Below are 55406 nucleotides of genomic sequence, written 5' to 3'. Positions count from 1 at the left end.
TATTGCCTGACATCACAGACAAATATAGACAGACTTGCAGGTATTGTTCAAGGCGTGAAACGGTTACGTAACCCATTCATGTTCGCCTCGCCTCAGGTTGCTCTCGACTCTCTTTTCCGCAGAGTGCCGGATTTTCGCGAATTGTTATGCGAAAGTATGTTCGGCAAAGTTTGTGCTCTTGTTGTCGTGTGGTGCTTAGCGGAATTTGTGTAATGGCGAAAACAGGAGTGTTTTGAGCTTCAGAAAAGTGCGTTTTAAACCGTTTAAAAATCCTCTCATTATTTTATGAATATATAATGAGTGTGTTTGAACCAAATTTGAAAGTTTTTATCGATACTCTCTGGTTTTACTCAATGGTTTACGGTCAGTCATACCGTCTTTGACACGTTTCGTCAAGGAGGGAAATGTTTATTGTTATATAGGTCATTTTCACACACCCATCATGACCGGGGTTAAATTAGTCTAGAACATTCTCAAGGTAACTGCCCTTAATGACCTCACAACCTTGAATTCAATTAGTCATGTTTGGAATGTTCTGGAAATTTACTGAGTTGTGCAAGAGAGATAATTTTAGAACAGTAATTAGCATGTCAATAAAAGTTCTAGATTGTTCTTATATGCCCTTATGTAAGAGCATGGGTATAAATAGGGACGTGCACAGCTTGCAGGCAGACTTTTGGGATTGTGTCTCTTGCGTGTTACTTCAAGTCTTTGGAAACTCCAGCAGTATTAATTTCAAGACTTTTCAAGACCTTCACTGCCAACGCTGGATTTATACTGTGGACTTTGTGCAACTTCAAGCCTGCAAGCCAAAGGACTGTTCATTCATCCGACTGACTGTTACAACTCTGAGACTGGAGCTTTGCCGTCCAAGCTGAGATAAGTAGTCTGTACACTTTTACAGTTTGTATTCTATCCCTGACTTAGCAATTAGTTTTATTTTTCATAATAAATTTCGTTTTATACGGAAACTGCTGAGTTCACCTTTTGTTCGTTTTCTGACACGTAACAAAATTGGGGCTCGTCCAGGAAACTGGTTGATTGGAGTGAAGCAGTGTTTCTGTCCTGAGAACTCACAAAGTAACCATGGTTGCTACGCGACTGGCAGCACGATGCCATCTCGTCGTATTTTTCGCATAATCTCGTGCAATTATCAACCAAAAACAAAGTCTCCAAAAAGTTTTAACACCTTTGAAGCTCATTTTAATATGAAAAGGCAATAGTCTACCTAGACGACCATGGAACAAAAGGCATGCCGCGTTACCAGTCTGTCTATATTTGTCTGTGCTGACATGTAAACAATTTTGTCAGCTAGACAAGACAGACCACTGCTATACTTTAGAAGATTGTTTGTAACATTACATGGGCCCTAGATATATGACGTCCGCGTAAATTTTTTCATACCCTGGATGTGCATCTATTAGAGTAAAAAGACGTTACGAGTGACCAGATCGTGTACCAACCAATAACAATATTACTTGTCAGGATTATATTCGTGACTGTTTTTTAATATATATTGCTTGTTTACGAAGCCAACAATCTTCAAATCACCGGCACAAACATGTGGTCATGCACAAATATAGATTGTATGGTTTAGGGCAATGGTTTTACAATTTTCGAAATTTAATTGGACAGTGTAAGGGAAATACCCATGTAGGTTGGAGTAGTAGACAACCCAATGGCGTTTAAGGCTGTTCTTGGGTAATGCCTTTATGGACAAGGGCGAGAGGATAGCCTAAAAACTAACGGGCGAGGCTTGCCGAGCCCGTTAATTCGCTTTCCTCTCGCCCGCGCCCATAAATAAACGTTAATGGTCATCGCGGAGTCTGTTATTTCATTATATTATCAACGAACCAAGAAAAATCGTCAAAGTTTGAGAAAATTTCCCGTGGGAACGACAACGGGGCCCCAGAACCTGTCAGTGAGTAATGCGCGCGCTGCAAAAAATTTTGCAAATCCGGTGGTTTTTTTTTGAAAAAAGCGTCTAAACTTGGCCGACAAATGCTACATTTATTTTGTGGTTGATTCGCAATCTTTATAACAAATCATAATTTTCATTTTAGCCGTAAAGTTACTATGTTTACGATATTATTCATATTCACGGCATGAGAGCAAACCATTACTGTGTATCTGTGGGCACTCACGTAGTTCAGCTCGACCAATTAAAAACGCAAAGGGGGGCATGGTCATATAATGTCCAATAGCTGTCGCTGCTCGGTCTTTTACGAGGCCAGAACCATACGTTGGTCTGTTCTATGACTGCGACTAACGTCTAAAGGCATCTAGAGGGAGAGGACCGGGTATAGGGCAAGGCAAGTGATTTTAACTATCAGTTTTTATCCTTTTTATTATCGGTATATATCTAATTTATGAGTAATCTTTCAAGGTAGTGGCTAAACATTTTACCTGATATCTCGCAATTGATTTCTTTCACGGTGAATGTACGAAACATGTCGAAATAGACTTCTACGAGTTTATAAAAACTTAAAATAGAAAAAAATGAAAGTTTCTAAGAGTGGCAGTAGAAATATGTCATTTTGTATCCATATTGTTCATGAATATCTGGATCAAATGCACACTTATAAAAGTATAGCAAACTTCTTTTGTCGTGTCCTATTTTTGTGCGCGTCAAACACCAGTCGGACAGAGACTTTTGACAAATTAGCTGTAGCCTGAAATGCACTAGAATCAAATAGAGTAATACTATAGGTTAAGGCGTAGCTTGTTTCAAAATGAAACAAAAAGCAAAGCAATGACATAACAATGACTTTTCGGCCGACTTCGTGAAATCAGTTATAAAACTGTATGGCAAGGCCAAGGTTTTATCTTGTGAACATTGCATTGAAATAGTTCGCACCACAAAATTAAAAAGACTTAAATTTTCGCCTTAACTTTCCTCACGGAGATTTTCACCCCATACTTTTGATATATAGAAAAGGTGGAATCGTGGCTAATTTGGTACTAGAGAAATAAAAATAACCCTGAATTACATACACGTGAAAACTATAAATGGCCGCCATCCGTGAGTAAACTCAGTGGCAAAATTAAGTTTCGATTTTCCAAAAAAATTTAGGCCGCTGAAAACTTTAGAATGATCTACTGCAGAATATCTACTGCGACACAGGTACTTTCCAAACGAAAATAGAAGTGATTAAATCTACTGCGGTGCTTTGTTCGGGACAAATATCAAAGACTGCGTACTATGCTTCAAGTCACCCCGCCCTGAAGGAAACAAAAAGAACCCTCGAGCAAATACTTGTGTAATTATATAACGTCGCAAGGTGACATTCCTTTTCATCTTTTATGCACAAACAACGCTAAGACATTGTCATATTTGAGCCGACTATAACGGGTTGCAGAGAAGAGGATTTCAAATTTGTGTGGTCAACTCTTCCTGTTTTGCAATTTGATGTAAACTCTCCTAAACGTTAGTCGTTAGTCTCCACGGACACCGTCCGGGGGACTTATAGGTTTGGTCATGTCCGTGCGTGCGTGCGTCCGTCCGTCCGTCCGTGCGTCCGTCCGTTCACGCAGATATCTCAGACATGCCCAGGTCAATTTCTTTCAAACTTTGCACAAGGATAGTACCCACCCTACAGATGCACGTCGATTTGTTTCACAATGCGATCAAATTGGCCGTGTTAGAGGACTTTTTAGTTTTCACCTCCATAGACTCCCATGTATAAGGCAGTCTCCATAGACTCCCATGTATAAGGCAGTCCATAGACTCCCATGTATAAGGCAGTCCATAGACTCCCATGTATAAGGCCAAGAAAAATAAAAATTTAGTTTCTCATCGTATTCATATTGCAAAAAGGATGCAGTGACACAGTTTTTAGTCCCCACGGATGAAGTCCAGGGGGTTATAGATTGGGTCATGTCCGTCCGTGAGTCCATCCGTGAGTCCATCCGTTCACGCAGATATCTCAGATATTTTGACAAAATGTCACGTGACCTTGGTGACCTTTGACCTCAAATAATATATATATATATATATATATATATATATATATATATATATATATATAATATATATATATATATATATATATATATATATATATGTCCATAACTCAGTAACCACAAGTGCTACACCCTTCATATATGGTATGATGGGACAGCTTATGACGCCACATATTGTACCTCATTAATTATGCGCATATCTAATTTTGAGCGAGCAATAGAGCTAGAGGTCTGATTTTTGGTATATAGGGATAACTTAGCAATACAATTTTTTTACAAAATGTCACGTGACCTCGGTGACCTTTGACCTCAAATATACATATTTGTCCATAACTCAGTAACAACAAGTGCTACTACCTTCATGTATGGTATGATGGGACAGCTTATGACGCCACATATTGTACCTCATTAATTATGCACATATCTAATTTTGAGCGAGCCAATAGAGCTAGAGGTCTGATTTTTGGTATATAGGGATAACTTAGCAATACAATTTTTTTGACAAAATGTCACGTGACCTCGGTGACCTTTGACCTCAAATATACATATTTGTCCATAACTCAGTAACCACAAGTGCTACTACCTTCATGTATGGTATGATGGGACACTTTATGACGCCACATATTGTACCTCATTAATTATGCACATATCTAATTTTGAGCGAGTCAGTAGAGCTAGAGGTCTGATTTTTGGTATATAGGGATAACTTAGCAATAAATTATTTGACAAAATGTCACGTGACCTAGATGACCTTTGACCTCAAATATACATATTTGTCCATAACTCAGTAACCACAAGTGGTCACACCCTTCATGTATGGTATGATGGGAGACCTAATGATGCTTCATACTGTACCCTATTAATTATGCGTATATCTAATTCTGAGCAAGCCCATAGAGCTGGATGTCTGATTTTTGGTATATAGGGATAACTATAGAATAATTTTTTTGACCAAATGTCGTGTGACCTCGATGACCTTTGACCTGAAATACACGTTTATGTCGATAAATACATAACCACAAGTGCTATGTCCTTTATATTTAGTAGGATGGGAGACCTTATGACAACACACGCTTTACCTCATTAATTATGCACACATCTAATTCTGGGCAAGGGAATAGAGCTAGAGGTCTGATTTTTGGCATATAGGGATTAATTAGCAATACATTTTTTTTTTAAATGTCACGTGACCTTATGACCTTTGACCTTGATTATACATATATATGCATAACTCAGTAACCACAAGTCTATACCCTCCAATTCTGATAGGATATTAGACCTTAAGATGTCACATCTTGTACCTCATTATTATGCGCATATGTATTTCTTGGCTGGCCAATACAGCTAGAGGTCTGATCTTTTTTCCGATTAGAACCATAACTTAGACATGCCTCATGTGTTTCAAATTGGGAACAACGACATAGACCTATGTGCCATAGATCTCAACATATACACTCCAGTGATACTTCTTAATGACCACATTGCCCTGCCCCATCAAGACTATACTCCTATTACAAGTGGGGACTATGTCATTGTCAATGACTTGTTCAATTATTATTCTATGAACACTGGCTGTAAATAATAGCTTTATCCGTCAGTGTCTTTCTCATTCAATGAAGACACGGTAAAATTTTAGTATTAACTCTGTAAACATAGAAATATAACGGCAAACTGAATAGGCTACTGCTGGTCTAAAGTCAGAAGTGTACTAGAACAAAAAACTACAAAATGTGTGCCGATTTATCACGAGTTTATGATATAATATGGTATGAACAATGACGTTAGAACACCGCAAAATACAAAGGCACGGCGCTGCATACTTCATCTATGTCGTCTACTCAGCTTTGATTATGATGCCAATTGTTTGGTATATTTTTTCAAGATTGTTATTTACGACTATTATGCATGTATAGTTTTTACCTCTTCTCACTGAGAAAATCTAAATTTTAAATGTGTGTTTCTTGTGGTAGCGATCCTAAGTTTTCTTTTGAATATATACTGAAATATGTATATAGTTTCTCTGCATCGAATAAAAAAAGATAGACCCGCATACTTGCGGTAGAGATGGTACAGAATTTTTACCATAGGCGCATACCTTTCGCTGTCACAGATCCGGCCAGAAACTGACCATTACATAACGGGACTTTCAAGCCTCGCACAAAACCCGGACAGCGGGAGGCCTTCAACAAAAGGTCGTTTTGGTGAACGTGACGAGAATACAAAGTGAATCTTATCGATGAGTTCACTACTCCGTACTAGAAATTGAGCTTAGGCTTAACTGTCCGACAAATTTCATACAAAAGAAATTGCCGTACAGTTGACATAATAAGACCGAAATCGAAACGGAAATAAAAATGAAAATGTAAGAAAAAAAGTACAAGAGGCGAGGAAAACTCTCAAAATCTCTCAAGTTCGTGTAAGCTACTTTTGAATCAATAGTCATGATCAGTCAACGTTACGCCAGCTAACAATTATTCACTTCACTTTGTGGAATAGTAAATCCAAGCTTAATTCAATAATCGCAATCATACCTATCCGTAATCCATAACACTAGGTCAAAATTCGTAATACACTAGTTATAAACATAGACACAAAACAGCACAGAACAGACAGTAAAGCACTGGTACACACAACAAAGTCAAATTCATGAAAGAAAGATATATGGACCTCTGGGCAAAAGGCCAAGAAGTGATGTCAGGTGTTTCGAAAATAGTAAGCGCATCCTGTCCCACATGTGGCACCCGCCATATATCAATCTGTAAGTCAAATAGGTAGTGGTCACCAACCAAGGTCCAATGTCACTGATGCCATCAGCGATCATTTGTCGAAAAGAGATATTGTCTTTGTCTACCAGCTAATGATACCTGCCAAAAAAGCGTTTGAATGTAGAGACAAGTATTTCTCTGGTGTAACCTTGATTTAACAGTTTGTAAGAGAGATTGCTATGTCTCTCTACAAAATCACCACTGCTGATACATTTAGAACAACATAAGTGTGTTTCTGGTATTTCGGCTTTTTTCTATTTTAGGCCTGTTTTGTCTCTTATTCTTTTCTTTACTTTCTTTAATTTTTCTTTTCATTGCATTTATCAGTGTCTCATTAAGTGATGATTTAGGACGAGAAATGGATCCACAAACTAGTTGTTAGTTGCTTGCTCTATCTTTGGAAGATCCCTGTCAAAAGCGGGTAGGTGTGCAGAGTTATATTCCAAAGGGAAGGCGGAAAAGTCAGTTAGTTTGTGCAACCATGTTTATTCATCGAACTCGTGGCGAACATCCCTATACCAATTTAGGCCATGGGCCTTGCAGTCTTGTATAAGTCTACCTGTTCTAGAAAAGTGGCATCGCGACCTCAAATGGTATTTTCAAAGGTTATTTCTCTGGGGAAAAATTTGAGAACAATGGTTCTGGTTACTTGGTCATGCTCGGCAATGTCGCCTGTACCTTTTGAAACAATCGCAGGTCGATGAAGCACAATGCACTCAAGCGACAAGCCTCAGATAAACAGAGCAAGATATTAAAGGGAGGGGTCGTGGGAACTCTGCTCAAAGGTTGCCGGGGACCGCTACGACCGATATAAACACTATTTCTAGGGTACGTTGGCGATTGACGAACCTAACAACATGTTTATTTACAATGAATATCGTAAACTTTAAATGTTGCAGCTTTGTTGACGTGAAGCATCTAGATAGCAAGCATTAAATATATTGTTTGTAAAAACAAGTAGCACACGCCCCGTTCCAACGACCCCGTCTCTTTAAATAACTTTGGCGCAAGAAATTACAGCTCATCAACAAAACAACAAGGTTAACAAGGGAATCACTCGCTTAGCTTAAGGCATTTGGCTTCTTTCTGTGAAGAAAGTGGCGCTATTCTGACGACTGGCGAGAACTCGTCGAGTAATAAGGACCACATAATGTTGTTCAAGTGCATACAACATTACACATCGAAAACAAAAACAAAGAACGGCATGAGCATGTTGTCTGTCATAAAACACCTATCATCTGGCGCTTTTTAGGGCTACTACAGCGCTAGCTTATGCCACGATGGCAGGCAGCGAAACCAACAACACACTGCTATCGCCCAAGGCCTGGAACATATAGAAATAGTGACGGTCTTTTTTTTTATTATCTGGAACACACAGGCTCGGAAGTAACAAGCGGGTACTAGATTCTATAACTCGAACAGGGCTAGGACATAAGCGATTTGTAACTTCATCACTATTGCGTTATAATAATGTATATTCGTGCAGCCTCGTAATCAAAAGAATGAGACTACTGATAAAAACGGTGAAAAACTATAGGATGTGGCAGTGTGACAATCTACACCGGAACGGTCACTTGCAACAACAGTGGGGGCAAACATGTTAAATATCTTGACAATTGTCACTTATTATCAATAATATTACTTGACAGTTACACTTATGTGTACCTCTTAGCCAGGTGCAAATAAACGAACTTTGAGAGAAAGCCATTCTGGCTATTTATCTATGTCAACGTTACCCAAAGCCGTCTCACACTCATTTCATTTTTCTCTTTTCTTGTCTCCAATGAGCAGCAGCTGACCAAACATGTGATCTTTCACTATCCGGGGAATCTGGGAGTTTCCACTCGCCAGGGTACCCTGAAGATTACGGTACAAACACTGATTGTTCTTATTCCATATCGAATGAGGATAATAATAAAGTCATAAAGGTAAGTGTATTCACTTGTGTCTGAGCGATAGGGAAATCCCTTCTGGTCATGTGACTGGTTAGACTGTCAACAGTTTCTTGAGCCTTTTTTCTGTTTTGGTATAGTCTCTGGCACATACGGGGGAGCGGGTCGGGAATACCGAAGGCATGACCGCCAGTGCTGAAAGCACGACGGACTGTTATGAGCGGCTGCGCTCTCGATCGCGGACATCAACAGGGGAAACTGTGTTGTAACCTAACGCAGCAGAAATGATTGATAGGTGAAGCGGATCTTAGGTCAACTGGTCATGCTGGAAACAACACCAATGCAACATGGCGAGAGCGAAGCAGCTTGATTATAGAGAAGCCTTAGAGAAACGTTTATATTCAGGCTGCAAAGACTTTCAGATACAATTATTTTTATTGACGTTTATGTTACTGGAAAAGATGTCTTTGTATGACGGCTCTATTTCGGGCCAAGACAACTGACGTCGAAGTCAGACAGGAATTATTGTCTCTTGAATAAGCTGCGCGAGCTTGCGTTTTATTAGTGTGAAAGAAGTGGAGGGGTCCGTCAAACGAAATCAGAGGAAATGTTCAAGTTTTATACTGAATTAAACGGATAAAGTTGTGGATTCAGTGCGCGTCTAATAACAACAACTGCTATCAAACTCAAGACAGGTCGACACTTACACTTATGAAGTCTTTGCAAATGTTTCTCTCGGCCTCTGCCCTGTTCAAAACGTCATGTCCCATGGATAGCTGCAAGCCATCCATTTAAGCGATAACAGTCGGTTTTGCCAGACATTGGTCTTCCACTGTTACTGCAGAGACGAAAATGACAGAATCGTCTGTTGATAGTCCAGTTCTTGTAGTAATAATATGAGGGCAACAGTAGTGCAGTTGTTTTTAAGGACCTTTTTAAAAAAAAAATGTTAACACGTTTTATTTGCATTGCTGTTGATGTGCGTCAACGATTGGTTGAGGGGTCATGAGATCGTGTCCTTTTCAAAACATGTACACGACCAGGCGTCTTGTTGATGACAGTTTGTTAGCAACTAAATTTTCAAACCTATTCTATTTTTATGAGTATATTTAGACGCCTCTTTCGCCTACCTCTCAGTGGCCCTCGATCGCATCGTGAGAAACACATCGTTAACCCGGCCTGTGAATTCACACATGAGGGTCTATCGAGTCGAACGTACATTATGAATTTGCACTGCGTCTACTACTCGACCTAGTTTGTTATGGAGTGGGGCTGGGAAAGTCGGTATATACATAGCACTAGATGGGGACCAGAAGCCCATTTTTCTGAATACATCTAATTTACTATCCTTATCTCGCTTAATAAACAGTCCCATTTGTATTATGGCATCACAGATACTGATGGTATCATGTCCCGGAAGTTCTCCAGAAGGATAAACATGCATTTTGTTAGTGGTATAGTTTCTGATTCGTTACATGTTGCTCCTATCTTCTTGCCTGTCCTATTTATGCATGCATCAGCCATGAAAAGAAATTTAACTGGACTACTGTTATAAAGATTACTGCAGACAATGGCTTTTGTAGACATAGTAACACTCTCCCGGCACATAACCCGTCGACCTATTCCTCATAATATGATTGCAGAAATGACGATATTACAAACATGCACAAACGTTATCGATGTTAGAAATCCAACCGTCGCAGATATATAAAGGAAACGGCACAGCGACAGCTCCATCTTGCTGCGAACTAATGCGTATTTATGTCTGTATTTTCAGCTCACCTTTCAAACTTTTCTAGTAGAGGGGTCATCAGATGACTGTCAAAATGACTATTTGGAAGTTTATAATGGGGATGACGCAAATCACCCTCTGATTGGGAGGTTCTGCGGGGACGAGCTGCCAAACACAATCTATTCTTCGGGACCGAATCTCTTTGTTATTTTTCATAGTGATCATTATCAGTCTAAGAAGGGATTCAATGTAACATACACAGCTATTGATTACAGATATCCAAGGGCGTTTTCAGGTAGGAATCAGTATATTCTTGACATTGTAGTATACATGCAATGTATTGCTCGATGTCACTCAAACCTCTATGGTAGATTTGAAGGTCTATTTCTACACCACAGGTAGACAGACTGCCAGACACAAATATGTCTGTCAGACAGACAGACAGACAGACAGACAGACACATACCCACATAGACACAATATACAGACACACAAAGATATAGATAGATAGATAGTGCACAAACATATATAATCAAGTACTGAGAATGTTCATTACTCAAGTTTAAGGCGCCAAAGTGACCTTTGAATTGATTTTCTCTCAAGTTTCAAAGTTAGAGTAACATCTCCTCTTGTTGACAAGTGGCGGCTACTTTAGAATTTCTCTTACTTGCAATTGCCAGCTGTTTTTTGCCGGCATTTTTAATACCATTGTACAGAGCACCCTTTGGGAAATACTCCTCCGCCTTATTCACAATCATTTCACCGAAGTATTTAAAAGACAATAGGAATTCAAAACAAAACCTTGCAAGGAAGGAGATGAATCACTAAAAATTCCCTGCATCGTTAAATTTCACCATGAACAGAGTAAAATTCACAGGGAGACCAATGCATGCAATATCGGGATAAGTCCTACCTAGAACTAACGGGCTGCCTTGAAATGAAAAAGTTGTGAGGACTTAGTTATGAGTGATATCACAATATACCCGGTACATACAACCTTTAAAAGTCGTTGTTGTCATTATCATTATTTATTTAAGAGACCTATGTGATCTTACGCTTTACAAGTTTATATATCAGCACATTCTGTGTAATGTTTCTACATCAAGTAATGGTTCAGAATCGTCTTAGTATGTTTCTGATCTCTATTCCAAATATAAACGTTTCTATTCGGCGCAAAGAGCTCTGCAAACAAGTCAAAGCTAAGGAGAACCTATACTTAATTTATGCTAGGTCACCGAAATGTTAAGTCAGCGGTCACATACGTCCCGTCAAATATTTGTTTCTAAAATTTCCTACTGATCTACAACTAAAGGTCGCACATTCGAACATAGATATCACATGTATTTGTGTACTGAAATTGAAAGACAACTAGAAATACCCATCTGAAGATCGCCAGCAAGCATAGAACGTGACTACGGTTTTCAATATTTTTTCAATCTGATTCTAATTTGAAACCTGTGTAATACTACTCCTCTAACGTACTCTCGATCATTTTAACTTGTAATAATGTAATCAGTCTGCAGGGATTTGACCGCTAGTTCAGCATACGGATATATTCAATCTCACGCGGACTACCCAAGCCCAAATTACCCAATTGAGTCGGTGTGTGTTATCACAATTCAGACTACTGGAACCTTTACCGGTATTTGCCTCCAAATCATAAACGTCAACATAGAACAGAGACGCTCTTCAGATGGACGTAAGTGCTGCATTAGGTATTTGTTGAAGACACTTTCGAGTGTGATCCGACTGTTCACGGCTAACCGTGTTTTTTTAAGTTGCGATTTATATTCACGAGCCGCAATAAAACCCAATTGCTGATTTGCTATCTTGTTAATCAAGAATATCGATACATAAGTCATAACGTTAACTGTCTTTGCAAGTACATTTCCCATCCTATTTTACACGCAGGTATGTGGCTGTCGACATTTTTCGTAATTTGTTGACATTGCTTCCTTGCTACCAATGTGCGTTATCCTCAAACACTTTGATTGATACATGCTCTTTATGAATACCACACACCTTTCTCTCTTGGCATCGATGGACAACCTTTCGAAAGAACGGGTGGTGTCTAATTGGGATTGTATCCCTTCCACCCACATTAATTGAATTGTGTCCTATGATCGCTTGGCAGAATGCCTGCGAACGGACGAACACATAGTGATCAAAGACAGCGCCCTGGGAAACGAGATCGGAGTTATCTGTGACATGGATACACAACTTGAAGACTTGTGCTCGTCAGACACTGGAAGTATGGTCATCCAATTTTTCACGGAAAGAAAGAGAGTCCATCATGCATCCGGGTTTTTGTTCCGCTATGTACAGTACTCAAGACCCTGTGAGTCATATCAGTGAAATATAATGTATCATTTGATGCAATACTAACTCAGATCGGAGTTAGCTATTGCAATGAACAAATCTTAAAATTTATAATGTTTACCTTTACATAATGCCTCTGTGACTTACTTGAAGAGCGAACATTTTCAAAAAGCAATCATGATAGCAACCAACAGTACTCTTAACATGGACAAATGTAATGTTCTAACCTTGCTTAATCGCGGATATAGTACCATCATTTTTATGTCTCGAACAATCGTGCCGCTCTCTTTGCCCTATCAAATATCATAGTAAATGATATTTATTGCACCTTACAATGGGGAAGTCTGGGCAATGACATTTTTCTGCCCGGTCAAAATGTCGCCACTTGTTCAAATGAAATTGGCAGTAACTTGCTCTCTATAAATTCATCAAATTGATTTCAATTTGCTATTACCACAGCTACGCCAAGCGAGTGTCCCTCTGATCAAAACCTGTTCCTTTGTGGAAATGGAAAATGCATATCATCATTTGTTCAATGTGATGGTAATAACGACTGCGATGACAATACTGACGAGCAAAACTGTGGTAGGTTTTTCCTGCTTTATTTCCTTTCTTTGATTTTTTCCTGGTTGTTCTTCTTCGCTACAGTTAAACTAGCTCTCTTAGTTTTGTGTGTGTATATATATATATATATATATATATATATATATATATATATATATATATATATATATATATACTGATTTTTTCCTGATTGTTCTTCTTCGCTACAGTTAAACTAGCTATCTTTGTTTTGTATACATATATATATAATATATATATATATATATATATATATATATATATATATATATATATATTATATACACACACACACATAGTGTCATTTCATAATGTGCGTATGATTGTACGCAAGTGGTTTTATTTGCGCAAGATGTATCAAAATGCGTACATTACTATGAAGTACCGAGGAATCGGTATATGAAGTGAATTGGCTGGTCTTTTCTGTAGAACTTGGGTGGGATTGTCTTTCATTGCATATGCCGGGGGGCTTCAATATAAACGTCACTGGGCTAACCCATCCTGTCATAGTAAAGACATTTTCCATGCCGTGATGCAGGACTCTTCTATATTCATTGGGCTTCCTAATTACTTCTTGTTGAAAGAAAATACTTTCTGGCTACGGACGTAGTGTATTCTAAGGTTCAACAAAAAGCAGAAGATGGTGAAAGTCCTGCGGGACCTCACGAATGCCACCCGACAGAGTCTAAATCGTCACTCGTAGACACAATCCAAATAACATGAAACGTAATAACCATGAATCGTATTGTGTTACCAACAACGTAGACTCGATGGACTTGTGAATTTTTTGCCTCTGTAGAGTCATTGTTTTCATAGACTGGACTGATTGACATAACGCTTTGTTATTATGATATACAATGTTGCATGAATAGTTGCGGTCCCCTAAAGTCTAAAAGTTGCAACATCATGATAAATGTCACTTGCAAGCAGATCCATGATTTTGTCTTGCATTGAACCTCGTTCAGGCCAGGTAGTGCGGGCCAAGTACATCTGCGGTTTTTGGGCGGCATTTCTCAATGCGTATAAATTTTCCAAGACCTGATTTTTTTGCGTATTTTAGAACAATTTTTCGTAAAGTATGCTGGATTTTGCGTTTACGGACATACTATAATAACACAAAATATTTAAACTACAAGGTAATAATATAGTTTTACACTGAGTCTCTCATTTATAAATTTAGGTAAAAATCCTTTCATTTCTATTTGAAGATTGCCCAATGCAAGAAACTTAAGTAACAGATAATGTTAGCATCGGGCACTGCAATTATATATATATATATATATATATATATATATATATATATATATATATATATATATATATATATATATATATATATATATATATATATATATATATATAAGATATATATATATATATATATATATATATATATATATATATATATATATTATATATATATAATATATATATATATATATATATAATGTGTTGGCCTTTTAGTAGTTAAAATTATTTTTTTTCTTTTGTTTCAAAGGAAAGTGCACGCCGAGAAGTTGTATAAACAATGCTTCTTGCATCGAACAAGTTAAGGGATACACTTGCGAGTGTGCCAGTGGTTTCCATGGGCCACACTGCGAATATGGTAAGGTGTGATTGTATAGTTAACATCGGAATTTGGCGTTTACTGGTATTGTCATGGCCTGGCATGACACGGCCTGGTACCACACGTTATTCCTCAGGTGTGTCGCATGATGTCTCAACGTGACAGTGTGCCCAGCTGGCAAAAAGTACTGCAAATGAATATAGGTTAGAAGAATGTACCAATTATGAAGTCAGCAAGTATTTGTATCAAGAAATAGCGTTTAATTAGAATACAATGTGTAATTGTTTTTGGTAGAGGTAGATTAAGTAAGTGAGTTGACATAAATTGTAATAAATAAGTAATGCAATTCATTCAGAAAAGAGGTGATTATCAGAGATCTTAAGTTATAACTAAGGGTGGGTTTTCATATTGTTAATAAATCTATCAAATCTTATTTCTACCAACGTGTTCTTCTTCAATTACCGGGATTCTCCACCAGTTTTAAAACAGTTTCTACCTTCACTGTTTGTTTTACTAGGGAAGAGCCTTAAGCTGCCTGTTGCGAACAGCAGTCGTAAACGTCGATAGAATTAAGATTGATAGCCTTATTTACAGTACGGTAATTCAGTCTGAATTATAAGTTAAGCACTCTGATAATCGTCTCTCTAAATGAATTTCATTTCTCATGTATTAAAATTTAAGTTTACTCTCTTGCGTATTCTACATTTAATCTTAAAGTAGTGCACATTGTTTTCTAATGACACACCATCTCGTGATACAACGCATTGCTGACTCTTCATAATTTGTTGATTCTGCAAACTTATATTAATTGCCAGTACTTTTATCGTCATGTGGGCACATTGTCAAGTTGAAGCATCATGAACCACACCTAAGGCATAACATGTCGTACCAGGCCGTGTCTAGACTGACAGATCCTTCGCTCGAGGACGCTCTCCACGCTCCCTTCCTCTTACGACTGGCGCGGTCTTTTATATGCGGTGGGGATATGAGAGAGTTTGGTCACGCCTTCAGCTGCTGCCGGTCCCTAATACATGTGAAGTTAATGCAGCCTGCTATTGATTATTTTTTTAAAACTAAGTCCCCTCTCTGCATAATAAGTGTGCTACAGTGTCAATCAATAACGATTTCAGCCACCAGTCTGTCAGCACCATTTATATAACATTGTAGTTATAAAACATGCACACAAGGTAGGACCTCTCAAGGGCCTGCCTTTACTTCGCGTACAACACAATTATAAGTGCTCTAAATACTTTCTCGCTGCCTCCGTTAACAAGCAAGGTAGATTTAAAGAACGTAAAATCACGATCGTTGCTTGGCAGAGTTCTTGCGTCACTGTGGAAATCAGATTGCTGGTAATTACAACATTTTGTTTGCCTTTAGTTGACATTACAGGAAATAGCCGGAGTCATATATTAATTTTTGATCATGCACGTAGCTTACTGACATAGACCTCAGAACTGCCAAAACATTTGTTGACGAAATCTGATTGGTCGCAACAAAATTGTGTTGCCGGTCAGGAATGTTACAGACCGCGTCCAGACTTACAGGGTATATAGAGAGCGCCCTTGAGCGGCAGATCTTTCAGTTAAGGCCGTGTCGTGCCGAGCCCTGACGTACAGGGCCGTGACAGTACAAGGGGCGGCAAATGAACCGCAGTTAAGACATTGGTGACAAAATCTGAAATGCTTATACTACCTTACAGTGTTTTAGCATACTGTGCTATTGCTATGCATAATTAAAATTCTATATCAGTAATGTGCTGTCAAATGATATATATTGTATGTACTCGTTAATATGGAATCCTTTTACACTTTGCTAATTGGTATGATAATGATACGTCGAATATGTAGTTCTTGGTTGTCAAGACAAGGAGTGAATGAGTGAGTTTTTGTGTAAAATACTTTTAATTAGGGATAGAGAAACGTCAAATTCCATAAGGAAATTATGAACCTATTTTCACCGCTTGCACGATTGGTTTACTGAATTATGCATTTGTGTCTTCAGCCGCAAGAAATCACATTACATAAAAGATTGGTTCTCATAAGACATAATTGTTACTTGCAGAAATCGCAAAAACCGATGAGTGTTCGTCACAGCCTTGCCAAAATGGCGGAACATGTATAGACGGCACCGGAACGTTTACGTGTACTTGCGTGAAAGGATTTGAGGGGGAAAACTGTGAACACATAGGTAAGCATTTTTGTCGAGAGCCTGTGACTGGATTTGTTTGTGTGTTTGTTTGTGTTATTTTGGTTTTTATTGATACTTCCAAGCCACATTTATAGGTCTATACCGCAGTCAATATAATGTACTTTATTTATTTTCAGACACGTGTGACGAGGATTATATTCTTGTTAGATACATGGTAATTTTGTCACCAAATCACCCCCAAGAATATAATACCTACACATACTGTAGCTATAACATCACGGCACAGAAGAACAAACTGATCGAGGTGAGTTTCATTTTGTCCTCTGAGTTCAAAATGACTGTGACTGCTAACACAAACCTTAAAGTTTAAAGCTTTCGCCGACGAAATATATCATTCCTATTCTGTAAGTCAAGTTTTCATTCCAAGTCTCTTTCGCCTAGATCACCAATTCACGGTCACCAATTCTCTTTTATGCAATACCATATGTTGCGAACAACCCCTGTCCTTGGTGAATCTTTTTTCTTTGTAATTGTATTTGTTCAGTCCATTTTAGTGAAATTCGGCACGTTTTGCCAGCCAAATTGTAATTTCACGTAGTGACCCAAAATATCATAACGACGTTTTCTATTTCTAACGAAGCCATATTGAAGGGCAGGTGATAGCCTAGTTAAATCTGTTATGTTAATATATTAGTTATCAACACGATATTTAAGTTTTGATGACCTATCAGCCAATAGCCTTATAAGTACAGTTTTCTTGTTTAAATGTTTGTTTTTAGGTTTCTTTCATCGAGCTTGACGTAGAAAGCTCCATCGGTTGTGGAAAGGACAGAGTGGCTATATACGATGGTGCCAACATACACAGTCCTTTACTCGGAGTCTTCTGTGGGACTCAAAGTCCAAATCGCCTAACGACCAGTAGCAACAAAGTCTTTATCCTATTCTTGTCGGATGGGACTGTCACGGCAGGGGGCTTCGAAATAAAGGTGGTCTCCATTGCTGACGAGGGGTTACCTATCTCGACAAGAACTGACTACACTCGTGAGTTAATGCCCATAAAATTTGATTAATATCGTACAGGTTTATGTGGCCGCCCGGGCAGTAATTATCGAGACGCTGAATGGAAATACGCCACAATAGAATTTTAATTAGTTTTTCATATTAGATTTATTAAAATATTATTTTCATTCTTTATCATAAAAACCTTTGCCAATTTCAACAGCCATATGCAATATGTCCATTGGTGTTGTAAGTTGCTTCTTTCCTTCCTTCCATACAGTTGTAGAAGATAATGCAGTAAAGGCGCCAGGCGGTCTCATACAGCTGCGCAGGGAAGATGCTGACAAAAGTTCTGGTTCTCACAAACTTTTATTGACAAGTCAACAGAATATTCTTCTGAAATTCCTAAATGTAACCCTCTCGGCAGCACTCGATCCAGGTACTTTTTAATTTGCCTCTCGTTCTGCTGTTTGGAAGTACAACTTGCTCTAAGTTATGAGAAGATTGACTGTAATATTTTTATACTCAAGTGTGCTTATTCAAAACTATTTTCCCCTTCAAGAGTTGATCGGTGTTTATATTGGATTGGCAATATCATGTTATATACTCTTCATCAAATACACAGATCCGGCATGCAACATTGATGTAAACACTGGGAGAGATGGAGCAGATATATCGGACATTAATAGTATCAACGATATCAGCGTCACCGATGCCAATGAATGCTGTGAGTTATGCAGGGAACAGCAGAGTATTTGTAAGTCGTTCGCTTACGACAAGGTATACCAGCACTGTTGGTTGAAAAATGAAACACCGCGACCAACAGCATCAGACCAATTTGACTCAGGTATATTATTGGGTTATTATGTCGCCATTCATTTTCTTTTTTGCCATCATCTGTTTGGACATATACCTTCTTGTCACTTCCCTATATGTATTTGAAATGAGCATATAAACTTATTTGAATCGATAAAAAATTAAACTTATATCGGTCATATCGTTAATGAAAAAGTAAACGTTTTTATATTTCAGTAGACCATCATGAGAGTTACAGTTCTTTCCATAAATACAGTCAAGCGATATAATAAATTGTTGGTCATTCAGGCATTACTACACGCTACATTCTTTCTGTATATCCATTTTCATTTTTCACAGTGTCATTATGGTTTTGAACACAGACGTTCTGGGGATTTTCTAATATATTCATTTTTGTTTAAATGAGTAAGAGAGTCAAAAAAGTAGCAAATAGGGTGTTCATTGAAAACCGAACACCGAAAAAAGTTAAAAATATTATCCTATTTGAATTGATGTAAAGAGCGACCTTGTAACATCAAATAGCATAAACAAGTACGATAATTAGCATTCATTTATTTCAGTTTATCATTATAAGAGCTACTGTCCTTTGTGTAAACATAACCATGTGGTATTATGTTTGTCATTCAGGCATCATCACACGCTGTGATGACAAACTTGAACGTATACACGTATACGAGAATAACATTCATGTTGGGATAGTTTGCAACGAAGACCCTGGGACAACTTTTAATATACACGGCAATGTGACATTGGAGGCGTTTCTGACCAATGAACCCATGGAAGGTCAGAGGAACGTACTGGTCGTCTATTCGCTTTACACTGATGTAGGTGAGTTCCTTTAAGTGAGTCAGATTTAATACCATTTCTCGGAATCGTCAAAATACCAACTAGCTCAAATAGGTATTTCAAATGTGATCCACCGTAAGTATTACATAGGAAAATCAAAATTACCCTCGGAAAAATAATTATCTATAGTTCTTTATTGATCACTCTATCATCATGTATGTACAACAATGGGAAACATCATTAATGGAAGGAAATACAGATAAATCTTTTTTATATGTATTGATAAGTTAATTAAATGCTGGATTCAAAGATATTTTTTTGTAATTACTGGGCCTACATATTACCATTCTACCCAAAAACATCCAATACCTATATAGCCTGATCTTACCCATTTCGACACTATAAAGGCAACAAATTTTGTACCCTGATAACCTAAAGTCCAATAAAGCGTGAACAATAAAAAGGTACACTCCGTACATTTTACGAGAACAAACTGCCGAGTGTTCCCCTGTACGCGAGACGGGTGGATAGTAATGTCTACAAAGTTGTTTTTCCGTTTTTCTTTATCAGATGCCCATGGCAAGTGCAATGACCCAGATGACTTCCTGTGCAACAATGGTCGATGCATAGCTGCTTATCTTACAAAAGACTCTTTTGATCACTGTGGCGATGGATCTGATATTGTACATACAACTACAAATGACATAGGTAAGAAAGAAATAGTAGTCGGACAAATAGGTGCCCAGAGATAGACGTCCTCGTAAACATATCTTTATGTAGATTTTGACAACTATTGATACGATTTATCATGGGGGAAGCTCTACATACCATTTCAACTTTAATTTGATTGATCATTATCACATGTTTGTTTGAGTTAAGGCATCTGTCCATCTAGTACATTCGCTAATTTGTTCCTTTATAACCAAATGGTAATTCAATTGTAACACTGAAGAAATGCAATGATATTATCAACCTCGTGTTGCTGTCGAAAAAATGACAGCTCCTTTTCATATTAAGTGTGATTTTTGTAAAAACGATTGAGCAGAGGTTAGAATGAAGCAGTGGCGTCGACTGTTGTTAACTTTAAAATTACCACCAGTAATCTGGGGGGAGGGGGAACAAACGAATCAATAGTACAAGGAAAATGAAACCTGCATATCAAACTTCAAGAATGAATTTTACTCAGAGAAAAATTCATATTGCTATTTTCCTTATGCTAATGATTTCCAGGATGAATTACTGTCCCAAGGCAAATAGCAATTGACAAGTGCTTCGAAACTACAGAAAGCATATCCTTAAATACTCTTAACGGTGGGTGAAACCTGTGGCATTATTTGTACTGGCAATTTAGGAGCTTTTTCACAATCAGACAGTCTAAATCTCTTGGAAAATCTCCATTTTTGCACGTGATATATCATCTTTTTTATACCACAGACGCAACGACGGCGGGATTTGACAACAGCAGCGATACAGTTTACTTATCAGCTGGTGAGTCGCCATTCCTTGATGACAATTATTACTTGGTCGCGATATTTTACATAGATCATAAGAAATGGATGTGCAAACTTCAACTTCATATTCCATTGCGTCACCCACAGTTTGTGGTTTATTAATGATTAATAATACTTCTTCATCGTTTGATTTATTCTTAATAAGATCATTCAATATCCGTAAAATTTAGTAAGAAATGTCGTGATGGTCATTTTAACATTTTCCTTGTAAGTTTGAATAAAGGTTAAATTACCGAAATGCCATAACTATAAATAAATTATCCAGCTAGATCATCTCTATTCAAGCATGAGACTATGCTTTGATGTTATTGATGTGTGAAATACTGCCGTAATGAGGTCCTAGGCGAGAGAAGAACGTAATAATTATGAATCATAAATACGTCTGACATTGCCTTACAGAAAAAATAAGAAAAAATCAGTGTCCCTGGCTTAAAATTGCCATTAACGTTTTAAACATATTGCCTTAACATAGAGACAACATTGTCAAAAATTCTTGCCTAAATAATTTAAACTACACACAACAACATTAATATCTTAGATATTAAAGGTCTTTAAGATCTTTCTTGTTGATATTGCCCCTCTTTATAGCACAACGATTGTATATTGCGTTAGGAGTTGCAGTCCCACTGGTAGCATTCGGTCTGGCCGTGACTTCATATGTGAGTAGTATGGACTAAATTGTAAGTAGTTTGACTCCAATACAAATCACAAATACATGCGCCTATGACGTAGATGAAAGCAACTAACAGAGGAACTAACTTTCCCTAGCGGTGCAAAGGTGCGTTAACTTTCATAGACAAACGTTGAATATTCAAGCACACATCAATCTTTCTTGTGAAATCTAACTTTCGATAACATCTAGCTATCAATGTTTAACAGATTAATGTATCTCTCTAATACCCAGTAGGCGCTCTTGAATTGATTCATCGTATAAAGGTATTTTGGGAGATATTGAGGACAGTCATGTTCTTGTTAGAGCTTGTATATTCTCTTTATTATCTCATTATTGTGCGTAATGAGTTCCTACGCAAAATGCATGGCGTGTGCACACACTGCCTTTAGGGTATTGACTTAATTGCGACTACATAGGAGTTTTAATAATTAGCGATATATTTTGATTTAAGCGATTATGTTTAATCGCATGTTGTTCTAATTTTCCAGGGAAATTGTTTATTTAAATGTCTTTACTGAAAATGTGCACCTAAACAGCCGCCGCGTACGACTAATAACGTATAATTTTCAGTGCCTTTGCAGACACATTGATAAGGTACCTGTCGGTTTGACTGGAATCCTTCAATACCATCGCATGTTCAGACTTAAACCTATCAAATACAGAAGCAGTGAAAGGGAGCAGTCTATTACTGAAACCCAAGGTCATGGTTTTGAAGATGAACATCCTGTGAACTCGTTGGTACCAATGTCTTTACATTCTAAACAAAGACAAAAAACAATGTCTGTCTGATGTATTGTTACTTTGTATATCAGCAAAGTAGGCATATTGTTTAGTGGACTTAGACCAATGTCCATATAAAATACATTTTATATTTATAGGGTATACATATATCAGCTTATTCGTCATTCGAGAGGGTGTAGTTCATAAGGGGATATTTCAGAGTGGCATGGCTACCGGTCTTGCAAACTTATAAGAGTTAAAGTAGGCGAGGCCTTGTCTCTCCACATTCATACGTTTTCTGTTCGTCGTGTGGGGTTTTTATTGGGCTTGTGGATAAGTATGGTGCTTCTTTCAGGCAGATGATCACTGACGGCATCAGTTGCATCAGTCCATGTATTATGAACACATCATATATTGACTGCAAGATTTGTATATGGCGGGTGCTATACATTGGGCAGGGTGAGCTTATCCTTCCGAAACACCTGATATCACTTATTGAAATTCTTCTTTCACGACTTTGGCTATGATGATGATCTTGATGCATTGCAATGGGCCTTAATTATTAGTTCTCGAGGCCAAGAAAAATAATTTTTCTCATCCTTTAGTGTGTCAGCCTGGCCTACCCGTGCATATACTTGAATTATATTGCTAGGTGATATAATACATAATGTACAACAATTGTTATGCAAAACCTACTGCGATGGTAAATTTTTTATTTAACTTTTTTCATTTTAATATGTATTATGCATTATCTAATATTGTATTTAGGAAATGTGCTTGTATGTTAATAATTTACCTAAAGACTGGAGTGAAGGTCACCAATGACCTCTATATCTATAATTTACATATCAGTATCATTTACTTTAAAGAATAATCACTTTCCGATAGTCCTGTATTTTTACTCTTGACCCTTTACGTCAATATACACCATGTAGGCTTGAAGATTTGACGAATGACGTTTCATGATATTTTCCTTTCACTGCAACAACTGAGTTGAATTGTGATATGTGTTTGCATTTGTTATCTTCGTCTTCGACAGGCTGACTGAGAGACTGATTTCAAACGCCTTGTTACGGTACCTCAGTGCAAAATTAAGGCACATATTTTTATTTTTTTTATTTTTGTCAAATGGCTAACACCCAGATAAGTTCCCTTTTCTTCTCTTTTTTCCGATAAAATTATCAACTCTAAACATTATGAATAAAATATATGCGTGCAAATTGCAGATCATATTTTCGTTGTTATGCACCGTTGATAACGGCCGTACATTTAGTCTTCCATAACAAAGAAGATGATAAATACAGCAAAGTAAATTTTAGATATTTTACTTCTTAAAGTATGAGAGAGTAAAACCTGTTTGTATTCAGTCTTTACTTATACGGATTTACACATGATAATTTCCTATAATAATATGAAAACAGCTTTTTCAGTACTATTTCTTTGTACTTTTTTAGATTCTAAGGATTTCAATATTTTAACTATTAATGTTTTTTGATTATGAAATTATAACCAAATACATTTTTATAAATACCATCTTATATTTTATCATAAAACATTTACAACGGGTGCAGATGTTATTCACCCTTGATAACAGCCATACATTCAGCATTTCATAGCAATGCAGATGACAAATCCAACAAACTAAAATTTAGGTGTTTTACTTCTTAAAATTTGTAAGAATAAAACCTGTTTCTGTTTGTATTTACTTCTGATAATTTACATTTGATTATTTCCTATTACAATTTGAAAACAGAAAACAGCTGGACTGTTTTTTGTATTTTTTTTTTTTTTTTTTTTGTATTTTTTGTTTATTTTTGTTCCTAAGGATTTCAATAGTGTAGCTATTAATGTTAATGCATTATGATATTATAACCAAATACCTGTTTGAAAAAGATATGCAATTGTGTATCTTGCAATCCATTGCCATTTACTAATTTTAGGAATGAGAATTGGTTGTCAGTGTATTTGTTGAATTGCCAGTATGACATGCGGAGTCCATGTGATAATTGACATGATGCACTACACAGGGCCTTAATTGTAAATCGCAAAGGCCAAAAGAAGATGGTTTGATTTTATTTCTGTTCGTCTAGTGTGTCGATTTTGACTACCTATGGAAGCTCTGAAATGGCTTTCATGAACGCCATCTCATATTTTATCATATAATATGGTGAAGTTTTGAGGTGTTACAAATATTATAGCAATTAATATTCGAAAACAGAGGTGAAGTCAACGTTAATTTTACTTCTCTTTGTTTCAAACAAATTACTACTATGTATTAATTAATATTGTATTCTGGGAATTTACTTGTATGCATATATACCAATAGACTTGAGTTAAGTTCTTCAATGACCTCTTTATCTGTATTTTACACATTGGTAACATCTAATTCTTAGGGTAATCACTTTTCAATAGTGCTGTACTTGCACTCCTGACCCTATTCGTCAATATACACAGTGACTTGAAGATTTGACGAACGATGTTTCATTATATTTCCACTTATTGCAACAACCGAGTTAAATTATACTATGTGTTTGAATTTGGCACTATTGCCTTTGTATTTGGCATTGTTGTCTTTGGAAGGCTGAGTGACAGACTGATTTTAAGGACCTAACAGTACACCAGTGCACAATTAAGGAGCATATTTTTTATTTTTGTCAAATGGCTTACACCCAGATAAGTTTCCTGGTCTTTCCTTTTTTGCTGATAATATTATCAATTCTAAACATTATGAACAAAATTTATTAATGACACACCTAAATAATACATTTACTACGCTAGTAGCTAATGGTTTAATAACGCAAAAAAAAACAACGAGCAGAATTTACCTACGTGAAAATTACAAATTATATTTTTGTTGTTATACACATGTGATATCAGCCGTACATTAAGTCTTCCATAACTAAGCAGATGATAAATACAGCAAAGTAAATTTTAGGTGTTAAAGTATGAAAGAGTTAAACCTGATTGTATTCGGTCTTTACTTAATATACGGATTTACATTTGATAATTTCCTATTACAATATGAAACTAGCTGTTACAGTACTAAATGTTTGTACTTATATGTTTGTCTGTAGTACTTTTTTTAGTTTCCAATTATTTCAATATGTTAAATATTAATGTTCATGGAGTATGATATTAAAACCAAATACCTATTTGAAATAGATACTGTTTAAATTGCGATCCATTGCCATATAATAATTTAGGAACGAGATGTGGTCGTCAGTGTATTTGTTGAAATGACAATGTGGCATGTGGGAGTCCATGTGATAATGGATGTGATACATCATTTCAACTTTTCCTCATACAGAAACAGAACAGGTTGACCAGTCTCATCTCTCTTAATCATACTGTTCTCAATGTTTATCTCGTCAATATATCTATCTCGCGCAATTAGCACCTTTCCTCAGGTTCCTCAACTTGGTTGGTCAAAATTGGCTGTTCTGGCCATCTTGACCACCCATTGAAACGGTTGGGTAGGTGACTTGGAAAGCAACATTGTAATCAAAAGTCTCATTAGTAGTTTAGCGAAACAAAGGAAACCTGACACATTAGACTTTTTAAGTGGGCGCAAAAGTTGAGGCCCAGGGTGACTGTAAAATAATCGCAATCATACCAATCCATAATCAAATAACACTAGGTCAGAATTTGTAAGACAATAGTTGTAAACATAGACACAAAACAGCCCAACTTCTGGACAAAGGGTGCAGTTAAGAAAATAGTTTCACTTATAGATGACTGTTACAGTATCTTGTCGGGATACAGACTTAAGTGTTGCAAATTTGCCAGGACCAAAGACTGCAGGCGCAATAAAAGAAGGACCTCAGCTACTACTCTGGCTTCTACACGCGCGCTAGTCATGATAGAGGGACCGTGTCGTAACTGTCTTACAAAGAGTAATCTGAAATCACTGCTCACGTGTAGGGGTTGTCAACCTGATGTAAAAGCCATGCCCTATATTTGCGCCAAATCGGCCATAACCAGCGCGTATAAATCTGTATGTTGAAAAGTTGTCATGATTGCATAGGGCCTTAATTGTTAAACGAAAAGGCCAAAATAGCATTGTGTGGGGATTATCTCGTCGGTTAGTGTTTCAATTTTGACTACCCGTGACAGTTTTACAAAGGCTTTTCATAAGTACCATCTTATATTTTATCATATATTATATACAAATGGTGAAGTCTTGTGGTATAAAAAATTGTTATAGCAATTCCTATTCAAAAAGGAAGATGAACATCAACTTTCATTTCACTTGTCTTTGTTCCATATTAATGTGTACTATGTATTAATGAATATTGTATTCAGGGAATTCGCTTCTATGTATGTATACCAATAGACTGGAGTTATGTTCTTCAATGACCTCGATTTGTATTGGTTAACTTCAATGTAAAGGGTCATTCCTTACTTATATTCCTATATTTACATTCGCGAAAATAAAAGATGTGTAAAATTAAAGATTTTATACTAAAAAATGTTTTTGATATTATGTTTCATTACAACAACTATTTAATAATATGTGTTTGTATTTGTCTTTGTGTCTTCGTCTCCTACAGGCTCAGTGAGAGGCTAATTTAAGCGCTATTGTAAAATGGCTTACGTCGCGCATATTTTCCATATTTTCCATATTTTCCATATTTGCCAACACTCAGTTTGCATACTTAAAAGCTGCTTAACCGTCTGGTTATGAATTCGCAGCGTCACTGTGAAGGCATCGGCTATTGTTCTGAAATGGGTCAACGCAGGGTCATGGTGTGACGTGCGTTATCACAGGTTGAACCCGCTGCAGACATATAGCTGCCACACCATCAACAAATATGCTTCTCTTACCCACTGCAACTTCATTTAGTTCCTATCCTATTAATACGTTACAATTCGGTCACCAGGCAGCCTAGAAGCCGAAGGCACGAATGGAAATCACGACATTGCAAAACCTGTCTCGACATGTTGTTGTGAAATTTACCAACGTTGAAGACAAGATTTTATGTAGTAACGTGATCGACGATGGCTAAGGAGTACTAGAAAATGAGCCTTTCAGATATTACAATGTAGTTTAATAAAAAACGCTATCCAAGGTGCTCATACTGTTTGTACTTTAGTTTTGTATAAGATTGTTGCTGTGTTGATCCAGTTATTACTCGGCATTAGATACCGTCCTACATATTAGTAGAACCCACTGGCGGCAGTCTCAGTTCGATCGAGCTACCTTTCAGCAACATTAACGGCAAACTTATGACTCTACTACATGTCATACTGGTCAGTGAGGGCAGGGTCACTCGTTTACTCGATGTGACTTGCAATTCAGTAATTGTTTAATACATTTATCTGACCGAAGTCACACTTGAAACCGATGTGAATTACTGCTGATAATCAGGGAACTGTTATACCCACAATAGGGTCTACAAACCAAAGAAGAAACGCGTAAATCCCCTTGTAACAGGTATGTACACGAAACACGAAACAAGATATCGTGACATAATTTCTAGAGTATTTCTTGAATAGAACCTATGATTGACCAAGTTCTGATGTTTGTTTTTCCACAAAGAAAATCGGTAGAAGTGTGCACTGAGATCGTAACACAGGGCAAACTGCTGATAAACGGATTGTAGGTTGAGGCGCACGCTTCTTACGCACATTTTTACGCCAAAAATATAACTGCATACATTTGTTAAGAGTTTCTGATACTAAACGTAGTAAAAACGAACATCGATATCTGAATTAACATCTGAATGCGACTTATGTCGAAAGTGTAATTGTTCTGATTGTCAAGGGAGGTAGTCTGTATACAAAGGGTATACGCAGCCATGAAGATATTCAAATTGATGAGATGGCACATATGCACATGACAAGATGCGAGGAAAGCTGAACGACCGATCAGTATGAGCAGACAACCCCCACTGCAGAGAAAATTCTAAAAACACTGTGAATTTCACTGGAAATTCAAAGGTCAAGGTTATGTTCTTTGAACTCATCAGCGGACGCTTTATCATAACATAAACTTAAGATACCACTGTAACCATAAGGGCGAATCACATTTACTTTCATCTTGAAAACAGTTATTTCATTGTCGTGTTCTCACTAATTTTTAGATATAAAGAACAGAATACTTGCCAAATTGTTACACCTACAGGTAAACCACTGACCAACATGATAATGGCCTTTATTTAAAGAGCTTGTGGCAATGAATCATCAGGAGACGTCTTTAACCCATTGGCATTGACAATAAACCTGAATGGACATGTAGTTGTCTGTGACTATGGACTTGTTGACCAGCCTGGCAGTGTGAAGAGAGTAAGGGTATACACTGCACAGATTCTAACATCTGTCACAGTTCATGGCTTACCTCAAAGTTTCAGACCAAAAGACATAAAAATGGCAGACAATGGTGACTATTACACAGTAAATGACGCCAACAAATGCATTGTATTTGCCGTAATAGCAATGGGTAAACTGAAACACCCCACTTGTGTATTTGTTGATAAAAACAAAAATGTTCTCATAGCAGACAACCTTGCAGACTGTGTACTCAAATGTAATGGAGATGGGAACATTATCTTAAATCAACAAAGTACTCAGACCTGGTCTCTAACCATAAAAAGTAAATATCAACTGATAGTGTCATGTCAGGGGGGGAAATTGTATCTTCGTTTTGGACAATAATCTTAAAATATTGAATAAACTTGGAAATGATCACTTCATGCAACAATTTGGACTTAGAGTTGACAATTTAGACAATATTTATGATAGGAATATAGTGAAATTTGATAGATTGAGTGGATATCACGAACTTTTAACTGAAGATGTAGACCCTTGCTGCATTACCGTATTTACAGAAGGTAGAATAGTTTATTCAGATCACACTGATGTCACTGTCAAGGTCATTTACAAGTAAGAAATCTGAGAAGGCAGTGAATACAAATATTGCAGCAAATGCAACTGTACAATCTACAGATCAGCAACAAAACTTACACAATTTCCCTCATCTTTCTCTTGAAATTTCACTTTTTGCCAGACATGTTTGAGTTAGAACTGAAATGACTCAAAGTTGAACTGAAGCTCTTAGATGAAATTTTAAATTATTGAGTAATATTTTCTGTAAAATGTGAAGAAATTGTAATCCATTTGTTTTAATGTCATTATTTGATCTTAACAACGCCGATAATTTCAGTTTTCTCAGAAGCTGTTATTATTTCTTCAGGTCACGGGTGACAGTTGTGGTTAGAATTTCTCATCCCGCTGTACGGAACCCAATGCTGTGAAAATTAAAGTCACTGCTTAAAATTTTGCATTATTTTCAGAGTAAAGATTTTTGAAACTATTAAGAAATGGTATTGTAGTTTCTTTTGGAGCTGTTTTTTTACCTGAAAAGATCCAATAATTTCCATTTTCTGTGACATATTTGAAATTCCCTGCCTATGTTGGCGCTAGAATTTCTCTCGTCTTGATGTAAGGAAATTCAATATGATAGAATTAAAACCATTGCTCGAAATTTTGTATTTGTTTTCAGAGTCAACTTTTTTGTAAAATGTGATCAAATTGTAACCTGAGTCGTTTTGATGCAATTGTTTTGACACAGAGAATACAAATAATTTCTTTTTTTTTCGGGGGGGTGTTCATATTTTCCTGGCCATGTTAGGGTTAGAATTTTACGTCTTGGTGTAGCTAAGTTTATAAAGAGGAAATCAAAGTAACCGGTTGAAATTTTTGTATTATTTCACAGCATTGCAATGCAGTTGTGTTCAGTGTAAACATTCATCAAAGCATCACTGTGAAATCTTCTCATATTTGTTTCTATTTCAAGAAAGAAACTCATCGATCTATCCTGAACAATGTGTACCTTGTGCTATTCATCCTAGTCAAAAAATACTCCTTCCGATTCCTTGTAACATTGTAAAATTAAAAATTCCAGGAGAAAATCCACAGACGACCTCAGCTGGCAACCTTTCAGCTGTGTTATGTTTTGACTGCAGGCGAACGCTTTACTCATTAGATTGCTTCTACCGAAAAGAAAAAATAGTCCAAGACAAAATGTCACGGTTCAAATCTAAGCAAATTTTGTGAAAGTCTTGATTTACTAACACAGATTCGGAAAATCTTCTTTTTCATGACGTTTGTAAATAATTGAATTCTTGAAGACTTGCGGTTTTTTTTGAGATGTACAACCAACCAGCTCACATCACTGTAAAATTTTACGCACGTAAATTGATAGGTGGCGCTATTCCAATTTCTGCCTACAGGCTGGTAAGGTTGGAGAAATATCGGTTGCAGGGCAAGAGTACACGTAAAATGTTAGTATTTGTAATGAACCGTGTTTCTTAGAGTTTGACATTTTATCGCGATTCATTACATACTGTGACTATAGCGTACAGTAAGACATTTTATTGGATTGTAGACTTTGGGGTTTCATTTCAACTTCAAGTTTGAATTTTACGCAAAAACCGTGTTGCACAGCCATAGCTGGCTGTTTATGTTCATTGGTGAAGAGATATTATGCATGCAGATTTATAATTAAAATCAAAATCAAATGTAACTGCTCCATATTTCAAGAACAGTATTTTATTTCAAAATATAGTAATTTTTACCTTCATGTATTTTGTGGGCTATACTCTGAAGACAGTCTTCTTCTGTGTTTTCCTCCTTCGAGTTACTACTATTATTGATGTGATGAGCTCTTAGAGATGTTATCGAACTTAGCATTCTATTTTCCTGTTGTATTTTATACGCAAGGTTTTTTCACCAATATATTTTTGTGGCTTGTTTTGTATCTAGACAAACGCAATTTTCTATTAACAGCATTGCTCATGACTTCAGAATGCGCTAAGGTATTGTCAAAGTACTGAAAGCACAACAAATAGCATGATTTCATTATATCAGATATTTCGGAGCTATATCTTCTTGATGACGATGTCATATTGTAACGTACCTGACTAATACTTATTTTTGGTAAATTTGAAAGAACAGAACGTGTCCACTTTCACATTTACAACCATTTTCAGTATTAGACAGCGATGTCGGTAATATTTTCATCAGACCCGTGTTCTATAAAACAAGCATTTCTTCTCGAATTCTGTATTGACAGTTCAAACACGAGACTGCAATAAAACTGCTCACACTGATTAGTTTCAGCTGTAGCCAGCTGGTAAAGTCGACAACATTGTATGTCCCATGCAGACAGTTTGTCTGGGGAAGTTGAAATAAACAAGATTTGTACATGGACCAGTGCATGGTAATGTTACATTGTATCTTAATCTTGAACACAGGGTGCCAATCGTAAACTCTCATTTACAAGCCCAGCCTAGGACAGAGCTAGTTTTGCCTTTGTACAAACAGACTTTTTGTCTGTATCAAGTAGCCTTGTTCAACACCAAAGTGGCCACGGCTACAGCTGAAACTAATTGGTGTAAGTAGTTTTATTGCAGTTCACTGCAGTAGCTTCTCTGTCTTATTCTGAAAATGGTTGTATTAAGTCAGCCGTCAATACGCAAAGAAACCGTCTATTTTATGTCAGTATCGATTGTTATCAGCTTTTTCTTCCTTTTAAGAGTTCTACGTTCACGGTTGATACGTTATTTTGGAATTTTAACGAATTCGTTTCTCAGTAAGGGTAATTTCTTCACCAAACTCAGATTCAATAGACATTAGAATATCTGGAATGCGTGATCTGTTTCGCATTTTTAACCATTCAAATAGGACGTTGCTCTTTAACAGCATATTTCACGAGACTGTGGAATGGAGGTTACTGCTTAAAGTGCAGATTTCGACAACTGTCTGTTTTATATGTATTATTATCGAAGTATGCTTAATAACTCCGGGTGATGCACTCACTTATTAAAGTTTATTGTTGTATTATCAGCAAGTACTTCGTAAAGATCACTTAATCATAATAATAAATTTGAAAAAAAATCAATTCGTGACGACAATTATCTTGTGACTTTGTGTTCGTTATTATAATATATCTGTCCTTGTGCCTTGTCTGGTCTATATACGTATATATTGCCATTGTTTCATCACATTCATCCTACACAAAAGATAGCATTGATTTATTACTCCGACGCGTTTTTACTTTCTGACAAGGAAAGCCGTGAGATTCAGATTGCTTTAATGACATAGGAAGAGCTGTTCAAAGCCTACTAATAACTCAAAAAGGCGTGTTTGGTGACACATGATTTTCTACATGTCATACACAATTTAGAAAAAAAAATTCGTTATTAGTGAAGGCATTATCATACTTAGCCGCGAGTTTCCATGATAATGTCAACAATAATCGTGATCACTTTATTGTTATAAAGACAAATGACGAACGTGTTTTAACCGCTGAGGGTGCACTTTGCTCGACTTGTAAAGTTTAACAAAGCGTCTGCCTCTGTAATCCTTCAAAATTCTAACCTTCGATCTGATTAATTCACTGTTGCTTTGACAAATTACTTCTTGGACGTATAATAAGTTTATGTAAGCTCGGTTGTTCTATGTGAACTGCCCATAGCTATGTTTTAAGCAGTTTCAATTACGATGACTATGAAAAATAATACTTTATGTGATTAAAATTTGAGTTCAAATAGTCAGGGTCAACGTTTAAATGATATGCGGTATTGGCAATGGAGGTACGCCATGTTTTATAAAAGAGTATAGCAGCTCCTTGATCGCCTGTATAACGGAACTTGACAGAACTGAATCTTGCCAGGTTATGTTCAAGAAGGGGTTTGTGTATAACTGAATCCAAAACCTACACGCTGGCGTACTTTGCAAGTAGTCAAGAAGAATAGCTTAAATTTGATCCAAAAAAGGGATATACATAAGTTTTGTTTTTGAAGCAATATGTTCAGAGGTTTTGGCTAGAATGTTTTCCGGGTGACTCTATAGAGTAGCTTAATAAAGGCAATGTTATAAAAATCAAAATTAAAAATCTTTAAAACTAACGGGCAAGAAAAAATATTTCCTATCAACAAATTTGCAGAAACAAGCATCCGTAAAGACTGTCGTCTTGTTATTCAAGTCGTATCACCTGTATGTTGATAGTATGGTTACCGATAGACTGAAAGATCCTTCGCTCGTGGATGCCTTCTAAGCTTCCCTCCTCTTAAGAGGTGGAGCGTAAAGAGTGCCCTCGAGCGACGGATCTTTCAGTTTATGTTACCGAGAGCCACTAATAAGCCAGAACGCGGCGGCAAACAAACACAGCAGGTTGCATAGCTAGGTAAGTAAGCAAGGTAATTCATACAAAAGAGAGGATTGACAAACTGATCCATTCATGATTTTTATTGAAATGTATAAACACGACAATCGACCTGAGAGGGCTAGTCTAGAGGAATAGTCAAAATACAACATTTACGTCAGATTACTCAAATGAAAATGATTTGACAAATACAAAAACAGCAATTGTTACAAAGGTGTTGTGATAAGGCCACTCACTGTTCGTTCTATAGAGGTGTCTTTAGTGATTCTTGCTTACAAGTCGAACTGATGATTATCAATGTCCATTAAAGTTCCATAGGCTGTATCTATTGACTATTTTTAAGAACTTTTTTATTGTGGTTTCCCTACACTTTCTGCACTGAATCCTTAAACTGCAATTTAATGCCAAGTATTTAGCATATCAACACAACCTATATGATTATAATTTCCATTGTTATTATTGACAATTGTATTCAAGTCCGGACTAATATTCATCTGTAAACAATAAACAATGATTACTATACACATAAAGTTGTGTTGACAAAAAGAATACTTGATATTTCAGCATGACAAACAGATTAGGGTCAGACACTGTAGTTGATATATAGAAGCAGAGTACTGAAAAACTTGCCACAAGTTACAGCTAATTTCCCTTTAATAATAAGTGTCTATGAACATAATAATCAACCCATTGGTATTCTCAACTTTATACGATGTTATTATACATGACATGTTAACACCATTTCTATTCAAGTAAGGAATTCATAAAAAAAGATACATAACAATTACATGGCAAAAATGTTAACGTCTTGAAGGCCTTGAATTGTAGATGAAAAACACATGTAACTTATTTTTCTGTGCAGCAATTGTAAAAATATGTATTATACATGTCTTTAAGAAAACACAGTCTTGATACATATAACGTGACTCGCATCCTACGATTAAGATAGAATAATATTTATACAAACATTTCAGTATTGGCTGTAAGCAGTGCAAAACGTCACCGTTAGAGATTGGAATGCTACTGTTTCTCGAGAATGAAAAGTATGTCTGTTTTCATAATACAAACTACGTAAAACTAAAATATGCAAAACTTTAAGTCAGCAAATCTAACCATCTTAAATGTAAGTCAAGTCTTTCTCTGTGTACCTTACATGTCCCATATGACAAGAGACCAATAAATTGAAAATAACTGTAGTTAATAAATTGACAAATCTGTATCGATAAAAAGCAGTGTATGATTCGAAAGTAAGTACACTAATTTATTTAGACTACTTAGTTTCATGGTCAGGTGTGCATTTTTAGGTTATTTGGTACATAAGAAGGTTAAAGCGCTAGTTAGGCTTCATAAACCTCATGATTTGTTGTATGTTTTGATAAACTCTTAGTGTGAAGTATTTAACAAGGGATATCATTAGAAATATTAGTTATACAAATAAGAATCTCTCTGTACTACATACATCCTTACATTTTCAATTGCCAGGATGTAGACCACTGAATATAATTTTTTGCTGACCACTTACCTAACAATACAATACCATAATCTCAATATAATAGGCATTTACTCTCAAAACTTTGTACAATTTTAGACTTAACTACTTTACGTCATTGTTAAATGGCAGGGAGATAAAATCCCTTTTCACTAAAACTTTTTCTATTGAATAAATTGACAATTAATTGTTGCTGACCATGAATGCCAATTTTCAACGTTCTACGTGAGAAAAAAATACAGAAGAACCACGTAAAATAGTTTTGAATATTGCATACTTTCGAACTCCTTAATACCATTTTAAAAAACTAAGTAACATTGTCAAAGACATGTAATTCTTTACAGAAAAAAATGCACAGATCGGTTGATACTCATAATAATGTACATAAGTGAGGTGAACTACAAAACTATTTAATTTTCGAGAATTCACTGAATTTGATATTGCTGTACTCATAACTATACACTCCCCCCATCTGCGATTGCTTTCGCAAAGGTAGCTTTTCCCGGGTCTTCACTTTCTCAAAATTTCACTTGATACTGAAAATAATTTGTCTAGAGTACACCTGCCGTTAAATGCAGTACATGTAATTTTAAATGGTTATTTTAGATCAGTTGTGTTTTGAATAAGCAAACCGCAAAATAGTTGAACTGGTGTGAGAAGCTTTGTGGTGTCGAGTCTTTTATACAACCTCACCAGTTTCAATTTGCGCCCTCAATGTACGGGAAGCGAGATAACGTAGCCTTAAGCGCTAATGAATACAAACTTGACAAAAAGTATAGCAATATCAAGTACAAATTTAAGGGACAGTTATCCCTGCTCTCAAAGGCAGTTTAAAGGTGAGGTAGCGGTGACCCGTTTGCACACACTTCGGTGGAATTTGCAGAGTTTACTTGGAAAACAAAAAGATCTGATTGTCAGACACAAAGAAACTGCGGTCCACTGTGATCGCAATCCTGTCACCGCTTTCATTTACAGCGATGTGATTAGGCGACTTGATTTCTCCTTCAAACAGGTTACAGGTAAACTCGCCATTTTCTCTCAATTTCACAATTCTGTGATTCCTCCAGTCACAGATATAAATGTTGCCATTTGAATCTAGATCTATGCCACGGGGCAACCGTACCTCGCCATCGTGGCTACCTTCGGTGCAATATGAATCCAGAAAATTCATATCTGAATCCAATACTTGAATTATGTTGCTGTGTTCGTCTGACACTAGGAGACGATTGCTACTTGTGCTTACTATAGAATACGGGTACTTAGCAATGGTACCTACCCTATCATGACCTTTCAGCCTTGCTTTTGCAACAAACGTGCCACCTAGAGTGTATTTCAGAATAGAGTATTCTTGGCAGTCAGTCACCCAAACAAATCCAGCCATGATTGTAATGCCGTAGACTTTTACTGTTAGATTGATTACTTGAATTATCTCACAATTTGGTAACATACGATTATTTGATTGTTGCCAATGTCAGTGATATAGTACTTGTCGTCATCAGATATAGCTACGTCCCATGGCTGGAAGTGGTTTGGAAACTGCGAATCAAACCGAATCTCAGCTTCATACTGATTGTCTTCGTCCAGGATCTGAACACGATGGTTTTGTCTGTCACACACTACAAGTCGAGTTCGATGCCACCTTAGACCACGAGGACAGTTGAAGTTTCCAGGCGTTCTTGTCGAACTCCAAGTACCCAATATCCTAACTGACCATGTTGAACTCGTGGCTGGAGATACACAGGTTACATTTAATTAACAAAGTGCACAGTGACTAACTTTAACCACACTCGATATATCTAAAAATAGTACTGATATCACTGTGATGACCTTACAGTTGAAATGTCAGTATTGGTCATGATGCAATTGAGCAAACGCATGAAATAATCAGCCAGCGTCATTGCATCGATGTCGTTAATTTGAGTTAGATCGACCTTAAATTTTGGATGATTCTAACAAGTCGAAACACTTAGTGATAGTTCTAGTCAGAAATGCCAGAAAGAAACTGGTTGCATAATGGCGTAATAAATGCTATATTTAAGGTACTTTTTACTAAAACACCAAAACCACTAAAAACTAAATTCTTGGATGCAAACGGCTGTTTCATTCAATATTCATGACATCAGCTGCATAATATTGCATTTGCATATGCAATGGTAAAAGAAATCGTAAACTTCGCAAAAAGGCCCACATTAAGTATTTAATATCTTCACTGTACAAATAAACAACGCGTTATTATAGTTAAATTTCAACTGTGCCGAAAAACATTGCCTGCATTAAAGAATGCATTATCGGATTAATTTGCTTGCAAGCACTCCTTGCGAGTATTGCTTTCTCTGTTTGTTTGTTTGTTTGTTTGTTTGTTTGTTTGTTTAATATAGAACACATTCAATAGGCTTTGTATTATCACTGTCTTGTGACAGTACCCTGCTGCACAGAAAAGTATGCGGTTCTTATAAAAGCACTTGTCAATTTCCGAACTGATAATTCAAATAAATCTGGAGTTCCTGTGATTCACGGACAATGAAGTAAATTAAAGGTACAAACATTGAATTCAAAAACAACACAGTAAACGTTTTATTTGATAAAAGTGATTGTGCAGGGGCTGATCACTGTGAATTTACTGCATTCTGGACAAATAGAAACGATGCGGAAGGAAGTAGACCACATACACTTTGAGAATGTGTCATTAGTGATTAGTCAAGGATATTTAAAAAAATACCGAGCAAGGGATTGTAAGCGACCACCTGTGCGAGAGAATCCCTCAAATATGATCAAAAATATCAAGTAATAAACAAATAAGTATTACCTGTATGACTTTCCCTATAATCGTCAGAAACAGGACGGGATGATGATATACGTGATGCACCGATTACGGCCTCATCTTTTCTGGTTACTGAAGCTTGTCTTGCAGATTCGTTGCCCTTTTTATCCTTGCCTGGTACCCTTCTGAAGTATGGTAATGCTGCTCTGCGTTTGCCTGCGAGAGATAAACAACATATATATATATATATATATATATATATATATATATATATATATATATATATATATATATATATATATATATATATATATATATATATATATATATATATATATATATATATATATATATATACAACGCAGACCAGCTACGCTTGGAAACCTACTGCGCCAGAATAACATCAAACACTCAACGTCGGAAACAATTTCATGGGGCTGCAAACCATGCAATACTGCAAGATGTGCCTGTTGTCAATTAATTTAAAGCACCAGACACTTCAAATCCACAACAACAGGAAGAGTTTTCACGATAAAACATGCAGTGAATTGGAAATCTCACAACGTAATCTACGCTCTTACTTGCAAAACTTGTGGTATTCAATACACATACAACCATTTCATAAACGCCTCAATGGACATCGCTCAAATATTAAAACAAACAAATCAGACAGATCTCCCTACGTTGTTCCTCACTGTAGAATGCCTGGCCATACTTTGAACGACAATGCTCTTATTGCCACAGTACTTTGTCACATACCAAGCACTAATGTTCAAATGACAAAAGAATTAGAGAGTCTCTGGATCTACACAGTAGTAACAATTCATCCAAAGGGACTCAATGACAATGGACCCACAGCAATTTCAGATTAAGCACTTTTCTGTCTTCCGCATATAATTCTCACCCCTCTGTTGTAATGTTGTCGTCTTTTGTGTGTATGTACAGTTCTCGTCCCTTCGTTGTAATGTTCTCGCCCTTCGCGTACGAGTGTGTACGAGTATGTATCCATTCAGTGGTACCAGCAGTTTCGTTTGTATTCGTGTTGTTGTATAGCTTGATGAAGGTACGCTAGTCGCACCGAAACGTCGCTATTTTATTTCTACTCGGGATTGGAAGCAAGACGGACTTTGAACAACCTAGTTCTATAAGTCACCAGATTGTGTGTGTGTGTGTGTGTGTGTGTGTGTGTGTGTGTGTGTGTGTGTGTGTGTGTGTGTGTGTGTAATATATATATATATATATATATATATATATATATATATATATATATATATATATATATATATATATATATATTATATATATATAATCTAGAGGTTTACAGAATGTAAATAAACAGCAAAAGTGCACCTTTTTGTGAGGCTGTGAGCATTTTTCTCTTGATGGTGTAATATGTAGTTGGAGATGGTGTTGAATATCTATTTGATGTACAACCGTTGTCAAGATCTTCACCCACTGATTGCTCTATGGCTTTCCAATCGTCTTTCCGATTCCTTGACTGTTCATTGGATGGATGCAATGGTGATACAAGCTGTTGGGCTGAGAGAATGATTAAAGTGCTTTATTGTAACGATAATAAAAAAGTGTTATCAAAACTATAGCATATGAAAAAGACATGTCTCCCACTTTTACGAATTTAACACTAAATATGAGATCAAATATTTAGAAATACAAATAGCGAGTCAAAGTTTGATAACAATTATTGCACGCACGCAGAGAGTAATTATGCTGTAGAACAGACCATTAACTGAAAACTAGTATATTCCGATGATTAAAAGCCTGAAAGGAATTAACTGATTTCCGTTAGACAAACAACATTTGTAAGATATTTTTGGGTATAAGTTTGTATTCGCTTAATTTTTGTAATCATCGTTTACATAAGGATCATATAGTAATTTGAATAATTTCGAAAAGAATCGGTTTTACCTTCTGTACAAACGCCGTATTTTCCCAGTCTTAATTTACGCCAAATATTATCAACATAATGAACTTTAAAATGTATCTTTATATTTTATCTCTCCTGTTTGTATTATGGTCAAACTAGCTGAGGAATTGGAACATCGCAGAAATTTATCTAAAGAGAAATACACAAAAAAATTGTACAGTATTTGATTCCGAAAGTTTCGACCGGTAACAACGCAGCGTTTGTACTTGGGAAAGTCAATTGATTGTCACATGTTCGTTATGTAAACAGCGAGTAATCAAGCACTCAGCAATATTTGAGTTATAAGCACAGACACTGAGGAGAAATGATTTGTTAGGCCTGGAATCTTAAAAGCACATACACATGCACAGTAAGTATCCTGTTATCGTACACCACTTTTGTAATGCAATCAAAACAATCACTCGTTATCAAACTTTTAATTTGGAAGCAATGTAAAGGTTTTAGCACTCACTTGGCCGACTTTCGTTTTCATTGACACCAGTGTCCCCCGCGTTTGACAACCTTCTCCCACGCACTTGCATCATTTCTCCAGATACCGTATTATTTGTTCCACCTGTTGTCGCTGTCGAAACCCTTAACTGCCCTATTTGATTTCGTTGTACAGAAATCTCATTATCTTGCCCTAATGGAATACCCTCTTGGAGTGTTTTTCCTCCTTGAACTATCTGCAGTTGCTCTTCGATAACATTCTTCTTTTCCTGCTTTAATGTCTGGGGCTGAATTTCACTTTGCTTAGTTTCTGACTTCGGTCTATTGTTATCCTTGTCATCTGGTTCTAAATGTTGCTCCTGAGATGTGTCAGTATATCGTTTATCCCGATTAAGCTCTGACTCTAATTTTTCATTTTGTTTTTCGTATTCCTTCAATTTATTATTCATTTTAATGAGCTGTTCACTGTAACTTTCCTTTTCAGTAAGCAACTGCCTATACTGATCTTCAATCAAATACCTTTCTCGGATAGCGTCATCTCGCTCTCGCTGTAATATTGATATTTCCATTGACGATAGTCGTTGATTTGTTTGTAACTGTTCCTCTGGCTCTGTAAAGATCGAGTTATAAATATAAAAGTTAGTCACAGGATATTATATGTCATGGAGAAACTCTATGGTTGAAGTGAAATCTGGACTAAGTACATGATCATTTTCAAAACGATCTTCACGATTATCTTGTCGCTTATTTTCTTTGAAATGCTCAAACGTATCAAAGATACTACGAGCCTCACATCCTGACAATTGACTTTCCAGCAATAGATCTGATAGGGAAATTCTATTATCTCTCAGAAAACGGTTGATCTGAAAATTTAGAGTAAGGGAAACAAACCACAAGTAGTACTGCTGACAGATCCACTGATGATGAAATCAAAATGCTGCCAGAGAAACCACATCGTGATTATTCACAATTAATTTGAATTATTAATAAAGCTTTAAACTTTCACTTATGAGCGTATGATTAATAGGTCATCCTACATTACTACTGCTTTGGTTTCGTCATATTGCCACGAGTGAGGATGCGGGCTGCATCACAATAGTCAGTGATGAGTTTGATGCGGCAGGCATACTCACGGATGCTCTCATTGTTCATCTATCCACAATGAGAATCATTAGAATATCTACGAGATCCTGTCCTACCCGTTAAATCTGCTTGTATTTGGAGTTGATCCGATGTCATGCTTGTTGTAGCCTCCTGATAGCGAGATACACAAAGCTGGTAAAACAAAATCAGAAATTATCGAGTCAATATTGAGTGATTAAATTATATGTCATTTTCAACTTTCATTCTTGATACAATTTAACTTTCGTAATGCCATTCATCATTCCGGGACGTTTCAAACACTATGTAAGATAATTACTTACTGGAAGGGTCTGCACCACAATGGGTGCTTCAAGCAGGTCAGTGTCAACATCATCGTCATCCGAACTAGTACTTTCTTCGGTGACGTCAGAGCCACCATCCCCTTGTGTGAAATAATATAGAATATTATTTAAGATATCAAGGTATTTAAGGACCAGCACATGCGCATGCAGGGATTATCACTCTGTATTAACGATACCATTGATGTAATAGTTTACGGAAAATGACTCTAACAAGTAGTTTAAGATTTCATTATTGTGGGATTTAAAAATATAAATTAATATGTATATTTTTTAAAATTCTTATAACATCTTAATGGTAGCATTTTCTCACATTATTCCTGCACATCGTTCTATCAATAATGCGCCTACAGTCTCAAAATTACAATTACAAAGTTTACTAAAATACATTTCAGTATGATAAAAATCAACAAAGTATTGGAGTTGGAATGTTGAATACGGCACTTCACTCAAGCATTTTCAATGATGAGCAATTATAAAGGTGTACAGTTCTAGTGATGATATAAGCGACGTCACGTATACTTGTAGTAGCATTATTTCTAAATGTTATAGGTTAAGGTACAATTGCGTTAATTAGAATCTTACAATAAGAACACTTATTCAAAGGATGACATGTTTTATAAATCCTATTCGTAATACATTTCTAGATATCGATTTTAAAACAACCAAAAAAAAATCAAGTAACACTGTCCGAGTAACTTTTAAAAGTAAATGATGTGAAACTTTTTGTTACGACGTTGTATTGCTCCTTTCAAGTAAATGTAGAAATATGCAGTTTTTAAATACTATATTAACTTGGAATCGTCGTAACTAAATAGACTTATGAGAGGCTATTCATTGTAAAACAATATAAACACTTCAAAAGTCTCACTCTCATGGAGGAAATTAAAACAAAAACTATAGCTCTTCACCGGATTTTCTAAATATTGCATTTATTTGTAATTAGGAACTTACTTTCAATGAAGAAATCTGCAATCTTGTGAAAATCGTCTTCATCATAGACTGGAACAAGTTGCAGGTCTATATTTGCCTTCTTAGCAGTTAACCTCATCTCCTTAGTTACCAGGAACTGTTCCAATGGTTTGGTAAATTTTCCAGTCAGGCAGCTTCCTCGGAACTTACTTAGATTCTGAAGAAAGCGGAATTTCAAGAACAAAGCCAAACACCCTTCCCCGATTTCCTTTAATACTGCATGATTATTGTTACAATGCTTCGAGAGAAACTCGAAAAACTGCTTACTGTCCTCTCGCTTTAATATGATTGATACCCTTTCTCTGTAGCCTATCTTGATTTGTTCAAGGATATTTTGTATTTTCGTCTTTTGTTCTTCTAACGTCTGCCTTTCATCTTCGGACTTTGTTCCTTGTCCTTGCAGTGTTTCATCAATACTCTGCTGTGTTTGCCCTTCCAGTCTTTTTATTTCTTTGTTGAAATCGTCTTCGTTGAGTTTAATCTTTACTATGATTTCTATCGTGTAAATCAGAGGACACTGAATTAGGCTCTTAAACTTATTCGGAGAAATTAAAACAGATGTTTGACGAAATATTTGGTATATAATGCACTAATGATGCTGAAAAAGACATTGTCTGAACCTTATTCATGTATTTGTTTTCTTTTATGACGCCGTTGATTTCGGGAATGCATATTATTAATTGGCCCATGCATTTGTAATCTGTGGTAAACTGGACGTAAGAGCCCTATTACTTACTCACGAATGTTTTGTTAATGATCGGTTCATTAACTTTAATTTCCACGGACAGCATGTCGTGTTTCCCTACCTTAAGGAAAATAGAGGACAGTTCAGAAATCGATCATCTAAATATGATTTGTCTTTTCAGCACCTGCAGCAGCCTCAAAATGCCCCATTGGTTTGTCAAGTATTTTCTACGAAGCGTTTATTGGCTGAAGAGGTAGTTAATGTTGTGGGTTCGAATCCGATTGAAAACTAGCCGTAATTCATAACACAATTCTATTTATGTCTGACCTGATGATAGCCTCAGTAAAATATGAAGAGGTCGAGAGTGTTCGACCTAACATTTCACTTAATTTATGGTAAAGATGGCTAGTCCCTAGTGGCCCTCCATGATGTTATTCAGATATCCAGGCCAGTCATCTTTTCACAATGGCCACGTATTCTACTGCACATATTATGGTGATATTGTCCATTGGTAATTGATATGGAAGGACATTGCGACCCAGGGGTACAGTTCAGCATCTTTCAATATGAAATTGCATTTTGTATTTTTTATCTAAGCCAGCGTCAATCGCTGAAAATAAAAAAAAATCATATTGTCTTACCGTCACTTCCTATTTTTCCTCCTATGTATCGGAGACTCCGTTGTACCATCACTCAATCGTGGGTAATGGTCTGCACTCTCACTTTCGCCGGTATCTTCCCTTTTAGAATTTTGAGAACATTCTTCATCCAGTGACTCTTGTTCACGAGGAACTGGTGCTTGACTTTTTGATCGCGTTTCTTCACCTGTCGCAGTGTAATTTCTCCTCTGAGGGGACAAAGTGTCACTATCATTATCGTTACTGTCTATATCTTTAGCAAGCATTGCAGCAAAACGCTTGTAACTTTTAGATATGTCTTCGCTTTCCTTAAATGCTCTCTTCTGTTCACCTGCTATGTCAAATGATGTCTCTATTTTCTTAAGTGTATATTCAATCATCTGTGGATATTCTTCAGTACTTCTTACAACACAGTGCTTTTCATAATGTGGAAGATACTTTTTGATAAAACTAGCAAGGTGTGAATATTCTGCAATAAGCAGAGGCACTCCAAGAGCCAGCGCTTCCAAGCCATCAAAACTGTATTCCCTATAGAATGGAATCGGAAGGCAGACGTGACTTTGACACTGCTTAGTGGCGAGGTTTTTCATTGTCAGGTCTCCAAACGACCGAAATGAAACAGGCTCGCCGGACAGCTTGGCGTCCAGTAGCGTATATATTGCTTCTTGAAAATCCTTGTTAACCCCATGAATATCCCAGTTGGCGAGGCAACTGTAACTTCCATGGTTTAATCTGGCCGTTGATCTGATTGCTGACGCAAGGCCTTCTAAACCTTGCACTAAATTATCATCATCAAACGTACCATACGTCAATATAACTTGATTGTTTGTTGCATTCTTCGCTAACTTTACTTTAGTCCTAAAGAATGACTTTGAAGGCACTGGTAGTATTTCTTCATGAGGAGTACCTTGTAGATCCTTCTTGCCGATACTAACTCTATACTGGTTTTGGAAAAACCCATAATGCTTTGGTCCCATGGAGAAGATAAGATCTGCTTCTGTGGCCATTTTCAGCATTCTTTGCTCAAACTCTCCCACATTCTCCCGATGTACTAACGCACAGTCATTTTCAGGACTCGCGTGATTAATCAGAATTAACTGTGCAGAAGGAAAAGCCCCATCTCTGATATCTGCGGCTGCATCACCCGTCTTCGGTGCATAACCAATGATGTATTGAATTTCATTTAGATTTTGAAATTCAGGGTAATAACTTTCGAAGTGATGAAGCCACGTAACTCGGGCAGGATCATCTTGGGGAATTATTCTTTTCTCCTTTTACCGATAAGTAATGTTACTCCTAGTTTTTCTGCATCCTGCTTATGACTCTCACTGATCTCATCGGACAGCACCGTAGAATAAAGTCGAGAGATTTGCCTTTTTCTTGCCAAGAGTTTTCAGTAAATACCTGTGAAAGGCTGGCAATCCATATTTATTTTTGTCCCAAGTATCGAATATGAATACAGCACCTGGCACCATGCTCTTCTCCTGCTCAGTGGCATCCTTCTGAACTGTATAAGGGGATTAATAATTATATTATGTGAAGTCACATAGGGATCTTGGCAAACCAAGCAATAAAATTACCTCCATACAATAGCCTTGTTCAATGAAATTACCTCCATACAACATTCTTGTTAAATGGTTTAAAAGAACTGTCAGTTGGATTCAAGATGAAAAGAGAGGTGCACCTTGTATATATCATGCAGTTCATAGATAGGTGACAGCTAAAATCATCGCAATTAATGTTTTTCGCTTTTGAGAGATGAGATAGAGCACAGGGAGTGTAAGCTTTAGACGTGGTTCAAGTTTGTGATTTGTGAATGTTTGAGTGGGGTGCACGCGATGATTTGTGTAAAATTATGTTTTCCTGAGAAACGCGTGAGTGAGTGAACGCTAATACTGGGGAGTTTATCCCTGAATCCGACAGAAACTAACTCACTACTGCGCAGACTCATAGGTAACGCGAGCAATCGCAAGGTAAACCTTGCCTGGGCTGTCCAATTCCAATTGGGTATAATTTGTAAGAAATAAGAGAGACACAAGAGAAACTATTACAAATAATTTTTTTTAATTCATCGACTTGAACCAAGTCTATCTAAGCATGTAATGCGTAATTACCGTCCGTAGGCAGACCTTATTTTCTGTAGATATTCTTAGAGTGGTGGAAAGTCGTAAGTGAATTATTGACTTGTGAACATGTTTTCCCGTTACTAGTCATAACTGAAATTGCCGAATCTTAGCCTCGTGGTCTTTGTTTAAGTTGCTATATCCAAATTTGCATATATGCCGCAAATTTACTGCACAATGATACAACTGCCATTCAGGTTCATACTCATTTTGAATGCCTACCTCGACTGGTCTGTTTGTCTTTTTGAGGGCATCACTACAAAAACTTAAATTTACTTTTCCCATGGCAAATACCTTGTCGAAGATTAATTTCAAAAAATAACCAGTAGGAATTGACTCTTTCTCGTAACGTACATCAAATTTCTGATTCACATGCTCGTACATTTAGTCACTCCATTTGTGGTCCACATAATGTACAATCGTTACTATAGCAAGGTACATGACAGCATGCAAAGCAAGAGGATGTGAAGAGGCATACACTTCATCTGATTAGGTTTAGCCTCTATGATAGATATGTGAAAGAATGTCGTAATGGACAAATGCGGACCTCCTAGGTGTTGACATTGGACGATGACTCTTCTTAAGCAGAAGGAAAGTGCGTTTCGTTAAACAGAGAGCACACGTCTATGTCATTGTCATGAGATATCCATTCCTGTTCATTGCACAGTCTATGGAGCCGGAGAACGTGTGGGCACACAATAAAGTGATGGCTGTCAGACCTATTGCACGGATTAGTCTTCCAGTGTACATCTGACAAAGAATGCTGAACACGGGGTATTATGTGATATATCTAATAGTTAAACTCAGTGAAATTCAGTGAACAGTGAAATTCTAAAAATCAAATTTCTTACACTGAACACACATGAACTTGTAACCGTCCTATTGTAACAAGAAGAATTGTGACAATTATCTAAATATTCCAAAGTGTACTTTCAAAGTAACTTAACTATGTGTTTAATATCAATTGTACCAGAGTGACCTTGTCTTTTGAGAGATCTACATTGCCAAAAATATGGAAATCAAAAATAACAGTCAAAAACCATCAAACATTGCAAAGAAATTATGCATGCAGAGCCAAAGGTCTGCCCTAAAAATCCAACCTTATTGTGTAGTCTTGATCAGATGTGATATTATACCGTGCTATAAGTTATGAGGTCTGTTTTACGGAGGAGTACCACATATATTCAGACTAAATGTATTGATTATCTAACTACAAATCGGGATGACTATAAATATTTCATTGTATTTGAATATGCAAGATGTCATATCCAAACAAAAGAGGAATATACACACTACATGAGCTGGTATGAATCTTGTTTAGTTACATATGGATGTCATACCGGGTGACTACAGCAGCTAAAATACTACTACAGTGTACTCCGGTATTCATTTTGGGTGAGAATTGCCTGCACATTAATCACTCATTGCTATTTTCATAATAAGGTCATTTCTCAAATTAACTCAAGACAACATGATGATTCTATGCACATTCTTTGATCCTCCTATAATAGTGACAGCGTTGAGTGTTTGGATGAATTTCACTTTCTTTGCCACTGCACAGTCTCCCTAATACAAACCGAACAGCCAAGGTGTCCACGCAAGTCTCTTGATTCTCTTTATTTATTATTTCTTTATTTCAGACCTTATTACACGTCCAAATATATTTCGCACCTTAGTACACAGCCATATATATATTACAGAATAGGAAAAAAATAAATATACTGATCATGTTTGAAAAATACTATAATTGCTATTGGATTTACATTCCATTAATATTGACTTTGAGTAAGAAAATGGTCTTTATCCACCGGAATATTGTCTCAAAAACATACTGGCAGAGATTTAAAAAAATCTCTTTTGCGTTCAACATCAGCGTTATCACTGAAGATATCCTTCATAATATAATCCATGTGCTTTTTCATTTCACCAAACTAAAATCGAGATAACTGAAGGAATGCATTCCATCTCACATCTTTAGGATATCACGCACACACTTCGTTTTTTTCTGCATCGAAAATAATGTCATGAATATCACCGTTTTTGCTGTAAATAATAACTAGTTTTCGAGTGCCCGACACAGGCGGGCTTATCAAACAAATATCATGTGCATACATAAGATGGTTGATACAAATACGACAATTTTACAACCAACGCTGACAATTTGCATTTTACTATTACCAATATCGAGCTCAATGCCCGAAATTCTGCTATCATGATAAGAACGAACATTGACAGCATGGCTAACTAAATGTGCCATAAAATCGTAAGACCAGCGTAGGGTTTGCCTATCAACAATCTCTCACCTGTATCAACTGCAGATTCACTAAAAGAATATCAAAATCTGGATGGATCTTAGAAAGAAAAGATATATTATCGTTTGTCAACCAGTTTTCTTGCAGCAAACAAATGTCATGATTTTCACAGAGTTCGCGAACTGCATTCAATTCGTTCTTGACATAACGATAATTGTACAATACGATGCGCAGATTCATGTTATTTTCATGTCTGGTAGAACTTGCGAATTAGAACTCTTTTCGGCCAGACATAATGATAAAGCATTGTCCTAAATTTTAGCACATCCATGGAAATTCGAAAGGAAGCGCAGGATCTGTATTTCGTTGTTTCTCACAATCCACACCATTGACATATATTACGTCAGATATAGATCCAATTTTGTCATCCGATTCAGTGCCAGAATTGAGTGTATTGACAAACAGTGGTTGTCTTTGTGACACCACAGGCAGGAGACCAGAGTGTTTCTTGCTACGCCCTGTCATTGCACGAACCGTAGACTTCCGAACAGATGTCCTTCGGCTTTCGACTAATGACGATGCAGCGACAAGGGTACCACCCAGTCTTGAAATTCGAGATGCATTACCCGGCTTTCCGTTGACAACTGCATCTGCACAACTAGACCAGTTACGTCTACGTCGACTGTGCAGAACTGTTGTATAACCATTATCGTTCCCATTACCCCCATAGCGCATTTACACTGGCCTTCAACTTCATTGCACCTTGTCATTGGATGTCAGCAGTATGCATGCCTTAATTGTTGTCTCTAACAGCTACATTAGAATCCGGTGTTTCATAAGCAACAGGTGTGTCGTCACCAGGCTTTTTTCACTTGGACCACTTCTATGCAATATCTCTTTTGCAGTAGTGAATTGATCGTCTAAAGCTTGATGTGTGACTACTTGATGAATAAAGTTGCCCTGACAAAGATCACAGATTTTGATATGTTCTTTATTTGTCGGATGACATCAGCAGTACGCAAATAAAGGCTAGACATATTATTTTAATCTTCTTCGAGACCATCAAAGTCAACTTGCATTCGATTTATGTTATTCAGCAAAGTTAATGCATCAACATAGTGTAATCTACCAGAAAAAACTTGGGCAGATCTTGTGCAATAAAAGTCTGAATATTCTAAGGATCAATTTCGAATAATAAAGTTACAATGTCCTGCACTTTAGATTACGATTAATATCAATATATATTGCTTTATATTGACCTTGTCGTCTCTTGATGTACGGCAAAGTAAATTCTCTACACATATCAAATAAAGTCACCTTAGCTTGTTCAATGCCATGGTCACCCTTTGTATTTACACATAGTTTCACGATGACATTGAATGCCAAGACATCCATTTTGTTTGAGAAAAAACACCAAAAGTTCATAAATTACGATATTAACAGCAGACTGCATCTTTTCTTGCGAGTTGAGATCTAAGCTGGAACTTCGCAATCGCTGTTGACTTACATTAACCCTACCAGAATTACCAGAAGGTGGAGGGTTAGTTGACGTATCTATGTCGTCATTGTTCGACGACACTGAGGACTCGATGCGGTCACGGCCATGGTCGTGTGCAGGAAACCTCTTTTCCTGGCATTTGATACACACTAGCGGAGCTATCAAGATAGCGTGTTCATTCTGTGAACGCAGGCGCAATTTCTTCATTTTCTTTCTTTTCTCCTTTCTATCCAGCGGTGATCTAGCTTCGGTCTTCGACAAAGATCCTGCACAACTGCAATCCTTGCTTGATAAATGAGGAATTTTTTATGGCCGAGTTGATGTGCCGAAGTCTATCTGTCTTTCTGGTATCTTGATGTGTGTGCTAATCATTTGTGAATAAGCGTGTTCATGTCCGTGCCGTATACAAAAGTCTCTGCAAACTCTAGCAAACTCATTTTTTATATTTTTTTAACGCTGTGCTCTATCTTTTGGGATCCTATGAATGATTGCGCCCTCTATACAGGGAAAATCGCAATCTTGTCAATATAGCAATACAAAAATAGATATCAAAGTAACCATGGTTACAATAACAAGCTATATTCTGTGCATGTTTGACTATTGGCATGAATGTAATTTTCAATATTGTGATTAGGAATGCATTTGTGTACTAAAAATGATTTTTAAAATTCACCGAAACTGTGTCATTTCACTATACATTGTTTTCTGTGGCACAAACTTAGAGCATATTGTTTCCCTTACTGCGGTTGTATGTCTGACGTAAATTAAAGAGGTAAATTTATAAGATAATATACGTGTTTTTGTGTGCGACGACTATGATACCGAAATTGTATTAAAAGATATGAAAGTGCTATACACATGAATCTTCCGGACACACTATGAAAAAATTCCATTAAAAACTATCAATATATCTTTCCTTGGCCTATTGTTAACCCTTTGGTACACCATAATAGTTAGCTGTTGCTGTCCATTCCCGCACTTTTACCGTTAACATTATAGTGTTCACGTGTTATGTTTGTACTCATGTCTTGAAAACAGAACTTTACATTGGGTCATCTGAGAAATCTGATTCAGGAAAGCACTGATTTCTCCCAATTTAGTGTGATTTATCGATATAGGGTCCCCCCTCATGCAAATCCGGAATGCCCCCTTAAACCAACAGCACCCCATCCCATTTTTTTCTTCCTTCCCCTTACATTAATTGTGCTAGTTCCCTAACGAATCCCTGTGATTTTAGCTTCATGTAATCTTGTATGCATTTTCACACAGGTCTAGTGGTCAGTGAGAAACGAGTTCCTGGATAAAAAATTGGTGGAAAAGAGATTTTGGATGATGCTGGTCAGTTACTCGTCTGATTAGTAGTGCCATTGTGACAGGGAATCAAGTTGGACTGTGTGCAGCAAAATTCCAACGAATCATAAAATATATTCCAAACTTACAATCCTCTGCAGCTAGTGATTACGTTCATAAACAAATGAATTATGAAATAGTGCTAATAAAGGTAGCTCCGATTTCTTTTGAATTGACTTTATTTCACCAGAAAAATCTTCTGTAAACTTGTTGTGGTCAGGGTCACCAAAATAGTTCAAAACTGCACCAGTCATGTTCATACGTTCTTCGCAATGTACGTATACAATAGCAAAGAATAAAGATGCAGAACATTGTGAAGTATATGGGATTGAATGCTTTCATACTTAACCCTATCAAAAACATGAACATAAATTTGCATAAGTACTGTCACAGGGAAAACACAAATAAGTACTCCAAACTGATAAATTTTCAGTAGTATTCATATCCAATGTACATATACAACATATACCTTTGTTTCTAAAGGGCGTAGCAAAGTAACACACAGTTAATGAATGCCCGAATAAATGTTGAGTTGTTAGGCATAAGTCAAATAAATCTACATAGTAAAAGACTAAAGTTAACCATTAACACTGAGACAGGTGTATTTCGGGAGACTAGAGTTTTCGGCCATTCATGGTAACAGATTCCGGTCAGTTACCCGTCTGATTAGTTGTGCCATGATGACAGGGAATCCAGTTGACCAGCACGAGGACTGTGTGGCGGCAAGATTCCCACGAATCTTAAAAATTTATTCTAAACTTACAATCCTCTTCAGCTGGTGATTACGTTCATAAACAAATGAATTATGTCATTTGTTATTGGCGATCTTTGCCTCACATATCTTTAAGCGCATTCGATATTGTCGGCAAAAAGGACGATTTGCAAAATTTTGAGGCTATGTATTTATCGTTGTGATCAATGTAGAGCTCGAACATTGACGTAGTGTGGCTGCCACCCTGGTATAAATACAAGACATGCTCCGGGGTGTCCTATTATGTGAAAATGCCAAGATTTCCGGAGAGCCGATATCGTGGCACTACGTAAACGCCCGAAGGTTCAGAAACTCCCGGACCGACAAATGTTGAGATCAACAACTAGCTCTTATAGAATATTTTTTTACAGTATTCTATCATTTTGCAAAATTTACATTGTAAATATTTCGATTTCATTAAAATTTCGTTATAGTACTCTCATCCAATTTTCCAAATTAGTTCCAATCTTGTAAGTAAATATAATACTCACTATGAAGAAGTTTAAGGTCTCTGTAGCTAGAGTGGTTGTTGCGGGGAAAATGTGAAAATTCTTCGTTGGTGGAGGCGTCCTGCTCCTGCGTTCACCGGACAATATTTAGGCTGTCAGACTGATATCAAGTCTGCATGACGGGTTACCTCAAGACGTTTTGATGGAATAAGAGAACCTTCAGAACGCAATTTATGCGTAGTGGAAGCTCATTGCGCATTCATAGTAACTTGTAGCTAGCTTTAAATATCTTTGATGGCTTTTATTTTACGTCAACTTCGCATACGATGTCGATGAAGGCAACCTGCCAATCACACAAGTTAACAATATCCTGTTAAACAGGAACTTACAGGACCGTGGACGCACAATAGAACGATTATTCATGACGCACAAAATTTACACACACTGGCGGGATTTTTTTAACAAATCGCGATTGTTCCACTTTGTCTGTTAAATCGAAGGGTAGAATTGTAATACTGAGGCTTACAACTTTCGTTTCGTCCACAATTGTTTCTCTTAATGTTAACTAGAGTTCATCTGCTGTCACGTGAATGTCAACAGAATATGGTGCAAACGACAGTGTCATTCTTTCACTTCTCAATTCATCAGAACCATTTTAATTAAATATTCATTTGGTCGGCAATGCATGACATTTTTATCACCATTAGCAACAATACAAAACATTTACTTTCGCTCTACTTGAGTGTACTGGATAGTAGAATGCAACTCCGAAACACATTAGTACTGTACAATACCTAAAATAATTTTTGATCATATTGTAATGAATTATTTTGTAATTTATGAAACAAAATGAACATTTTGCCACTTTGTCTGGGAAAATCGAAGGGTAGAATTGTAAAACTGAGTCTCTCAACTTCAATTCGTCCACAATTGGTTCACTAGAAGTTCAATAGATTTCACCCGCTGTCATGTGAAAATGGTGAAAACAATAGTGTCATTCCTTCACCTTTCTATTTACATTGTTGGATGCCTGAATTTAAGTGTACATCGTCAGCGTTCCCACTCTTTCTGGTAATTCATTTTGTCGGAAATGCATCACTGATTTTACTTTTTTTGCAATAAAAGCTTGTCATGAGTGTACCATATAATGAATTAGATTGCTGATTAGAATTCTGTTTTATTAAGTGTACAAAGGACCAACAAAAAGAATATACACTTTGTAAGAAAATTCTGGCCAGTTTTAATAGATAATTCTGTTTTCAAACATACTGTAATAAGAATGCCTATTTCTTTAAAAGGGGAACAATTTGTTGTTTTTCGTTGCTATGACATTTCATTTTTTTAATCAAATCTGGTAATAAATTCATTTTGTCGGCAATTCATCACCGATTTACTTTGTCTGCAAAATAAAACTTGTCATCAGTGTACCATTTAATGAATGAGTTGTATTTTGTATACGAGGGTGAAGAAGGAGATCGATCGTGATGGTCATTGTTTCGCTCTATGTCTGTGGATAAGTGAACCCAGTCTGTCAAACCACGGTCACTTTTGTGGAGTGACCGTGGTCTAACCAAATAGACTTTCTCTTTCTTAAAAACGGGCTTTTCTTTCCATACCAGATCAGATAAGATCGAGAGCTGACCTTTATGTAGGAGCTCTATTGACTTATTCACTTTACCGTACTTTACTTTCGTTCACAAGTGTCACCACAGGAAACAGCGATGAATGTACCCGGTAACTCAAACGCCACCTCGAACGACTTGACATAATCTATTGAGTCATACCATTTGGTTTCGAAATATGATCACTTGCTTGCTTGTACAAGGTTTATTGGCTTATGAAAGCTTTAAGTTATAATAGCTCCGGGTGGGCTGCCAAATTCTTCCTGTGCATCAGTCAAAATAAGTGAACCCCATCCATACCCATGAGTGCACCAAAATATTGATGACTCCGCCTACTTTTAAGATGACAAATATGTCATGACCTCTCCCCGTTTGCTTGAGTAAAGCTGCACTTACAACGACCTTTTTAGGGAAGGGCGATGTAATCCCAAACAATTCTCAGATTTTTTCAAATGCCCTCCCTAAAAAACTCACAATACGTTGATGGTCAAATCTCCCCTTCTGACTTGCTATAATTTGGAATTCCCCCTCAAAGGGATTGGGCAGAAATTACAGGTCGGTCGCAGGTTTTTGTTTGTTTGTTTGCGATAGCATTTTTGAAGCGTCATGACATTGCATGAATGCCTTGAAGGGAGGGTCACCATTTTCGGGCAACTATTAGAAGGCAAAATATGGCTGACATAATCATAATAATTCGGATCACTTAGTAAATTGGGTAAACTTAGTATTGGTTTGGTCCAGTGTCCGAACCATTGACTTGGTAATCAGTGGTATTTAATTGCAGTTTATAAAAACATATCTTCAAGCGTAAGTGACGAAAGAAAGAATTCACACCATGAGGTGAAGTGAACTCGTCACCGGATTTACAAAGATGAATATATTTCAAGCCTTAAGAAAAATAGAACATTCAGGATCAGAAAGGGCACTTGGTTTGATAGGTAAAATTGGCGTGTTTTCCGATTTCGCTTGCGATGTGTTCAGCGTAGTGTGTTGTTCAGTAGCTATAGGAAATTTGCCAACCAAGTTTTGCATATTTTTTAACATCTGAGATGTCAAGAACTTGTAAGGAAACTATTTTTCATTTCGTATCTATTGAATTATATTCTTGTATATGGTGAGCGTTACAGGAGAAGAAATTGCGTTTTGTTTGATAAATAACAGTTGTTAAAAATGGAAGACGTTGACGCATGTGATTGACAGTTACTCTAAAGTACAAAAGTGTTTTGACAGTAACTTGATACGTTGTTGATAGTGCGAATCACGTGATGAAAAATAGCCGAATGCAAGTGAATATTCAGATTCAGAAAACTTTATTATCTCCTATAGAGAAATTAACATTTGGTTCTTAATACCAAAAA

General features: G+C 36.7%; 3 protein-coding genes across 3 annotated transcripts in view; 1 reads left to right on the top strand and 2 right to left on the bottom strand.

The window, feature by feature from the left end:
- Positions 1 to 8518: 8518 nt before the first annotated feature.
- LOC139130076 (uncharacterized) lies at positions 8519 to 22466 on the top strand. The gene is made up of 16 exons (XM_070695797.1): positions 8519 to 8656; positions 10398 to 10647; positions 11868 to 12050; positions 12486 to 12689; positions 13130 to 13255; positions 14751 to 14858; positions 16884 to 17009; positions 17147 to 17274; positions 17750 to 18011; positions 18250 to 18408; positions 18595 to 18816; positions 19413 to 19613; positions 20142 to 20279; positions 21006 to 21059; positions 21671 to 21762; positions 22326 to 22466. Exons 4-15 carry the CDS (start codon positions 12560 to 12562, stop codon positions 21757 to 21759), a joined length of 1743 nt encoding a protein of 580 aa, XP_070551898.1. The 5' UTR covers positions 8519 to 8656; positions 10398 to 10647; positions 11868 to 12050; positions 12486 to 12559; the 3' UTR covers positions 21760 to 21762; positions 22326 to 22466.
- An 11244-nt stretch (positions 22467 to 33710) lies between these two features.
- Positions 33711 to 43305, bottom strand: LOC139130075 (myosin-M heavy chain-like). The gene is made up of 7 exons (XM_070695796.1): positions 42663 to 43305; positions 41691 to 41791; positions 41466 to 41520; positions 40289 to 40876; positions 39243 to 39431; positions 37938 to 38108; positions 33711 to 36858 (listed from the first exon to the last, which is right to left on the bottom strand). Exons 1-7 carry the CDS (start codon positions 42757 to 42759, stop codon positions 36557 to 36559), a joined length of 1503 nt encoding a protein of 500 aa, XP_070551897.1. The 5' UTR covers positions 42760 to 43305; the 3' UTR covers positions 33711 to 36556.
- Positions 43306 to 55343: 12038 nt separating this feature from the next.
- LOC139126654 (tolloid-like protein 2) overlaps positions 55344 to 55406 on the bottom strand; it is an 11166-nt gene continuing 11103 nt past the window's right edge. Inside the window, exon 11 of the mRNA XM_070692722.1 lies at positions 55344 to 55406. This exon is cut by the window's right edge and continues 1828 nt beyond it. The gene's annotated coding sequence lies outside the window, so the exon portion shown is untranslated.

This window comes from Ptychodera flava, chromosome 3 (genome assembly GCF_041260155.1).
Source record: "Ptychodera flava strain L36383 chromosome 3, AS_Pfla_20210202, whole genome shotgun sequence".
NCBI lineage: Eukaryota > Metazoa > Hemichordata > Enteropneusta > Ptychoderidae > Ptychodera > Ptychodera flava.
Note: the sequence above shows the minus strand (reverse complement) of the source record. Positions and strands in the feature narration are given on the sequence as shown.

What these genes read in the sequence shown, in the direction of transcription:
- LOC139130076 (XM_070695797.1), top strand. Translation starts at nt 12,560, where the DNA reads ATGGATACACAACTTGAAGACTTGTGCTCGTCAGACACTGGAAGTATG. An exon ending in TGGGCCACACTGCGAATATG is followed by an intron (nt 14,859 to 16,883) that starts GTAAGGTGTGAT and finishes TGTTACTTGCAG; the next exon opens with AAATCGCAAAAACCGATGAG. An exon ending in ATCAGACCAATTTGACTCAG is followed by an intron (nt 18,817 to 19,412) that starts GTATATTATTGG and finishes TTTGTCATTCAG; the next exon opens with GCATCATCACACGCTGTGAT.
- LOC139130075 (XM_070695796.1), bottom strand. Translation starts at nt 42,759, where the DNA reads ATGAGGTTAACTGCTAAGAAGGCAAATATAGACCTGCAACTTGTTCCA. An exon ending in TTGTGGTGCAGACCCTTCCA is followed by an intron (nt 41,521 to 41,690) that starts GTAAGTAATTAT and finishes TCTCGCTATCAG; the next exon opens with GAGGCTACAACAAGCATGAC. An exon ending in TTATAGGGAAAGTCATACAG is followed by an intron (nt 36,859 to 37,937) that starts GTAATACTTATT and finishes GTGTATCTCCAG; the next exon opens with CCACGAGTTCAACATGGTCA.